This window comes from Silene latifolia, chromosome 11, assembly GCF_048544455.1.
Source record: "Silene latifolia isolate original U9 population chromosome 11, ASM4854445v1, whole genome shotgun sequence".
Classification (NCBI taxonomy): domain Eukaryota; kingdom Viridiplantae; phylum Streptophyta; class Magnoliopsida; order Caryophyllales; family Caryophyllaceae; genus Silene; species Silene latifolia.
In genome coordinates, this window is record NC_133536.1 from 202,491,040 (window position 1) to 202,563,128 (window position 72,089).

The 72,089-nt window shown below is 39.4% G+C and overlaps 2 protein-coding genes across 4 annotated transcripts; both read left to right on the top strand.

Annotated features, from left to right (window-relative positions):
- The first annotated feature begins 35,632 nt into the window (after positions 1 to 35,632).
- LOC141615332 (uncharacterized) lies at positions 35,633 to 37,543 on the top strand. Its single transcript, XM_074433732.1, has 5 exons — positions 35,633 to 36,117; positions 36,245 to 36,321; positions 36,481 to 36,517; positions 36,640 to 36,754; positions 36,894 to 37,543. Exons 1-5 carry the CDS (start codon positions 35,829 to 35,831, stop codon positions 37,471 to 37,473), a joined length of 1,098 nt encoding a protein of 365 aa, XP_074289833.1. The 5' UTR covers positions 35,633 to 35,828; the 3' UTR covers positions 37,474 to 37,543.
- A 20,202-nt stretch (positions 37,544 to 57,745) lies between these two features.
- Positions 57,746 to 67,847, top strand: LOC141612338 (uncharacterized). Of its 3 annotated transcripts, none has more exons than XM_074431090.1 (10): positions 57,746 to 57,925; positions 58,033 to 58,377; positions 59,301 to 59,420; positions 60,022 to 60,101; positions 60,779 to 61,239; positions 62,233 to 62,390; positions 63,994 to 64,079; positions 65,431 to 65,564; positions 65,945 to 66,250; positions 67,078 to 67,847. In XM_074431090.1, exons 2-10 carry the CDS (start codon positions 58,060 to 58,062, stop codon positions 67,263 to 67,265), a joined length of 1,851 nt encoding a protein of 616 aa, XP_074287191.1. In that variant the 5' UTR covers positions 57,746 to 57,925; positions 58,033 to 58,059; the 3' UTR covers positions 67,266 to 67,847. The 3 variants fall into 3 exon arrangements, with proteins under 3 accessions (XP_074287191.1, XP_074287192.1, XP_074287190.1); XM_074431091.1 differs by having other exon boundaries at positions 57,751 to 57,925; positions 58,050 to 58,377; XM_074431089.1 differs by having other exon boundaries at positions 57,753 to 58,377.
- The last annotated feature ends 4,242 nt before the right edge of the window (positions 67,848 to 72,089 follow it).

A 72,089-nucleotide genomic window follows, 5' to 3' on the forward strand; every position in this document is an offset into this window, starting at 1 on the left:
TAGAAGGTCCAGGGTTGGAGTATACGCAGCAATGGTTTTTATGCTTTTAAAATTTTTCAGTTTTTGCTTGGCAGTTTTTTAGGGTATATTCCCTCTCTTATATCATAATCTTCTATTTATTTGACTTAAAAAATATAATCAAATAAACTTTGATAGAAATCTTATCTTATCTATCTAAATAATTACTCGTATTAAACCAAAGTAAGAAATTTGTATTTGATATTTTCCTAATAATTTGTATAAAAGTCCTAATAAGTACTTAAAAAATATTGCTAACACGGACTAGTTATTAGTCTTGTGTTAGTTTATTTATATTTGTTTTAAGCATACGACAATCTCACATGAGTTGGCTTGAAATTAGCCCGTCTTTATTTTTCAACTTGGATTTGTCCCTGACGAGACATGATAGTATCAATACAGTTGTTTCGGTTAATCAACATTGCCAACACTCACAAAGTTTATCGTATATACTTGGAGAGTTATGATCGAAACATCGATCGATCATTTACATCAATTAGGAATTTAGGAGCAATAAATTAGGATTGAGGACGTATGATTTTTCATCAATGGATTTTAGCAAATACTCCTAAGGCTGAGCTGGACCGTGCTAAATCAAACCTGACTAAGACCGAAATTAAAGTTTTTGGACCAAGGACCGGACCGAACCCAAAATTTTCAGTCTGGTCCGGTCTTAAACCGAAATGGGCCTAAAACTATTATTTTCATTATTTCGCATATCATAACTACATTTAAGTTCCAATAAATCAAATGGTTTTGAATAATTAGACGATTATTTTATGAAACTAATTGTTATTTGTTAATATTAGTTTATAATGTTTTTAGAAGATAAAATGATCCTTTACTTTATGCTCCGTAATATTCAGTGATTAGTAGTAAGAAACGTAAAATTCGATCGATTCGGTCCGGATATAAATTAACCGGTCTTGGACCGAACCGGACTAAAGACCGAAACTTCAAAAAATGAGGACCGAGGACCAGACTTAAATAAATTCGGTCTGGATTTGGTCTAGACCAAATGGTCCGGTTTGGTCCATTTTTCTAGTCCGGACCCGAACTTGCTCACTCTTGCCATAAATCCGTAATAGATGACATCAGGCTTTTTTCTTTTTAACATGTTTTACCTTGGAACATTACCAAATTTTATTTAACCTTTGTGAAAGTGGACGCTTATTACTTCTACTTAAGAAGAGTAAGGGGGAAAAAAAAAAGTCCTAGGGTTTCCTAGGGGCCGGTCTTTTACTCTCTGAACTCCCTCCTCTTTCTCGAGGCTTATCTTACGTTTTCTCGTAAGATTTGCTGCTTTGTTTTGTTCCTTTCTTCGTTGTTTGTGTTTTGTTTGCAGGTGCCAATGGATAGTTCGATCTCGGGGGAACACCGGTCTGGGAAGGAGCCGTTTTCAGAGGACGATGATTTGTTCGTGTGGGATGATGATGGAGGAGGGTCAACGGGGGTCAGTAACATGATCCTTATTGGAAAGCTTTGGGCGTCCAGAGCAATCAACGTGAAGGCGGCGATAGATACCATGGTGAATCTATGGAACCCTAATGCAGCGATTGTGGGGAATGTTGTCGACGCAAGGGAGAAAATATTTATTTTCCGATTTGATAATGAACGTGATAAGGCCAGGGTGTGGGAGGGTCAACCGTGGCATTTCGACAAATTTCTTTGGTGCTTCAACGAACCCAATCAGGTTGGTAAGATCACGGATGTTCCTCTGTTCAATTTTCCAATATGGGCTAGGGTTTATGACCTTCCGATTGCGGGACGTACGAGTCTAGTGAACGCTAAACGATTAGGAGACACATTGGGGTCTTTTATCAGTGTGGAGTTTGGCCCTAATGCGGAGCTTGATAGAGCCATTAGGCTTCGTATTTTGCTCGATGTTCGAAAGCCCTTAAAAGCGAAAGTTCCTGTTCGTATGAGAAATGGTAATGCTATTCAGTTCGACGTCAAATATGAAAGATTACCCACCTTTTGTTACGGGTGTGGGTTAATTGGCCATGGGGAGAAAGACTGTGATGACGGCCCGTATGAAGACTACGAATTGAAGCTGGGGGGATGGATTAGGGCATCTCCGTGGAAGGTCGTTAAAACTGTGAAAGAGAGTGTTAGTAAAGTGGCTAGGGATCTGAGGCCTAGCTTTGAAGCTTCGAGAGCTGAGGAAGATAATGATGTTGTGGCTTCTATGATAGAGAAGCTGCGGCAGGTGGCTATTGGGCTGCGGAAGAAGAAGGACAGGGATGGTTTAGGCGGCTGCTGTGGGGATAGGAAAGGGAACGGGGAGGGGGAGGCAGGAGGTGATGATGGTGGTGGAAGGAATGGAGGGAGGAGGGATATAGCTGGAGAGGATTCTGCTTGGACAAAGGGGGGTATAGAGGTGGTGGAGGAGCTGGTTGAGGGTAACGGGGCTGGTGGAGAGGTGAGCTACGGTGAAGGAGGGGGAATGGAGGAGAGGGAAGTTGTTGGCAGGGCGCTTATTGGGGGATCGAAGAGTAGTATGGGGAAGGGGAGAGATGACCTTACTGTGAAGGGGCATTCTCAGGTGGTGACGGGGAAAGGAGACAAAGGGAATAGCAAAGTGGGAAGTTGGACAAGGGTGGATAGGGTGGTGAGTGGAGGTTCTACTAGCGCAAACAGTGTTATTGGGTGCTTGAATGGTTCGGGAAAACGGGGCAGGGAAGCAACGGAAGGGAGTACAGTGGAGAAACGACTGAGACTAGACACAGACGGGGGCGTCTTGATACCTGAGGCGGTGGTTGACGTGGATCAACCCCGCCGGGCCCAATGAATTATTTAAGCATTAACTGTCGGGGCTTGGGCAATTCCGACAGTGTGAGTGGCCTCCATGAGCTGGTACGGAGGGAGGCCCCGGCCATTCTTTTCCTTTCTGAAACGAAGTTGAGTGGTCGTGAGATGAGGAAGGTGAGGGAACGGTTTGATGGCTATTTTGGGATTGAAGTTGATAGTATGGGTCGTTCAGGCGGTTTAGCTTTTCTCTGGAAGAAAGAGATCGATTGTACTTTTGTTTCAGCGTCGGTCCACCATATGGACTTCATTATAAAGGGGGAGGAAGGGGAGTGGAGAGTAACCGGTTTCTATGGTTGGCTCAAATGATCGTCATTTGTCTTGGGAACTTTTACGGGTCTTAAACAACCAATCTTCGCTCCCGTGGATTTGCCTTGGTGATTATAATGAAGTGCTCTTTGCTACTGAAATGAAAGGGGGGAGCCGACCACAATGGCAGATGAATAACTTTCAAGCGGCGGTGGATGATTGTGGACTACGGGATCTACCTCGGGTGGGTTATAACTTTTCTTACGATAATGGTCAAGCTGGTGAAGCGAATAGACAGAGCATGATTGATAGAGCTATGGGTAATGGGGGTTGGTTTGAGTTATTTCCGTTTGCAAAGGTTCACTACTTGGATCGGGAATGGTCGGATCACGCTCCGATTAAGGTGGTTTTGAATGGGAGGGCTCAGGTGGTGGAACGGGCTCGTGCTTTCAGATTCGAGCAGATTTGGGTTGGGAGTGAAGGCTGTGAAGAAGCCGTAGAGATGGGAGTTTTGAAGGGAGGCAGAAATTTGGCGAAGATAATAAACGAATGTACAGCTGAACTAAGAGCGTGGAAGAAAACTAATATCTCACAAATAAGCCGTGCCATTGTGCGTAAGAGAGCCCAGCTGAAGCGAATCAACGAAGGGGACAGAGAGGAAGATACCGTAGCTGGGAGGAAGAAATTAGTGGCAGAAATTTCTGATCTTCGAAGGCAAGAGGAGCAATATTGGCGTCAACGATCTCGAGCTTTGTGGTTGAAAGATGGAGACCGGAACACGAAGTTCTTTCATAATAGGGCAGGAGAACGAAAAAGAAAAAATCACATTGCATGCCTGATTGATGACGCGGGTGTGAACCATGTGGGTGATGAGGCGGTGGCAAATGTCGCTATTGGGTATTTTCGTGACCTTTTCACTTCATCGAGACCGACTGATTTGGACGAGGTGTTTGATGGGTTGGAGAGAAGGGTCACGGGTCCGATGAACGCAATACTCCGTCAGGAGTATAGTGAGGATGAGGTGGTAGATGCCCTAAACCAAATGCATCCGCTGAAAGCTCCAGGTCCTGACGGTATGAATGTCCTTTTCTACCAAACTTACTGGAAGACTATTGGCCCTGTGGTTATTGATACAGTGCTTGAAATCCTCCGAGGAGAGCGGTCACCCCTGGAATTTAATAGAACTAATATCGTCTTAATTCCCAAAAAGAAAGCGCCAGACAAAATTCGGGACTTTAGGCCTATTAGTCTATGTAATGTGGTGTATAAGCTGGTGTCGAAGGTCTTAGCTAATCGTCTGAAGCAGTTTCTGAATGAGATAGTATCCGTGAACCAAAGTGCTTTTACTCCGGGCCGAGCTATTTCTGATAATGTGATGATAGCTTTCGAAATTTTTCATCACATGAAGCAATCAAGGGGAGCCGAGGGCATGATGGCTTTGAAGCTCGATATGGCGAAAGCTTATGACCGTGTGGAATGGATGTTTTTGAGGCGGGTTCTAGCTGTGTTGGGATTTGATAGGGCGTGGGCAGCTCGGGTAATGGAGTGTGTGACGACCGTCTCATTCGCTGTTATGATCAATGGTAATCCTTCGGAGACTTTCCAACCGGGCCGAGGGCTACGACAGGGAGACCCTATCTCCCCGTACCTTTTCATATTGTGTGCGGAAGTTCTATCTCATCAAATGAGGCGTGCGGTGGAGGCGGGATCACTCCACGGGGTCCGAATAGCGAGCACAGCTCCGGTGGTCTCTCATCTTTTATTTGCTGATGATAGCATTTTCTTTACGAAAGCAAATTGTGGGGAGGCTGATGTTATCACTGAGTTTTTAAGAAGATATGAGAAGGCGTCAGGTCAGCTGGTTAATTTGGATAAGACCACGGTCTCTTTTAGTCGAGGGGTTACAGCTGAGCGGAAGAGCTTGATTGCGAATAGACTGGGTGTGACGGTTGTAGAGGAACAACACCGATATCTTGGACTCCCTACAGTTATTGGTCGATCGAAGAAAGTGTTAACGGATATTTTACGAGACAAATTAAGCAAACGTCTTCAAGGTTGGCGCGGGAAAATTCTGTCGAGGGCGGGTAAGGAGGTTCTTTTAAAGGCAGTTGCCAATTCACTCCCTACCTATGTGATGAGTATTTTTAAAATCCCTGCTAACTTTTGTGACGAGCTTAGAACGATGATGTCTCGTTTCTGGTGGAATCATGAAGAAGGGAAGAACGGCATTAGCTGGGTGGCATGGAAGAAACTTTGTCGACCAAAAAGTATGGGGGGAATGGGATTTCGGGATTTCAAGCTCTTTAATCTAGCTTTACTCGGGAAGCAAGCCTGGCGGCTCACGACTGAGAGCGGGAGCTTATGGGAGGAGGTGATGCGAGCTCGTTATTATCCCAACGGGTCCTTTCTTACGGCTGGATTGGGCTCGAACCCGAGTTATGTGTGGAGGGATATTGTTGAGGCTAGGCTAGGGCTAGGAAAGGGGTTGAGGAAGAGGATTGGCAACGGGTTGACTACTAAGGTTTGGCAGGAGGCTTGGCTTCCACAAACTCCGTCTAGGAGAATTCTTTCGCCCTGTTCACCGGGTAATGAGGAGATGCGGGTTTGCGATCTTTTGACTGAGGACGGTGGATGGAATGAGAATAGGATTAAGGAGCTGATGTTACCTTTCGAAGTCAGCCGTGTGATGGATGTGCGGGTTAGCTCTAATAGACCACCTGATATTTGGTACTGGAAACCGGATAGGGACGGCTTATACACTGTAAAGTCGGCTTACCATATGCTTGCTGGGGAAGAGTGGTTAGATGTGGGAGGGGCGTCGGACTGGGATAGGGAACAATGGCTCTGGAAACGGCTTTGGAATACTCCGGTGTGGCCCCGAATCAAGCTGTTCTTTTGGCAACTGTGCAGCGAGGCGCTAGCAACAAGAGCGAACATAGCATCACGAGTAAGAGGTGAGAATTCTTTTTGTTCCTTTTGCAATTCGTCTTTTGAAACTAGTTTACATATTTTTAAAGAATGCCATGTAGCGAAGCAGGTTTGGGAGGAGTTGGATATCGAGGTCGGGGATGAGGGAGCGTTGGGTGGTATTAGGGACTGGATAGAGGACCGTTGGAGAGCGTTGGGTGCTAGAGAGCACAATATCCTCATGATCGGATGTTGGGCTCTGTGGGAGCATCGTAACAAAGTAGTGTTTGAGAGGAGGGAGGTTGATCCGTGGTATGTTTCCAGAAGAGTGAGGGACGTGTTAGAGGAGGGGGAGGGAGCTGGGTATGTTTTTTCGAGGGTTAGGACTGGCTCGACGACAAGGAGAAGTGGAGAGGAGGGGGGTTGGAGACCGGCGCCAAACGGGTTTGTGAAGATCAACGTAGACGCAAGTGTAAAAGAAGGTGTAGGGGGGAAGCTGCGGGGTGGTTTGTCGGAATGCGGAGGGTCAGGTGCTTTGGGGGTTAACGGTGGCGGATGAAAGGACGTGGGAAGCTCATGAGGCGGAGGCGGTGGCGGTTCTCGAAGGGATGCAGGAAGCATTGCGAAGGGGCTGCTCTAATATTGTCATGGAGAGCGATTGCCTTCAAGTGATCGAAGCCATTAGGAAGAAGAAGTCGGGAAGAAGCATCTTCTCTCTTATTATTCAAGACATTATTTTACTTAAGTCTTCTTTTAATTCTGTTTTATGGTCTTTTACTAGTCGTGTAAACAATACCGTAGCACATGCGCTAGCTCACATTGTTCCTAGGTTGTTAGGTCGTTTCGAGTGGTTGGGTGCTTTGCCACCGACTGCGAACTCTGCTGTATTGTTTGATTTATCTTCTATTTAAAGAGCCTTCGGCTTTTTCCTCAAAAAAAAAAAAAGAAGAGTAAGGGGCAATTTGGTAGTATATTTGGGTAAAAAACAAACGTAAAGAATTTCAGTAGAGGATACGAATTTTATAGTAAGGTCATGACTAACATCTAACGATGCAATGATATTGACATTTGAGGTAGTTGATAACTACTACTATACTAGCTCGAAATATATTAACGAACATTCCTTGTACATCCGCTTTCCTAGTTAATTATAATTATGCAACTCGTAACTCGTTACAATAAATAATTTATACCACTAATTTGACCAAGAAAATGATGTCGTAGTCTCGTAGAAGAATGGTAGAATGGGGCAAAGTCAAGTATTAGCCGTGTTTTTTTATTAATCTTTCTCTATTTGCAGATTATAGTTTGGGTATTTTGAGAACATCTACCTAGTATAAAAAGTTAGGTTTTTTCGTGACTTCTCATTGATTGCTGAATTTAAGGATATATTTTGCATGTTGACCTTGCCATGATTGATATTACAATTAATTGATCTCTCTCCTCAAATCAATCCCCCACAATCACTTTCAGTTATTTAATTTCTCCCATTCCCCTTTTTAGAATTTCACTATGCATATATTAAAATATTTTAATTTACATCAAATCATAAACTAAAACATAGTACATGCATAAAAAAAGGAAATCTGGCATATTTTTATGTGCTAAATAACAAGATAAAAAAAATTAAATAGATCTGTAAAATTACTAAATGAACATAACTAAAAATATTTAAAAATTTTAAAAATCATTAAATCGATGAGATTTAGTACAAAAAATAGAATATGAAAATTTTGGGCTTCAATTACTATTGTGAACAAATTCAATTTCGTAATTTTATGTTTTTTTTTTTAAAAAAAAAAAGACAATTATCATCGGATCCAATTGATTAGCTACAAAAAAAAAAAGAAATTAAAAATATTAGAATTTCAATTATTTATTATAAAATAAATAAAAAAATTAAAAATAATAATGAGATTAAATCTATGAAATGCACTACAAACCCAAAAATTGACAATTTATTTCAAATATAGATATTGTATGAAGTATCCAAATTTAGGTAAATCTACAATTTATGAAAATGCATTTTTATACTGTATTAGAGATAGATACAGTACAATGGAAACAAATTTACAAAATACCCAAAAAAATATATTTACAACGACTTCAAAATGTAGAACGACAATAAAAATAAATAAATTTGAAATTACCGATATAAAGTTTATAAAAATTGAAAAAAAAATATACACTTTAAAATACATGCAAGTGAATATAAAAAAAATTCAATATAAGTTTTGGAGCATGCATACAAGAATTTCTTCTAATTGTTTTCTTTAATAATTAACTTCAACCTTCAATTCTGATCCTATAGTTTTAAATAGAACTGTTAATTTGGTTTATCGAAAAGCTTTTTTATGCATTAAATGAGAAGAGATGAAAAAGGTTGTTTAAGTTGAGTAATATGAGGGGTGAAAGATTAAATGATCTGAGGATGTAGAGAGAGTTTTTATATCAAAAACCAAAAAAGGATGTAGAGAGTTTAGGAAAAAAAAAACCAGATGGGGAGATGAGGTAAGATGGAGTCATGAAGGAGTGAGGCGGCCTAAGTGTGAGCTTCTAGGTTAGGAATCTTCTAGATAAGTAATATTGTTGGTCCATATTTTAATTTGGGCTTATTTGGTTTGTTTGTTCTTTATATCTTCTGCATTTTTTGTTTTACCGTAGTGGACAATAATGTCGTGTAGACCTGTCAAACGGGTCGGGTCTCGACCCAGGCCTTACAGGTCAGGTTATATGTGTCTTGGGTCGGATTAGGGTCAGAATACGGGTCAGATAAAAGTTTATTAAGTCTTTTATTTTACCATTTTCCAGCAGAAAAAAACATTTTTAAAATTAAATTATATTTAATATTAATAATATTATTATATTCATTATTTTAATAATTATTTTATTAAATTGATGTTTAAATAAATTTTTTAATTAAAAATATAAAAATAATATACTATATTTTATATTTATTATTTCGAATATAAAATAAAAATATTAATATTTTAATAATATTCTTCATTTATTTTTGACCCATCGGGTCGAACGGGTTAGGTCGATTTTCGACCTTAGAATAACATTTCATTTCGGATTCAAGATCATTTTAGGTCGCGGGTCAAGATGTACGGGTGTTTGACCCTAAAAAAATCGGGTCATATTTTAATAGGTCTAATATTGTCTTTATTTTCAATTTTTCATGTTCGTCCATGTTAAACACTACAAAAAAAACGTCTCGATGCGACGGACACGCTGCGACGGAATAACAATCCGTAGCAAATTTAAACCTGCGACGGACACTGCGACGGACCTTATACACTGCGACGGACTTGCGACGGGCTTTCCGTCGCAGGCCATTTTCCCAGACCGCCAAATTTTCTGACATGGCGGGAAGGTCTGCGACGGAATTTCCGTCGCTATATTAAAATAATATTAAATTCTGCGACGGAAATTCCGTCGCTGCATTAAAATAATATTTTTCCTGCGACGGAATTTCCGTCGCAGACTTTCTAAAGTGTCCAGCTGTACACCTCTAAACAGGCTGGAAAAAATAATATTTTTCTATTCCTGCGACGGAATTTCCGTCGCAGAATTTAATATTATTTTAATTTCGCGACGGAAAATCCGTCGCAGAAATTCTTTATACGGGCTGCAGCGTAATCCTTCTTCTTCATTATCACTCTTCAATTATTTCGTCTCCCTCAAAAACTCCCACCACCACTCCCACCACCACCACCACCACTCCTACCACCACCCTACTTCCCAAATCACTCCTATTTCTCCTTTCCCTTTTCCCTTTTCCCCTTTCTTCTTCTTTCCCCTTTCTTCTCCTTTCCCCTTTCTCTTTTTTTTTTTCTGCCGCCGCCGCTGTTCTGCCGCCGCTGTTCCGCCGCCGCCGCTCCCTTCCTGCCGCCGCCGCTTCCTTCCTTTGTCTCCTTCTCTTATATTAAGGTTTGTTTAATTAATTTTACTTTTGATTAATTAGGGTTTATGGTTATTGTTTTGATTAATTATGATTAGTTTAGGATGCTTAGTATTATTAGGATTGTTTAGTTTAGTTGAAAGCCAATTTAGGATATTTAGAATTGTTTAGTTTAGTTGAAAGCCAATTTAGGATGTTTAGGATTGTTAAGTTTAGTGAAATTTAGTTAAAAGCCAATTTAGGATGTTTAAATCAATTTTATAATGCTTAATTATGTTTTAGGGAATTATATTTTTGGTTTGCATGAAGTGAGCTAAGTATTTCAAAGCTCTTTTAAATCGATTATAGTTGATTGTAGTGAAATTTTGATGTAAATAATTAAATAAAATGAGGCTACTCGACATTTAAGCAATTTTGAATTCATCTATTGCTCATAATAATAGAGAAAAAATTTCATAAAAATGTTAGAGTAGTTAATTTAGTTTAGTTAAAAGTCAATTTATGATATTTAAACCAATTTTAGGATGCTTACTCTACTTTTGCTTAGTTTTATTGGGTTTATTAGTAATTATGAAGTTTGTTTTGATAAGTTGTGTTTTTTTTGTGTCATGTTTATTTTTTTTACAAATATTAATTCATCTTATGCTTGTGTTGTGATTGTTAATATATTTATGACCTAGTACCCGTTCAGGGATTACACATTAGGTGTAATTCTTGAATAGTCCCCGTTTTGGGACTGTCTTTGAATCTTTTATGCCATTTAGGTGGTAAATACTCAATTTTTTTCTTGATTGTTATGAGACAAAATTTGGTTGACATTTCCTTTAATGTTCTCCGAATACATATGTAGAGTGAGAATTCATTCTAAATAATGTATTTGGAGAACTGTAAGGTGTCTTTGCCGAATTTTTGTCTCATTACAATCAAGAAAAAAAATTGGGTATTTACTAATGGTATGAAAGATTCAAAGATGGGTTTAGGTTGGAGAGATAAGGACCCCAATACTGAAAGTATTTTTTTGCAGGTTGTTGTTGTTGTTGTTGTTGTTGTTGTTGTTGTTGTTGTTGTTGTTGTTGTTGTTGTTGTTGTTGTTCTTGTTGTTGTTGTTGTTGTTGTATGAAAAATTCAAAGATAAGTTTATGAATGCTCTTACCATTTTTATTAATAATTTTTATTTACTAATATATATGTAGATTTGCAATGAAGAGATTAGAACGAAACTGGATGTATGAAAGGTTGGATTCCAATAAAAAATTAAGGAAGGAATTCGTAATAGGGGTTAATAAATTCATTGATTATGTTAAGCAACAAGACGAATTCATTAGAAATAAAGAAATTAGGTGTCCATGTAGTAAGTGCAAAAATAAAAAGTTTTTAGTTGAACAAGAAGTACGAAAACACCTTGGTCTAAAGGGTTTTTGTGACAACTATTATGATTGGGTGTGTCACGGAGAGAAATTCCCCGTTGAGGAAGAGGAAATGGCAATGCCCTCTGACAATCCTTATAGGGATATGGTAGAGGATGCGTTGCGCGATAGCATTGATCAAATTAGGGAAGAAGCTCTTAATGCCGAGGTGGTTGATGAATCTCCAAATCCCAATGTATTAGCCTTTTTTCAAATGTTAAAACGTCTTGAGCAACCCGTCTACGAGGGATGTCGACTCTCATTGCTACGATCGGCTGCAAGGCTTGTCGCTCTGAAATGTGAACACAACTTAGCCCATAAATGTGTAGATGGTTTCACGTCACTCATGGGAGACCTTCTTCCTCAAGATCATATTTTGATGCGTAACTTCTATTAAACCAAAAATGTTCTCAAAGCTCTTCAACTTCCTCATGAAAAGATAGATGCATGTTTTAATGGATGTATGCTTTTTTGGATGGACGACGCTCTTCTCGACAAGTGTAGAAAATGTGGTAGAGCTAGGTACAAAAGTGCAAAGAATGCAAATGGCAAAAGGGTCCCCGAAAATTTCTTAAATTATTTCCCAATAGGGTCACGTTTGCAACGAATTTATGCCACAAAAAACCTCGCGGAACAAATGCGTTGGCATTATGAAAACCCCCGAGTTAGTGGGACAATGTCTCATCCAAGTGACAGTGAGGCGTGGAAACATTTTGATCATCTTCATCCTTCTTTTGCATCTGAGCCTCGGAATGTTAGACTTGGACTTTGCACCGATGGTTTCTCGGCTTTTGGGCCATTCGGGAACACATATTCATGCTGGCCGGTGATGCTTACACCTTACAATTTACCACCCTGGCTATGCATGAAAAGACAATTTATGTTCTTAACATTAATTATTCCTGGACCAAAGAGTCCCAAACAAAACCTTGATGTCTATTTACTGACCTCTAATTCACGAGTTGAAGCAATTGTGGGACACGGGATTGTTTACATATGACGTGTCTAGGAAACAAAACTTCGACTTAAGAGCCGCACTCCTATGGACGATCAACGATTTTCCCGCTTATGGCATGTTATCTGGTTGGTCAACTGCTGGTGAGAATGCATGTCCATGTTGTACGAAAAAGAGACTAAATCGACTTGGCTTGAAAGATAGCGAAAAATGGAGTTGGTTTGATTGTCATAGACAATATTTAGACATTGATCATACTTTTCGCAAGGATAAAGTCCACTTTCGAAAAGGAAGAATAGAGAACGATGTTCTTTGGAACGAGGTTATCGGGCGAACAAGTGTGGGAATGTGTGAAAGATTTACCAAAAATCGTGGATGCGTCTGACCATGAATTGAAGACGGTTAAAGCGAAACGAATTGGGTGGTGGAAACAAAGTATTTTTGGGAGCTTCCATATTGGAGCACACTACTAATTCGACATAACCTTGATGTCATGCATATTGAGAAATTTTTTTCGAACAACTAATTCACACGGTGATGGATAGAAAAGACAAGACAACCTTGAACCCAATTGCACAAAAAGACATCTTACAACTTTGTTCAAGGTCGCGAAAGGTGGATTCAATCGTTTTGAAAAAGAGCGAAGAAAGTCTTGTGTGATTGGATATGTAATTTAAAGTTTTCGAGACGGCTATGCTTGATTTGAGAAGATGTGTCGATATGAATGAGTTGAAGCTACATGGCTTGAAAAGCCATGACTGTCATGTGTTTATGGAGCGTTCTTTACTCAGGTTGCTTTAAGGCACCTTCTCCCTAAAAATGAGTGGAATGCCATAATTGAGATTAGTCAATTTTTGAGAGACTTGTGCACTTCATCAGTACAAATTGAAAAAATAACAAGTCTCGAGAAAAATATTGTCGAGATAATCTGCAAATTGGAAAAAATATTTCCACCTTCATTTTTTAACTCAATGGAACATCTGCCAATTCATTTGCCATATGAAGTGAAAGTGGGTGGTCCTGTGCAATATAGGTGGATGTATCCTTTTGAGAGGTAATATCAATATCTTTTACGAAGCCTTATAAGGTTATTACTTAATTTCATTCATTCTTAACCAATTTTTTTGTAGGTTCTTGAATCATCTGAAAAAAAAAATTGGAAATAAAGCTCGTGTTCAAGGGTCATTATGCAACGCATATTTGCTTGAAGAAATAGCAAATTTTTGTTCTTTTTACTTTGAAGATCATATAGACACAAAGGCAAAAGACCTTGACATAGGTCGAAAAAAAGCGAAGTATTCTACCTTGCCCGAGCTATTTCAAGATCATGAGGGCACTACTTCTGGAAAATGTCGTGAAAGATTTTTGGAAGATAACGAATATGAACGTGCACACCTCTATGTTTTATCTAATTGTGATTCTGATGAGTTGAAACGTATGGAAAGGTTTGTGAAAAATTTTTTAATTTTAAACGTTGTTTCAAGTAAAACATGCAAAAATTAATTCAAATCTTAATTCGGCATTTTTGAATAGGTTGTTTGAGGATTACATCAAAAGAGAATATCCTGAGGTTTCTATGACCGGGGATATTTGGAATAAATTTGAAACAAAATTCCCTAACTGGCTTAGAGGTCAAGTAAGTAAATAATATATATTCTATAATGCTTATTTAAATTATATTATTATTTGGTAAATAATTGGTTCATTATCATTAATTTTAGGTAAATAATTTAAAAGATCCAGTTGTAGTTGCCTTAGCAAATGGACCTTCAAAAAAAGTAAGAACATGGAAGCGTTATTCCATCAATGGATACAAATTTCGAGCTTTCATAGATGGGAAAGATTTGGAAAAGTCTACAATTAACAATGGAGTGTGTGTGAGTTCGATCAAGGAGCCGACTACTATGGAACCCTAAATGAAGTTGTTGAGTTGTCTTATATCTTTGCGAGAAAAACCCTTACAACGTTATTTTATTCAAATGTAATTGGATAGATAACTCAGAAAGAGGAATGCAAGTACATAAGGAATATAAACTTGTGGATGTTAATCGGAGCAAAAAATTTCCAAAATATGACCCATTTGTATTAGCATATCAAGTGGAACAAGTTTGCTATGCTCCTTATCCAAACATCAAAAGAGATAAAGATCGGTGGTCGCAGTATTTAAAATAAAGGCAAGATCACAAGTGGATGCTCCTCTTGATGAATCTATCTTTCAAGAAGATGTTAATAATGGTGATACAACATTGACAATAATTGAAATAGAGGATGAGAATGAAAATGTGGAGGAGGAACAAGAAGAAACTCAAGGAGATGAAATGCAAGTACAGAATGATGATATGCAAGAGGAGGAAGATGAGGAAGAGTTAGGAGAGGAGGCTTTGAAGAAGTATTTAGAAGAAGATGATGATGAGGATTTTTTAGAATCGCTTTTTGAAAGCAACGAAAAGACTAATTTAAGTGATGATGATGATGATGATGATGATGATGATGATGATGATGATGATGATGATGATGTCTAGGATTTATATTAGTTGTAGATGTTTTGTACCCTTTCTTTCAATCTTATTACTTTGTTGGTACTATTAGTTGTAGATGCCGTATGGCTTAATTTAATGAAATCTAGTTTGTTTTCATTCAATCTTACTTTGCCAATTTCTTATTTGGTAGCTATTATTTGATTATTTGATTTCTTACTTTGCCAATTTCTTATTTTGTTGCTATTATTTGAAGCTTTGATTTCTTACTTTGCCAATTTCTTATTTTGTTGCTATTATTTGATTATTTGATTTCTTTCTTTCCCAATTTCTTACTTTGCTAATTTGTTATTTGGTTGCTATTATTTGATTTCTAACAATGTTGAAGAATTTAGTTGGTTTCTATGGCGTCGAGGAGACGAAGACATGGTAGTAATAGTAATGCATGAAACCAAGGACAGGGAAACGAGAATGAAGAAATACCAAGATTGACAAAATTCCTCTTGATTCTCTTGAGCAAGAAGGCGTTTGGTAAGTATGTTATTTTTTCGTAATTAATTATTTTTATAACGATTTATATATATATATATATATATATATATATATATATATATATATATATATATATATATATATATATATATATATATATATATATATATATATATATATATATAAAATATTTATTATCTTCTCATTCTTTTTTTTTCGAGTTCGATAATGAAAAAGTTGTGAGCTTGATATTGGATACTATTGGATGCAACTACAAAGAACATGCTCCTAATTGGAAATCGGCGTCATCTACTCTAAAGAAGGATTGGTGGAATTGGTTTGAGGTATTAGCAATTGTCATTTAATTTAATACTAGGTATTTTATTTATTTATTTTATATTTATTTACAATAAAGTTTATTTTCTAACTTTATTTTTTATTGAACAGTGGCGTGTTAGTTACGATCCCCGTGACAAGGCAAGGGTTAAGAAGGCTTGGGAAGATGCCATGAAGACCCGTTTACGGCAAATGATTTATCGAGCTTATCATAAGGAAGAGCATGAAAAGCCGGATTGGATTAGTGTTGACTTGCACCGTCAATTGAGGAATAGACCACTTGAAGATCCTAGTTTCACGCCAAGATCGGAGCAGAATTCGGCCAACCGTAGGTCGGGAAGTGACGAGAAAGGGAAGGCGTTGGCTACTCACGTAATGGGTCGAAAAAACACTTTGCAATATATGGACTCAATGGTAATTTCTTCACTTTTTTTTTTAACTTAATACCTTTTTTTTCTTTAACTTTATTTAAAGTTACTAATTATATTTAACAAGTATCAAAATTGCAGATTGATAAAGATGGGAAAGGAGATATTCCGTCCGCTTTGCAAGTGTTGGAGAAGACAAGGAAGCATAGCACAAAAGGATGGTTATCCAAAAAAACTGGTCAACTCTTCGTAAGTTACTAAAATTATTTAATTTTTAACTCATTTTTTCAATCATGATTATTTAGTAGATGGTATCTAATCTTTCGTTTTTATTGATATAGGGTAAAATCATCACAAAGAAAACTCGACTTAGTCGAGTCAAGGGGTCGAGAACATCGATGATAATGAGATTTATATTGAAGAACATGGAGGATTTGATAAGAAAGGTAGAGTACTTGGCGCGGGAAATGCAAAGCACCACAAATTTGGGAGCACCATCGCCGCTCGACCGTAACCTCTTTTCTACTCCTCATACTCCGGGTTTTGTTGGTAGAGTCGCAAAAGAGAATGCCCGACTTAAGCAAGTCGAGGCCGAACAATCTCAAAGGCTTGCGGCAATAGAGGAGTTCTTGAGCCAACAAGGTTTTACCACTCAAACTTGTAACCCCGGAGGTCCATCTCAAACTAGGAATGACTTTGATGATGATGGTGGCGACAATGCTAGGCCTACTCCTACTCCCACTCCCGTGTATTGATGTAGTTGTTTGTTGATTAGTAGTTATCATTCCTATCCCGTAGTTTATGGACTTATTTGGCTTTCTTTGTTGAACAATTATTGTACTAAACGGTTGTAAACCTTTTATTTTAAGTTAATGCGAAGACGTTGTTTGGGAATCTCGTCTTGAACGAGTTGTGAATTTGTCAATTCTGGATTTTACGTATGTTTGTAGGACACTGGGAGTAATGTAATTGCTTTCAAAGCAATTTGGGCGCTGGAAAAGCGCCGTAAACCCACCGGGCATTTAATCCTGCGACGGAATTAGCGACGGAAAATCCGTCGCAAGGTTTGACTTCCTGTTTGACTTTGGGGACACGTGTCCCATATGAACAGTGATCTGCGACGGATTTTTCGTCGCAGATTTTGACTTCCTGCTTGACTTTAATGACCACGTGTCCCATATGAACAGTAATCTGCGACGGATTTTCCGTCGCAGATTTTGACTTTCTGTTTGACTTTAGTGACCACGTGGCCTTCAATGAACAAAGGATTAGCGACGGATTTTCCGTCGCAAGTCACTCTTTTTGCGACGGGTATTTGCGACGTCGATCCGTCGCGGTATTTAGCAATGACGAATTCCCGTCGCAAAACCAAAATTTGCGACGAAATAGAGCGACGGATTAAATCCGTCGCAATTCCGTCGCAAGATCTATTTTTGCGACGGGATTGACATATTTGCGACGGAGTTTTCCGTCACTATGAAACCTTTTTTTTGTAGTGAAAATATATTCACCAAAATCGCATTTGTGGCTCCGGAGCCCACTGCCATTGACATTCCTCCACTTCTTTGCATTTTCTGTGTCTATGGTATATATGTACATTATTTTCTTCATTTCATTAATTCTTCTAATATTTCTGATTTTAGTTTGAAAATAAAGTTCTTCTATATGTAAATGCAAGAGTTTCAAAATTATTTAAATTTTTCAAAGGATAAATTTATTAGTACCTTATTTATTCAAGTTTTTAAATATTAAATCCCGTAAAATTCTATCCGCACGGGCATAATTATAAAATATTATATTATTAGTATATTATTATTATTATAAACATCATATTGTGTTATTTTATTATTACATGAAATATACCCGTGCATATTTTTGCACGGGCCTAAAACTAGTTTTACTAATAAGTTTAGGGGTAGCATCGATGTTTTCAAAAACGTAAGGGTACCACGTGGAATTCGAAAAAACATAAGGATACCACACATACTTAATCTAATTTTGAAACTTTTATTTATTTATTTATTTATTTATTTTTGTAACTCAAGATTATTCATGGAGTTTCCAACTACAAGTAGTATGTTTTAAAATTCTTTGGGGATGTATTAGGTTAGCCATCACCTGTCAAGAGTCAAGAAGCGTTTACTTATCAAGGAAAGAATGAAAAGAGACAAGTTAGTATGTGTCAAAACATTTACAAAAATATAGAAAATGTTAATAAAATCAGACAAACAACACAAAATCTCATTGAAGACGGCACGTATCCGTCACTTTGGAGTGACGGATACCATTTCCTCTCACAAATAACCCAAATAGAGGAGAGAGGAAAGCACATGGATGTGCCCCCACCTTGTCCCCCCTATCCGTTTTGTGAGTGGCATTACCCGTCACTTGCTCCGACCCGTCTTCAGCAAGACTAACTGGACAAACAATGCCTTTGATGCATGCAGTTGTAATAAACAAATTAAATGGTTGGGAAATATTCCTTTCTACCATCACATCATTCTACCATATGCAAATTGCAAAGCTCCATGCAACTATTATTCGATCAACGTAACTAATCTGTCCCATGCATATATTATTATTAAAATAATCATTAATTAATTAACTAATACTCCTACTCTTTTGTTTGTACGTGTTTGAGCCTACGGATGTACATATATTTTTAAATATAATTGTATTCCAAAGACTTATACGTACGAATTTGAAATACTCCCTTCTTTTTTCCATGCCCAATTTTTTGTTGAATGGTATAAGACGTTAGTGACATAATTTGAAGATTCTTTGAAATTTTATGGTAAATAACACGCAACATATATACTTAGGGGTTGTTCGGTTGCCATAAGGGAAAATAATTCACATGAAATGAAAATTCATGTGAATTGGGTAAAAGGTGTTTGGTTGACATATGGGCAACAAATTCATGTGGGAAGTTATGTGGGAATTGCCACTTACCTTGGGGGCCTAGATAAGTGACTTCCTCCATAATGGGGAATTTAAATTCCATAGGAAGTGTTACTTCCCATGATTTTGGCAACCAAACAAATGCTAATATTGTAATTCACGGGATTTTTAAAATCCCATAAATTTAAAGGGGTAACCAAACAACCCCTTATATACATAAATTAAATATGAATGAGAGTGACTCCATAATAATGGAAATGCTATGTGCATGATTATTATTCTTTTAAGGAAAATGATAAATACAACCCTTATGGCTGTATTTAAAGTGCCAAAAAAGGAATGAAAATCATTAATGACATCAATTTACGCGTAATTGTGTCTTAAATTCCTAATTTAATTCCATTTTGGGAAGTAATTTAGTTCTTAAATACACCCCTAAGGACTGTATTTATCATTATCGTTCTTTTAATTGAAACCAAAGTTATCGTCTCCCTCACATAATTAGGCGTTATGAAAATAAGCTTTGGGGCGAATTGGAAATCATTATTAAAATAAGAAGGTCTATTCTCAAATGAATTGATTGAAATATTGAATAACAAGACGATTGAGAACTCACAGACAATCATCTATGAAAACTGTTCCGGGTGTAATTTCAGAGCAGATATTCGTTACCACTCGTAGCTTGTAGAATGTCGTCTTTGGTTGAATCCTTCTTTCCTTAATTGTTCCTCTCGGCCTCTCCTGCAACAATGAACGAACTGAGGGCTTGGCTTTGTGCCAAGCGTACTCACTCCGACGCTCAAGTCAGTAAACTTAAGGGATAAGTTGTTACTTGGCTGAATGTATATTGTAGAGAGATAAGGAAGATTATACCAGATGAATAGTGTCTTTTAGGTTAAGTTCTGGCTCTTTTCCTCAATGAAGGTTGAGGAGTATTTATAAACTTTCACCTTTTGTCACGTAGTGGCCAAATGGCCAAGTGGCTAGCAGGTGGAAAGACTGATCTACCCCTCGGCCGAGGGACCTATGGCAGGCCGGCGGGCCCTGTTGACTCACCGCCGAGGGGTCTTGGATATGAGTACGCGGGTATGTGCCCCGGCTGGTAGGTTGCCATGCCGAGACCCAGTGACGACAGTAGATGGGGGCAGACGGGCTAGGCCGTCTAAGTCGTTGACTTGCTGTGGATATCTTTGACCTTGCTCAATATGTTGACTTGGTCAGCGGTGCAGAATATGCCCCATCAATTTGCCCCCAGCGTAGTCTATGCCGTGGTATGGGCTCCGATGTATGTATGAGCGTATATTCTGCGTAAGTAATCTGTGAGAGAATTTCTGCATCGGCTTCTTCTACTGCGTCGGCTTCAGTTACCTCGGCCTGGTTTTTCTTAGGCCGTACCATATCCCCCCTCCACATGGATGTGTATTGGGCATCCGATGTGGAAAAGAAAGTGACGCGGGCCGAGACCGGGGTTGAGAGTGCCGGTAGTTTTTGATTGCCCCCGGCCGGCGCTACTTAGCTTGGTTGATCGAGTGGCCGGCGGAGAACAGATGCTTGGGAATTTGTTGAGGAAGGTGAATAGGCGGAGAGATATGAATGGGCGTGTTGAAGACGCTTGGTCACTGTTGCATTGATTGACGTTCAACTGTTGCAACGATTGACATTCCGTGGTTGCATGTCCGACACGTGTCTGCACGCTGATTGGTTGACGCTTCATGGGCTGTTCTCTGATTGGTCCTTCTTCATGGGCTTTTCCCTATAAATAGGGCAGTTATTCCGTGAAATTGGCCACCAATTTCATTCTCCAAAACTTTTCTTCTCTCTAAATTTTCAAGGGCTTCTTTGTCTTCTATTTCTCAGAGTTGTTACTCCGGCGAGTATTTTTCTTCAAGGTAAACGAACAAACTTCCCAATTTCTTAACTTTGTAAGTTTTTATTGTAAACATGTCTTCTGCTGATGCCGGGCCTAGCAAACCGGCGCGGGGGGGGGTTCCCCCCGTCGCGTCTTGATGAGGAGGAGAAGTTGGACGCCCTCCGATAGGCACAGGGGCCCCGGTCTCCTTCTCCTGAAGTTGATCCTCGAATTTTGGAGGAATGGGAGGATGACGATGATGTCGATGATGACGCTTGACGATTTTGGGGATGATGCTTTGAAAAGGCTCGTCCCAAAGAGGGGAGGCGATGCGTTATGGATCACGGTGACGTCCTCGTAAGGTACGCGTTGACCGTGCTTGGACCCATAAGTTAGCCAGTTGTTCCGGCGAGACATTGTTCGAGGGCCATTTCTTCTTTGGCAGAGGATACAAAATTGTTATCCCTGAGGAGGGTCAGGCCGTCTGTTGCCCTCCACCGGGCCACACCGGCGTATACATGCGACACTTGGAGTACGGGCTCCGGTTTCCGCTGAATGAGTATGTTATGGCCATCATTAGGGCCATGAACGTTGCCGTTGCCCAACTGCACCCGTTGGCTGTGAGGACCATAGTCGGCTTTGTCTGGCTTTGTCTCTTCAAGGGGGAGGCCCCAACGGTGAATTTATTCCGCCGGCTTCATTATCTCCAGCCGTCAATCTCTGGCCGCGTCGGTTGGTACAGTGTGCACATGGAGAAGGGTTATGTCTCTGTTGACAAACTTACTTCTTGCAAAGACTGGAGAGATCGGTGGGTGTACGTTAAGGTGCCGGATGACTATCCGCTGCCCCGCTCTTTTTCAAAGACCGAGTGAATTTGCGGTGTGAGACTAAGGCGGAACATGACAGATGGGTCACCGGAAAAAGCTCAAGATGGATGCCGGCAAGGTCCTTCTTAAAGAGGATGAGAAGGCGCGATGAGGCTTTTTGAGGCGGACAAGAGTGGGGTGCCGAAAAGATGGATTCCCCCAACGCAGATCATTCTACAGGATGAGCCGCTCTGCCATGTCGGCCTCATACCGGCCCTAGCACAGGGTGAGTGGGGTCGGTGTGAGGCCCATCACCGCTCTCAATGTTCCTGTTTTTCGAACTTCGATTTATTTCTTCTACTTAATTCTTGCTTTGTTTCCTTCGCAGACCACTTTGGACCGGACTTGTCTGAGGATATTCTCCGGAGGATGGGGTTGCACAAAGACAAAACCGTTGCTAACTTGCATCCCAAGGCTCTGACCCATGACCGCAGGACGTCGCCGAATGATCTCATGGATCAGCAGCTGAAAAGCTTGAATGTGGTGGAGGCCCAGGCGAAGGTTGTTAGTAACATGCCGCGCCATACGCGAAAAACAAAGCCTTCGGCGGTGATGGCGTCGACATCGGCTCCGCCTTCCATCCCCCCTGTTCAGAAGGAGACGGTGGAGATCGTTTATATCTCCAATGGGGATGACTCCGATGAGGAGGAGGGGTCTCCCCTTGTCCGTAAAAGAAAGCAAACAGCTTTTACTGCTGCCGTTGCTTCTGCTGCTGACGAGGAAATGCGCCCTTCGGCCAAGAAGGCCAAGCACGGTATTGATCTATCCGGTGGCTCAGATTTAGCCGGTTCATCAGGCGCTGCTGATGACAGGCTCTTCGGCATGCCTATGTATGTTGATACTGATGCTTTTTTTTTTTTTTTTTTTTTTAAAATTTTGTAGATCAGCCGCTGTCGGCCGCCGCTCTTGTTGAGCAGCAAACGGAGGAGAACCCGCGCAGTCGGTGATCATAACGTCGCCATTGACTCTTCATCCCGAAGGTTTCCCTTTCCCGACCGCAGTCGGTGATCGAAACGTCGCCACCGGCTCTTCATCCCGAAGGCTTCCCCCTCCCGCTTTGTAGCGGAAAGCGCGAGGTTGATCAAGAGACTGGTGAGGTGGAACGAGCTGACCGGTGCTCGTATCATGGAGCAGGAGAAGGCCGTGGCTCAATCCGCTTTTGAGCTTAATGCCACTAAGAAGGTGGCCGCGAAGGCGAAGCTGGATCTTCTCAATGAGCAGAGGCTTAGGGGAGGCCGAGAAAGCGCTCTTGGGCGAGAGAAAGCTCGGGGAGGACGCCGAAAAGGAGGTCTTTGTTGAGAGAGCCAAGGCCGAGGCTGCTGCGGCCGAAGTTGAAAAGTCATTTGCCGCGAAGTGTGACCTTGTTCGAGGCACGCCGACCTTTATCTCCAGAGAGAGAATGAATTCGGGGAACGGTTTCGAGATCCAGGGGAAGGTGATTCGGAGCAAGGAGGCCATCATCAGGCAAAAGGAGGACGACATTGAGATGCTCCAAACCGACATGCTCCCTAACATGTGCTCCGAATTCCGGGATCTGGCCGAAGCAGCTGCCAGGGAAGTAATTGAGGAGCTCTTTCCTCTTGATGGTTCCTTTCCGTGGGGCAAATTCAACGAGCTGTTTGACGACAAGCTCGAAGCTAAGGAGAAGGCCGTGGAGGAGAAGGTCAAGGAGGCGGTGAGGGTGAAGATAGAGAAAGAGGCGGCCGAGGAGGCAGCAACTCTTGCTGAGAAGGCTAAGGCGGCCAAGGAGGAAGCCGAGAGAATGAGGGCAGCTGAGGAGGCCGAGGCTAAGGCTGAGGCTGCTAAAGCTGAGGCTGCTAAAGCTGAGGCTGCTAGGGAAACTGCTGGGTTGCCCATTGAAGAAGATGCTGCTACCGCTGCTGATGGCGAGCAGCAACAGACATAGGGAGATGATATCTGTAACCTTTTGCCTTTCCTTTCTTTGATATTTTGTACAACTTTGGTAGGTGGTCTTTTGGCTTAATCCTTATGGGGACGGCCGTCGTTTGCATTTCTTGTAATTTGTTGAACATATTTAATAAGAGCTCGTTTCTTCTGCCTCCGGCTTGGCCGAGGTCTTTACCTCATTCCTTTTTTTGTGCTAATAGTCGAGCGTCTCAATCTGTACTTAACGTTTTCACTTTGTCTCTGGCTCGGCCGAGGTCTTTTCTCGTCCTTGTCTGAGTTTTTCTCATGTTATTAATTGGGCGTCTCCTTTGTTTCCGCCTTGGCTTGGCCGAGGCAGTCTAGAGTGCGTTCCTCAACTGTGTAACGCTTCTAAGGCGTTTTGATCGCTTTGCGAGTATCAAGCTAACGCTGGTCGTGACCGTCGAGGTGTTTGTTTCCGAGGGTGATTGCCATTCTTGCCGGTGTGACGGTGTCAGCCGGCGTGTGCTCCTTGTTATTGACTGCCGTGGCGTCTACCATTTGGAGTGACTGTGACGACGTCAAACCTCTTGATGGAGACTGCCGTGGCGTCTACCACTTGGAGTGACTGCGACGGCGTCAAACCTCTTGGGGTGACTACCGTGGCGTCTACTACTTGGGGTGACTGCGACGGCGCCTATTTCTTGATGGAGACTGCCGTTCTTGTCGGTATGACAGTGTGAGCCGACGTCTGCTTACTGATAAAGACTGCCGCTCTTGTCGGTACGACAGTGCGAGCCGGCGTCTGCTGCTTCCTAGTGACTATGGGGAAAATGAACATTTTGATGGAAGACTTGGACGATTTTTCATTAGATAAAAACATGCGTCGGGGTGCCCACAGCTGTTTTGGACACCTCCGCCGCTACACAGAGTTTTCCCGAGATTACCAGTGTCCTAATGGTTTATCAAAGGCACACCTTCCCAGTCAGCCGCTAGTTACATCCATGAGGTCGCCCTCCTATTGTAAGGATAGACTTTTCCCTTTCTCTGATTTCTTTGCCACTTTGAGGGATTGCATGTTGCATCCTCTGGCAGCTATCTGGACGTTGACCACCTCGTCTTTCTCGTCTTTGGAGACGAGCTTATGCGCTTCCCCGTGCGAGACATACATCGGTGTTAGGGCCCGGATGGACATCACTGCGTCGGCCTCGCTCAGGGTGACTCGGCCTATGAGAACGTTGTAGGCGGACGAGCCATCGATGACCACGAACTCAGCTAGGACATTCTTAGCCGCATTCCTTTCGCCGAACGTCACCGGAGTCCGATTGATCCCGTGGTACCGGACCGGCCCCCCGAGAGAAGTCGTATAGTGGGTTGGTGCAGGGGCTCAAGTCCTTGACTTTCAGGCCGAGGCTGAGGAAGCACTCCCTGAACATGATGTTCGTGTACGCGCCTGTGTCAATCAGGCACCTCTTGACCAGGTGGTTGGATATGTCCAAATTGACTACAAGTGGGTCGCTGTGAGGAGCGATGACTCCTTCGTAGTCCTTTTTTCCAATGGTCATATCGGGGATGTTGGAAGCGGGGATCGCTGTGTTGGGCACGAAGTTGATGGCCTGATATAGCTCGTTCAGGTGTCGTTTGTGCCCATGAGCGGACCCTCCGTTCTCGTTGCCCCCGATGACAACATGGATCACTCCTATCCGTTCGAAGACGGATTTCTTACCTGAACTGCCGGCGTCAGTCTTTTGGCCTTTGGCAACGTACTTGCCGAGGCTCCCATTCCGGATCAGCTCTTCAATGGCATTCTTCAGATGCCGGCAGTCGTTGGTTAAATGGCCGGTGTGGCCGTGGTACTCATAGTACTGGCTCGTGTCACCGTCACTTTTTGGCTTGGGGGTCTCTCCCACTTCCGCCCTCGTTTTTGCTCGGGCGAAGACCTCGGCGGGCGATACGACGAGAGGGGTTTTATCATTATACCGCCTCGGTGGTACGTTCTGAACTCCACCCGGCGCCCGTCGAGTCCTGTTTCTGGCGATTTGTCCGACCGTGACCCCTTATTGTCACGACGTCTTTCATCGGACCGTGATCCATTGTTATCACGGCGTCTTTCATCCGGGTTGTCCTCCCCGCGCTCTTCTTTTTCGAGTGCTCGGCCTCGGCCGGGGCCTACCCGGGTCTTGTGATAGTCTTCTACCTTGATGGCTTGGTCAGCCATCTTCCTGGCGGCATCCAGACCCAGGCCTCCGCACTTGATGAGCTCATTTTTTAAATCTCCCCTTGGGAGGCCTTTCATCAGCGCGAAGGCCGCCAGTTCGGGATTAAGTTCTCGAATCTGCTGGACCTTTCCGTCGAACCTCTTCACATAGCTTCGTAGAGACTCGCCCCCCTCCTGTTTGATAGTTAGGAGGTCCGACGTCTCCATGGCCCTTCTCTTGTTGCAAGAGTACTGGGCTAGAAAGGCGTCCCTTAGGTCGGCGTAATAGTATACCGAGCCGTCGGGGAGCCCCTTGTACCAACTTTGAGCCATCCCATGCAAAGTTGTTGGGAAAACTCGGCACCAGACCTCATCGGGCTGCTCCCATACCGACATGTAAGACTCGAAAGCCTCGGCGTGGTCGGCTGGATCACTATCTCCTTTGTATGATATGGGTGGCAACTTGAGCTTAGTTGGCACCTGGACTTCTAGGACGTAGGCGTTGAGGGGCCTGTCGACCACGTGTCGAACGACACGTGGCGATCGGCTCCTCGCATTCCTAATCCGGCTCCTCCCCTCGTAGCGGGAAGGACTCCTTCTTCGACTCGGACTTCTTCTCCAACTCTGCTGAGTCGGACTCCTCTGGCTCCTTTGGGGTAAGCCTCGTTCGTGCTGCGGGGACGCTGTCCTCCCATGAGTACGGGAAGGACTTAGGTCTACCACGCCCACTTTGGGCTCCCCCGGCGACTTGACTTGGTTAGCTTCTCCTAGTGCTCCGTTCAAATTTCTCGGAGTCACATTTCGGGCCCTGGTCTCCTGGACGGTTTCCGCCGCTCTTGTCGGCGTGACAGTGTGAGCAGGCGTATTACCAATTAGGTCCAGGAGCATTTTCAGTTTTGCTACGTCAATCACATGTCCCATGATGGTGACCTGGTTGGCTGGCAGCGGCGTGTCTGGTATTATTGGCATCCCGAACTCCGGTTGGATTACTCCGCCGGTGGAGGGCTGCACGACTCCAGAATTGTTGAAGGTATCATCTTGGTAGAGTGCGGTTTCGTCGGTCACGACTGCGTCTTGTTGTTTTGACATCTTAGCTTTTTGGTGGGTTTTTGTTTTTTTTTTTTTGTTTGGGAATGAATGTGACTAGCTTCTAGTAGCGATTCCCCACAGACGGCGCCAATTGTTCCGGGTGTAATTCCAGAGCAGATATTCGTTACCACTCGTAGCTTGTAGAATGTCATCTTTGGTTGAATCCTTCTTTCCTTAATTGTTCCTCTCGGCCTCTCCTGCAACAATGAACGAACTGAGGGCTTGGCTTTGTGCCAAGCGTATCACTCCGACGCTCAAGTCAGTAAACTTAAGGGATAAGTTGTTACTTGGCTGAATGTATATTGTAGAGAGATAAGGAAGATTATACCAGATGAATAGTGTCTTTTAGGTTAAGTTAAAACAACTCTTTTCCTCAATGAAGGTTGAGGAGTATTTATAGACTTTCACCTTTTGTCACGTAGTGGCCAAGTGGCCAAGTGGCTAGCAGGTGGAAAGACTGATCTACCCCTCGGCCGAGGGACCTATGGCAGGCCGGCGGGCCCTGTTGACTCACCGCCGAGGGGTCTTGGATATGAGTACGCGGGTATGTGCCCCGGCTGGTAGGTTGCCATGCCGAGACCCAGTGACAGTAGATGGGCCGATCGGCTAGGCCGTCTAAGTCGTTGACTTGCTGTGGATATCTTTGACCTTGCTCAATATGTTGACTTGGTCAGCGGTGCAGAATATGCCCCATCAAAAACAATAACGTGTTATTTTGCAAATGCATAGGGGCGAAAAATTCCAGCAGGGTAAACATGTAATACCATATGATAAACTCTAAAGAAAAGTCGAAAACTGTAACTAAACTTGCGAGATTTTCATTTTCAACAGGGACGACAAAATCCGCCACTACAATGCGTGCTCATGTTAGTTAGACTTGACAAAAAGACCATAGTAACATATCAGCAAAATCCGACCCCACCGAATGAATCTAAATACTACGAAGTATGACATAAAATCAAACAATCAAATTGATTAGATCGATTCCATCCTGAATTCTATTGACCTTAAGCTGGTCCATATCCTTGAATGTCCCTAAAATAATATATCTAATACTTTCTCTGTTCTAGTGAATAGATACACTTGCTTTATTCCGTACATATAGAATAAACTGATTGACATTGGTAGTTACATTTAACCATAAAATGGTCACATTACATATGTCCGTCTAAAATTTTAGACTAAAAGTATAGCCATCTAAAACAAGAATTTGCGATTTTATTACGGTAACACCATCTCATCATATTGAGTTGGTGTTACCCACCAATAATTAATTGACACATCATTCATTATTTTATTAAAGGCAAATTCTTTAATCTACTTGATTTTCTTTCCCATTTCAGCTAGTACTCCGTTACATACAAATTGCATCCTTCATCAACCAAAGACCATATTGGTTGTTGCACCGCTCCAACAAGGCTACCAATCCATGCCTACCATCACCATCTACGACCAATCCACCATGATTATGAATCTCTATTCCACACCACCTGCTACAAACAATCTTTCGAGTTCCCCTTTTAGCCATTTAATTTGAATTTCTCACATCGACAATCTTCCGAGTTCCCAATTTTGGGTTTTCGGTGCGTCAATTTAACGATTTCCTGATTTTGAGTATGGGGTTTCAGTTTGCGGCTTCCGGGTTAACGATGGCGTCTTGAAACCCTATTCTCAAATGGAGCCGTGTTCAGGCCACGACACCTTGTTTGGCAATATTCAATCCTTTAATTTCTGGGATAACTTTAGGGAATTGTATGAAAATGACGAATTGGAAGGAAAAAGCTTGCTGGAATGAATGTTATCAAAAGTAATTTTCACTTATTAAAGGGATTATAATGGACAACAATGGGTTTTAATTAAAGAGTTGGCCATAATCGACCTTTATTAGTGTAGCAGCAAAATAATGTTGAAGAAGGAAGAGTAAATTTTTTTATTCTTATGACACGTGTCATTATTTGAATGGAATGTAACACCACCTCATGATGGTGAGTTGGTGTTAACGTAACACTAGAAATTTTCTGATCAGAATTGTAGATAAAAAATATGGCATGTTTCTAAGGCAATGTGGTTATTTAAGAGGAATAGACGGACATACCTACTCTAAAGAGAGACAGAGATTCGCATAAATAAGGTCACGAAGTTTTCAACTATTGGTTTCCCCCAAACTAACAGATGTAAGAGTTGACTTTACAGCTTATTTTTGTTGACTACTGAATTTCACAAACCATATAAACTACTCTATTTCTTTTAATCACATTTATTAGATCATTTCCATTATCGTCATTTTAAGATTTCCTTTGGGATACTTTGAAAACATAGTAAAATCGATCTAACTAAAAGAATAATTTGTTACTCTCTCAGTCCCGGTAAATAGTTATCTATTTTCATTTTGGGGTGTATTATTGAATTGTTATTTATTTCTATTTTTGGCAACCTTTTGTGAATCACATTTCATTGCATATGGATGTATGTGATTTGTGTGGTCCAAATTCACTTATACTTATTTCCTTAATCTTTGTGCCAAAAGTAATAGATAACAATTGACTGAAACGGAATGAGTACATACTACTTACATACACTGTCAATAAGATGATGCTATGGATAAAGTGTGTCATAGCATCATCTTATTTAGTACTCCATAAAATTTAGTGAATAATTGATCATTCAACCCTCCTAGCCTCGGCAAGTAGGTGTGAGTATTAAAACTCGAGATAATAGTGTTCAAATCTCGGACTTCCTTGTTTCTCTTTCAAAATACGTTGTTGGACACCGTTCTGAGACTTAATCTAATAATAATAAAATGATAAACAAATGAATGAGACCGAAGGAATAATATAGCCATCCGAACTCTCATATTAAAGATTTTTGGTTAGAATATTTGGACACTTACCAATGTTATTAAAGACGATTTCACAATGTACATATCCAAGTAAGCAAAAATGAGTGATAAGCTAAGAAACATCACAAGAAAGGATACCTTTGATTGTGATAATTGATCATATAGAAATAATGATCTGTCTTCATTTACTTGGCCGGCTCAACTTTATTTCCCCTCAGGATTTCCGTGATGTTTTGAAGAAATGATGAAATGAAATTTGGTGCACAAAAAAGTGGTTATATATATAATAATTTATGGTATGTTTCTTTTATTTATACAATAATAATAATATTGATGTGTCAAACAATATAATTATAAACACAACATTCTAATTAATTAAAGTATAGAAATAAAAGGCAGCGTGCACGAGTGCAGAATATTTTGAGTTCGCAATTTATTTCAACTTCAATTCGTGCTATACTTTGCTTTTTCTTTTGAGTTGTATGTTTCTTAGGTCAAATACTACGCAAATGTCAACCGTCATGCATGCATGCTACTCCGTAATTGCTAAGGGTGACTAGTAGCCACACGTTCGAGATTGTGTACGAACAACATAAGTAAAATTAGTTGTGCCATGGCTGACTGAAAAAGAGAGGCCTAAGAGCAACTCTAATGGCAAACTACAAAACCTTGTAGTTTGCCTTGCCCTATCATTTTTTCAAGCAATAATGCTTTCAAGCTACAACACCCTCCAATGTCAAACTACAATTGATTTAGCTTACATGGCCCCACATAACATATAAATATATTGTAATATAATTATTTTATTGTTTTGTAGTTATTTATTTTATTTCAAGCTACGTAGCTTGACAAAGCTACACCGGCTTACAAGCGGTAACATATTTTTATACTCCAATGGTGAGCAACATGCTTAATAATTTACAATAATTGCAAGCAGATCCTTATATGGAACCATTGGAGTTGCTCTAAGACCCCTAAGATACTTTTTGGTTTTAGTCCCGACACTTGTAAGCGTTTTGAAATACAATTCTTTTAATTAAAATCTTTTTCCTATAGTTACGGTCTTACGTGCAATAAAGTTTTGGATTACTGTATCTCTGTAATTTTGGATCCTTTCATTGTGATCACTAATCACTAATACGGAGTATAACTTATGTCATTTTCATAAATTTAATTAAATAATACTCATATATATTTAACAAAAATTCCATTGAAATGAATATAAAAAAATAAGTACATTTATTAAGAGGGTTTGTATTTGTGAATCTCCCGCCCTCCATTTTGTAATACGAATGATGTTAAGAAGTTAGTAATGTACCAAATTATCGTGCATCTCTTAGGGTTACATTTATCAAGACATCACTCGATTGTAAAATAATTGATTTTTTTTTTTGTAACAATTAATATAAGGGTTTTTTTGTCAAACACAACCTTTAAAATTTTTTTTTTTTTCCAAACACCACCTTAAAAAAAAAAAGTTTGTCAAACACAACCTGTAATAACTTTTTTTTTGTCAAACACGACTTTTTGGCCGGATTCTGACAACTTCCTGACCGCTTGCAATGAGATGACTTTCAGTCTGTATTTGAGATAGCAAACGAGGTCGGTTTGAGTTGTTCTTGGACTCGTTGGAAAGGTGGGAGTACAGGCTTTCTAGAAGTTGTCAACACGGTGGCCAAAGGTGGCCTTATGTGGGGTCGATTGGTGCGTAAATTAAGGCTGGTAAGAGAAAGGGTTAGAAGTTTGGGTTTACAACGGGTTGTTAGAGGGGTTTTCGAGGGTCTTTTAATGGGGTTATGATGTTTTGTTTGGTTTAAAATTTGGTATGTAGGTTGAAGGGAGTGCAAGGTATATCGTAGTTCTGTTGTTTGTGGTGGCCGTTGGTTGCAAGTGGTGGTTCAAGGGGAGTGAATTAACCCACGGAAAAATCCTACTTTTACTTACATCAACCCCATGTGACCAGCTTTACTTTATACACAATTCTATCCCACATAAGACCACCTTTGACCACCGTGTTGATAACCGCTGGAAAGCCTGTACTCCCACCTTTCCAACGAGTTCAATAACACCTCAAACCGACCTCGTTTGCAATCTCAAACATCAACTGAAAGTCACCCCGTTATAAGTGCTCAAACTTTCGCCAAAATGTCGTGTTTGACAAAAATTTTTTATTAAAGGTTGTGTTTGACAGAATTTATTTTTAAAGGCGGCGTTTGGAAAAAAAATGTTTTTTTAAATGTTGTGTTTGACAAAAAACCCTTAATATAATACAACTTCTTTTTGTTTATGACGAATACAATTAAGTAGAGCCTTTAAGGCCCTGTTCTTTTGGACTGAAACTTATCTGATCTGAACTAAACTGAACTTATAGGAACCGAATCGAATCGAATCGAACTTATAGGATCTCGAATCAACTTATTGGATCTGAATCGAACTTATTGGATCTCGAATCGAATCGAACTTATAGGATCCGAATCGAATCGAACTTATAGGATCTCGAATCGAACTTATAGGATCTCGAAGTGAACTTAAATTAAGTGAGGTATAGGATCTGAACTGAACTTATAGAATCTGAACTGAACTGAACTGAACTTATAAGATCTGAACTGAACTGAACTTATAGAATCTGAACTGAATTTATAGGATCTGAACTGAACATATAGGATCTGAAGTGAACTTATATTAAGTGACTTTAAGTCCAAAAGAACAGGGCCTAAGTGAGGAAATAATATGTTTGACAAAAAACCCTTAATAATATACCATTGTCGCGGTACCTCGTCTTTTTATGACTAGCCAAGTAATGGTCATTAGACGTTAATTAGGGACGTGAAAACCCTTAGGGCGTGTTTGGATTGAGGAATTTTGAGGGAAAAGAAAGGGAGGGAGAGTAGGGGATTTTAAATCCCTTATTTGGATAGCAAATAAAGGTGGAGAGAAATGGATGGGGAGAGATTTGGAGGGATCTATTTTCCCTTCTCAAAGGCAAATCAAAATCTCTCCACAAGAGGCAAGATTTGGAAAGAAATTGTATCCAAACACCCACATTCCATTTGCCCTCCCCTTTCCTTACCTCCCCTACTCTCCCTCCCTTTCTTTTCCCTCCAAATTCCTCAATCCAAACACACTCTTAATGGCGTAATTAATTCCAATAATATCTCTTACTAGTTTAATTACTGTTCATCCGACAAACATGCCACAGAAGTACTGACAGTCTGACACCCCAAGATATTCGCATCTCAGTTATCACTAATTATATACACTTTAATAATAATAATTATTATTATTACTACTCGTATATACTACTATATCACTTGGTACAATCAAACAAGATTTTGAGTTTAGACTAAGATATTCCGAATTTCTGATTACCAGGCGAGATCAGCTAACATTACTACGGAGTACTATGCTACTACAGTTTGGATAATTAGAATTACGGTTTTTTCATTGTGTCTTTAGGGCACACGATTAGGAGTTAATTAGAGAGAAATTCTTAAAAACATAGCATAAGAAATTAATGTACAAACTAGTTTTTAACATAACTAATGAAAGAATTTTGTAAATCGTCAGTTTATTACTTAATAATTTGAATTAACTTTACCATATAAATGATATAACTAACTCATATTAGTATACCCTCTATCTATCTATGTATCTTCGTCGACCATTTTTCAAACGATATTCCTAACTTTGTTAGCAATGTACTCGTAATTAAACAATACAATAAAAATAACTTTATAAAGTTAATATAAGTGTTTAAATAAGTCGGTCATAACAAAATTTACATTGAATATCCAAAAATATTTAGAGAATTCAATTACAAAATTGGGTTGTTTAAGCATCGAAGACTGTTTACAGGACAATAAAAATCAAATATAAATAATTAATTTACATACATATTTAACTACAAAGCACGAGTATATATTGGAGGCAGTTGATTTATTTTACAATATTACCACGGATAATATTTTAAATTTCTTTTTTGTTTTTTGGTCTAAAAAAGTACCAATTTGATGAATGGGATGTAATATACACTTGCAATGACTTGAATTTCGTCGTAAAAGTAACCTAGCTAACAACTAAGTATTTGATTACATTATTTATAGAATCTTGATTTCTTGGAAAGAATCAGGCTAGAAATGATTAAAAAAAGCAGGTTGGTCCAACACATTTTACAAAGAAAAACAATAAAAAGTGTGGCCTTTAGTTGCATGGATAGCCAGCCGTTGACATGGGGAAGAATTACTTTGATGAGCTTTAAGATGCTTTACATATAACATATACTTCGAGAGATCCGTGAATGTCGATGTAAAAGACAACCATGGACTACATTATATATTTTGTGCCACCCTTTAACCACATGTATGCCACATAAATTCAATTCAATAGTATCCCAAATAAACTCAATTGGATGCATATAAGCACTTAGATAAATTGATAACGGGTTGTTCTAACTTAATCAGAGTTCTTGAGTTTGAGCTCTGTGAAGATAGGAGTGTTAAAACTCATAAGAGTCTGCCCTAGTGATTCCTCCTGACTCGAGTTCATATTAAACCGAATGATATGCACAAAAAAAAAACATAAATTTAATTCATCAATTTAATTATATAGATTGCATCAGTTTAGGTGAAAATGTTTGTAATTAATAAATTTACTATTTACATTGTTTTGAGGAGAGTATTCTTTTTTCATCATTTTCGCTAATCCACTTCTTTTTGTATTTCGATTTAACCGACGATAAAATGTCACAAGGGTACACATTTATGTAAACTTGATTAAAACATTATTATATGGACACATATTAAGAAACTCCTATGAATTTGACTGAAACTTATACATGCATATCGCCATGCATGCATGTAATATGTGATCCCTACGTCTCAATCATTTAATACTACCTAATTTTAAAATTCGTTATTAGCGAAAATTGTCAATATAATTCGAATTCTCTTTACACTTTACTCCGTATTATTTACTATCATGATGTACATCTACATAATTCAAATGGTACATTTGTATTCTTAATTAATGTTAAAGCCGATAGTTTTCAGACTTGTAGAATAGCCTAACATGTTAAATCAACCCATATATTTATGTATTTTACATTATTACAAGTTAATAGATTAATTTCATCCATAAAACCGTCTCGCATAAACTTGTATGGTTTCTTTGTCATTTTACACAACTCAACATCACTACAAGCATAATCCTCGTGATTAGAAAACATAATCCTAGGGTATGGATTAGCTAGCCAAATTCCTTGCATAACTTTCTAGATAGATAGCTAATAAATTGATCACACATAGACTTCATTACTAGTTCATCATATATCCTTTATATGCATTTGTTCTATTTGTTTAACAAGTTAGTTTTGTGTAAGGCTGTTTTACACTAATATGTAATTAGTGTATTGCACGGTATTTATAGAGTTTTACTTTTTAATATACTATTTATAGATTCATTAGATTGTAAATTGACAATTTATTAATTTTTATACTACGACTTATCTTACAAAGTTAACGAAATTTTTATCACAAAAACTTAGAGACAAATTTTATGCACCTCAAATAGGAAAGTATATAGGGGATTATATTAGAATATGAAAATATATAGGGGATTATCTAAATAGAGAATGTGTTTTAGGCGGGAAAAATTGGAGCTTTTCTTATTCTTTTAGTATATAGAGATTTGAGCTTTTCTTATTCTTTTAGTAATATAGAGATTATAAAACAGATCCAAACATAATCCTACTAGTGAGTAAAAGAGATTACTAAAAGAGCCGTTTTACGATAAATTTGTATAAAACCGTCTTAGACGTGTTTTTTACCTCATTTTAACAGAGGTCCTTTTTTCTCAACCAACAGCAACCCTAATAAATAAGGTCCACATATATAGTGTATAACTTATACTCCCAGAGATATATATGAATCTCCTTGCCCTAATAAAGCATCATGCAACCAAGACCATACAGCTCACAAAAAGAAGACTTAAAAGGAGGAAATGTGTGTGTTAAATGTTAATTAGAGAGAGAATGTAGGTATAGTATTTGTGATATACTTTAGTATATATATACATACTATATATTATATTTAGCATAAGAATAAAAATAGGAATTTCATCAAATTCCTCAAGACCTAAGATCACCTGCTTTTATACTACAAAAAAATTCTCTCATCTTCTCTAAACATCAACTCTTACTCTCACATATATACTCATTAAACCATTTTTTCCGAGTATCTTAAAAAGCCCTAACTTGATAAACAAGAAATAATTAAAAGTTAAGAGCTTATAATTATTAATTATCATGATTAGAGCAAGAAGTGGTAGCTTAGAAGGATCCAAAACAAGCCTTTCTAATGATAATTTTGAAGATTATGAAGAAGAACAAGAAGAAGTTGATGACGACGATAATGAAATGAAGATAATGAATGGAGGAAGCTCAAGTAATAGCACGGTTGAGGAAAATGAGAAGAAGGGTGGATCCTCAGGTTCGGTTAGACCATACAACCGATCCAAGATGCCGCGCCTTAGGTGGACTCCTGATCTTCACCTTTGCTTTGTTCATGCTGTTGAAAGACTTGGAGGTCAAGAGAGTAAGTTTGTATATTATCATTTCTTGATCTATTCAAATTAATTAAGTGCTATATTTATGCTCTTTTAGGTTTTTATTGGAAATTAAGTGTGTGATTTGATCAAATAAATTTGATTTTAAATGTGTAGGAGCAACGCCCAAGTTGGTGCTTCAAATGATGAACATCAAAGGTCTAAGTATTGCTCATGTTAAGAGTCATCTACAGGTAATTAATCAGTTATACAATATTACGGACATATGTGCATACTAATTCCTTCGTTAATTATTATCTAGATAATTTAGATTGTTTACTTTGTTGGTTATGTTGAACATTTAATTTGATTTTTTGCATTTTTTTTGTTTTTGCATATGTTGATCATGATAGATGTATAGGAGCAAAAAGATGGATGAAGCTAATCAAGGTAATGAATTATTTCAACTAAAAAAACTCTTCATTTAGGGCAAACTTAATTCAAGCTTCAAAAATTATATGCACATGTTATTAATTTCAATTAATTGTTTTTTTTATTGATTTAATATATAGCAACTATGGGACATCAAGGGATGTTTACTGATGGAAGAGATAACATCTACAATATCAGTCAACTACCTATGTTACAAGGTTACAACAATCATCAAAGATCATCTTTTAGTCTAAGGTAATACGATAAATAGATACAACAATCAAACGCTATTTTATATTTCCTCTGTTTCACTGAATTGTTTACGCCTTTTAAGCTATTAATTAATTCACATATATAGTGATTATTAATTTCCTTATTTTGTGATGATAATTAGATATGGTGATTCTTCTTGGAGAGACAACCACGGTACCCAAGTTTACGCTCCTTACAACGTTGGAACGTCATCAAATGTCGGTCCTTTCACGGAGAGGATGAAGTTCACTTGTAATAATAGTGGCAATTCTCAAGATAATTTCAATTGTTTGCAAGGGAGAGTGTCTAATTGGAGAACTCATCAATCACAACTATCAAAATTTCCAACATCTTTCAACAATGGACCATGTCAATCATCCAATAGTACACCAAGGTCAAGTATGGTGAGCTTGAATCAATCTAGTCAAGCTCAAGAACTAGCCGGTGCTCGAGAAAAATCGAATTCTTTAAGCATCCTTAGACTATCTAACATCGAAAATCGACCAAACAAAAGAAAAACCATGGAATTGGATCTATCCCTAACCCTAGCACCAAAAGAAGTTGATGATATGAAGATTATTAATAGCGAATTATCGCTATCGTTACAATTACCACCACCACCACAATCATCGAACTCGGATCAATTTATTAACAAGTTGTTGAAAGAAGAAGATGGTAGAAGTAGGAAGCATGCTAGGACAAATTTGGATCTGACTTTATGAATGAAGACAATTTGTTCAGTAAGATCTTGCTGTAATTTGTCGTTGAAAGAAAACAATGTTACAACTTATGGATAAATAACATCTTTTGCATATACAACAACAAGGTAATGCCAAATTTTAATTGTCTCTTTCTCTAATTTCTTTGTTTTTACCTCATTTCACTAATTTGGTTGCATCTTAGTAATTAATAATTAATCTATTTTTTTAAGTGTCTAGGAAATCGATCATAATGTTTAGTTTAGATCATCAACAGCAATTGACACCAAGGACAAGTACAAATATATGCATTAAGCATAACTTATATGCAATGGCAAATTTTATTTAGAAATCGTCTAGTTCTTAGCGAATTCTTACATGTTAGGTCACGACTTCACGTGTTATTCTTTCTGTTCCAATAGATTGTTTGAACGTTTCCAAAATTATGATAAAATTTGCAAAATGTATAGACAATTTTTTTATGTGAATTATTTACTTTTTTTATTCTTTGCAAAAGCTAAGGTATTTTAACCAAAGACGGAAGAAGTATTATATATGGAGCTCTAAATAGTTCGGATGTTGGGAATAATATGAGTCCTGCATTACCATCTTGCATCCATATATCTTTTTTTTTTGTGTGAATATAATGTTGACGGGTTTGAATCCATGTCATGAGTATACCACTTATGACTTTACTAGTTAATCTATCTGACATCTACTACATTCGTATTTGATATATCCTAGCAAGCAATAACTTCCAAAGAATGTCACATGAAGGGACGAATAAAGATCATAACTTTTAATTTTGTTGCATGTGATATGTGAGATATATGTTTGCATTATTTATCGTCCCAAGCTAGGTTGTCCTCCTTGGATACATATGGGTGTATTAGAAATTGGATTATTTCCATTTCTATGTTGTTAGGTTTGAGCAAATTTCACTTTGATGAGTTGAGTTTTCCTTATATTCCACTTTGGTGAACTCGGGTTCAAATATTTCCACTTTGATAAAGCGAGATACAAAAAATTAATTTTCTCATTTTTGAGACGGAACAGAACATGATCGAGTTCTATCAAAGCTAATGACAATTTTCGACATAATGAATGAAGTTGTGATGTAAATACTTGTTTTTGTTTAACTACATAAAGTTAAGAAATATACCACCACCTCCAAACCACCGCACGCCACCGAAAACCCGGCAACTACCTATTCAAATACTTAAAAACCAAAAAGACACAACAAAACTCGAAAACGTCTCTCCAGTAAAGACCGACGATGAAATCAGACCACCCACCAAAGACAAACAAAAGACCCCCGACACCAACAAAAACGATAATGGCAAGAAAGACCTTCCATACCAAGGAACACTTCCCAGAAAGTACAAACCTCGACACAACACCGATAACACACATGCATGCAAACAAAACCGGAAAATGATAAGCCAACCACACAAACTCCAGAGACAGAAAGACATCTGATCCGATAGGCGGGGGAAGGGGGTGAGGGGAAGGAGAACGTCATATCGAATCAAAGTAAGACCTGGCCCATACACATAACAAACAACAACAAACCCCAACAAGGGGAGAGACCATACCACACATCGGGGGGAGGTGGTGAGGGGGAGGGGGAACACCTACTTTGTTGCATGCACGATTACCGATGAGAAAATTAAAGTTGACCCTGTAACACCCCCTTCTTGCCCGACCAAGGCAATGGGAGGATGTTACCATCTCGGTTTCCCGAGGCGATGAAATTGGAGTTGCAATTAAGAAACGATTTAAATAAATAAAGTATTTAGTGAATTACACAACCAAATAACAACAACAACATCAGTGCCTTAATCCCAAAATGATAATTACACAACCATGAATGAATAAATAAAGAAACGATACAACTCATGACTACTAGACTCTTCTACTGAAGTGGCACTCAGCTCCAAGTCCAAAGCTCACCTCGTCTTCCACGTGGCACCAAAACAACATGTACTCAACCTGCACCCCATATGATCGGAAATATCATATGGATCGACACAGGTCACCCCGAAAATAGGTGACAATTACACAGACACGCAAACACGTCGGTTTCAATAAATAAACAATAGACACAATATGAAAGATCAATATGCAGCATGCCAAAATATGAAAGAGACATTCTAATACAATAACCATACCGGTACCGGGACACGCCTAGATATATCCACTACCACCAGTGTCAGGGACACGCCTACGACACCACATCTCACAAATTGGTACCGGGACACACACAGACGTACCGGGTCCGGAAGCCAACCGGATCCCCTGCCAGACGTTGTGCCTCAACCACACGAGTCCCTCCGTACTCAAGTCATTTATGTGCACATTCCTATTGGAGTAGGAAGCTTCGAGAGGCGACTCAAGCGTAATATGGTCTCCTAACTGAAGCAAAATAAGGCACACCTAGTCCCATTGAGCCCGGTTTTGGACCATCACGCAATTTGAGGTCCAAGACCAAACCCGTCTAAGAAAATGTCGAACTTTTGGCCTAGGATCCTCATATCAAGGATTGGAGTATTTTTGCATAAGATCTTTTGTCTTAAAAGGAATTGAACCATGTGGAACAAGGGAGGTAAAACCGAGTGATGGGGACATCTACACGGTTTAAGAGACTTATCAAGGGGTCGCTTTCAACCTTTCCTCTTTTGAACAAGCAAGTTCTAATACACCTTTGGAAGGCTACCAAAAGCATAAACCGGTTTTTTGAGCTTCTAAAAGGTCTATTGTGATCATAAATAAGTCAATAGAACATGCCAAAGGGAGGTTGTATCTTTATGCTTTATGTCATTGTCTTGTGTAAGTTATGTAAGGTCTAGAGGACCGTTTTTCTTGTTGTTTTCAGCTCTTATGTGAGCCTTAGATCTTAGTTTGTAATCAAGAGTAAAGATTGTATGGCTTGTAGTATAAAAGTCAAGGTTAGACATAAAAAAATCCAGATTTGATGAATGAAAAAACACAAGTTAGAAACATTGATTTCTACTAATCTCCTTTGCTTAGTGCTGGTAAATCCTCTATTGCTTAGTGCTTAGAGTCGGGTAGTTTCTTTGCTTAGTGCTTGAAATTATCCTTAGGCTTAGTCTAGTGGCTTGGTGCTTGGATTAAGTCATATCTCAATCACGTATTTTACTCCATTCGATTGTAGAGTTCAGGAAATCGTGGTTATAAACAGTTCTGTCGACTGTTCGATTGCAGTCCTCGGAGTCTCTGTTTAGTTTTAGTCGTTTTTATCACAATTAAACAGTTCCTTTCACTGTCCAAATCGAGTCAGTTTCAATCAAAATCCGAGTCTTGAGCGTTTTACTTCAAATTGGCTATCAGAGCAAAGGTTTAACACAATTCCATTGTTGTGTTAGTCTTAGGAAGAAGTTTTTCTTGTGAGTTCACCACAAACCTTAACCACATCCAAAAACACAAAAACAACCATGAGTGAAGAAAGACTACTTGGAATCGAAACTCAAGTAACACGACTTTCCAAGAAATGCGACTATGTGTTGAATGCCCTCAACGACTTCATTCCAACATCAACAAAGAAAGAAAGACCACTGCGTGATAAGGAAAGGAGCCATAGCCGGATGGGAAGAGAGCAAGCTTTTGGAACACAAGGGCCATACTCGGATCCAAGGGTCCTCGACAAAAACTTAAAGGTACAAAGTCCTAGCCTTCTTGATAGTTTAAATCCGAATGTGGGTCTTAACTTAGTAACATGGAGAGTAATGCATACTCAACCCCAACCCTTAGAGATGGATCAAAGACAACAAATATTTTGGTCTAGATGTACCATAAAGGGAAAGGTTTGTAATAATCTAATCATTGATGGGGGGAGTTGTACCAATGTAGCATCTAGTACCCTTGTCGAAAAGCTTTCCTTACCCACACAAGACCACCCATGTCCTTATAAATTGAGATGGCTCAACAAAGGGGCCGAGGTGAGGGTTGATAAGCAATGCTTGGTGTCCTTTTCCATTGGTAAAAACTATGTAGATGAGGCCCTTTGCGATATTTTACCCATGGATGCTTGTCATCTTTTACTTGGTAGGCCTTGGGAATTTGATAGGGATTCGGTACATCATGGGAGGGATAACACATATACTTTCAAATTCGGTCCAAGAAAAATTATCCTTGCACCACTACCCCCACCTATCAAACCAACAACTCCACCATCCATGGTTGAACCGACAAGAGAGGTTTTGTTAATTAATGAGGCCGAGATGTTACAAGAATTGAAAGGGGAAGATGACATCTATGTCCTAGTGGCCAAGGACATGCTTGGAGAAAACGAGATGACCCTCCCTTTAGAAATCCGAGAACTCTTAAATAACTATGAAGATGTGTTCCCTAGTGAGCTCCCAAGTGGCTTGCCTCCCTTTAGGGGAATTGAACATCAAATTGATTTCATTCCGGGTGCTACCCTCCCTAACAAAGCCGCATATCGGAGTGATCCAAAAGCTTCTCAAGAGTTACAATAACAAATTGGGGAACTCATGAGTACGGGTTTTGTGAGGGAGAGCCTTAGTCCTTGTGCCATTCCGGCCTTACTCGTGCCAAAGAAAGATGGGTCTTGGAGAATGTGTACCGATAGTAGAGCCATTAACAACATCACCATTAATTATAGGTTTCCTATACCTAGACTTGACGACATTCTAGATAAACTTAGTGGAGCTCAAGTGTTCTCAAAAATAGATTTGAGGCAAGGATACCATCAAGTGAGGATCAAGGAAGGAGATGAGTGGAAAACGGTTTTCAAGACTAAGTATGGGTTATATGAATGGCTTGTGATGTCATTCGGTCTCTCTAATGCGCCTAGTACGTTCATGAGGCTCATGACCGAGGTACTTAGGCCTTATTTGGGCCGATTTGTGGTTGTTTATTTTGATGATATCTTGGTCTATAGTCCTTCCAAGGAGGAGCATTTCAAACACTTGCAAGCACTGTTCGAAACCCTTAGAGAACACAAGTTGTACGGTAAAATCGAGAAGTGTTCATTTTTGCAAAGTGAAGTTCAATTCTTGGGTTTCATCATCTCCAACCAAGGCATTCTTGTTGATCAAGAGAAAGTTAAGGCAATCAAGACGTGGCCAACACCAAAGAGCATCACGGATGTGAGAAGTTTCCACGGCTTAGCCTCTTTTTATAGGAGGTTCATCAAAGATTTTAGCACCATCATGGCTCCTATAACCGAATGTATGAAGAAGGGTGAGTTCAAATGGGGAGGGAAGGCCGAGGAGTCCTTCAACACCATCAAACGGTTACATTGTGAGTCGCCTATTCTCTCCTTACCCAATTTCAATAAGCTATTTGAAGTTGAGTGTGATGCTAGTGGAGTTGGGATAGGAGCCATCCTCTTGCAAGAACACAAGCCTATTGCCTACTTTAGTGAGAAGTTGAGTGGTTCCAAGCTCAATTATTCAACATATGACAAGGAATTCTATGCCATTGTTTGAGCCCTAACCCATTGGAGTCACTACTTGAAGCCACGGCCCTTTGTCCTTCATTCGGACCATGAGGCTCTCAAATACATAAATGGTCAACATAAGCTCAATCATAGGCACGCCAAGTGGGTAGAATTTCTACAATCCTTTAACTTTTCAAGCAAATATATTGAAGGGAAGGACAATGTGGCGGCGGATGCTCTATCTAGGAGGTTCATTATGTTGAGTTTTATGGAAGAAAGAGTCCTTGGATTTGAGCACATGAAGGAGTTATACCAAGAGGATCCGGATTTCAAAGAAGAATGGGATCTACTTCAAGGGGGCCAAATCAAAATCAAGAGCAAGTACTTGACTCAAAACGGGTTCTTGTTTCATGGAAACCGGTTGTGCATACCAAGGGGACCTTATAGAAGTCTATTAATATGGGAAGTCCACTCTAATGGTCTTGCCGGTCACTTTGGCATCCAAATATAACACTACTGATTTTATAGGTTGGTACTCGACCGAGTATGGCCTACTCGGTCGAGCAAAGTGTGTTGGGTTTTCTGTTTGGCTACTGCCCAGGAATACTCGGCCGAGTATGGGTAATACTCGACCGAGTAGAGGATACTCGGACGAGTATACTCTATACTCGACCGAGTATCCGGTTTGAAGGGTAATATTTTCCGCGGTTGATTTAGAAAGGACTAGAGTTATATTGAGACGCATTTTACAGTTTCTAAACATTTTACAAAACCTAAACTACACAACGTAACTCTAATCCTCTCCAAATCTCCCTCTCATTTGCGTGCATTGTTCGTGAGTCTAACGAATCTTGCCTTGCGTCGATTATGTCGGTAAGTCTCTGATTTCATGAGTCTCATTAAGTTGTCTTTTAGGGTTTTGCCCTAATTATTGTTTTGGGTTAATTTGGGAGTTTAGGGTTTGGTCATTATATGTGTGTTGATTGTTGATTATAATTGTTGTAGGTGATGATGTGGTAATTGTTATGCATATTGTATGATTGATTAGAGCATATCGGATTGCGAAAAGGTAGGGTTTCCCTACTCAGTTACTGTTAATTGGTTTAAGACTGTGCTTGTGTTGTAATTGTTGTTATCTACTGATCATCGGAGTATGGGTGTTGTGATGACGGTGGTGATGTGGTTGTGTTGTGACGGTTGTGGCGTTGTGACAGCTGTGATGCTGTGGTGTTGTGTGATTGTGGTGGAGTCACTTGCGGGAGTGGCTTCACACCCTAGTTCACCCTCCGTGGAACCCGTCACTTGAGGGGATGTGCACATTAAGGGACAGGGATTGTTAGTCGCTCGTTGATGAGCTGGACTAGGTGGGGATGGGCTGCGGTCACCCACCATCAAGCGGCGAGGATTACCTGTTGCGATGGGTAATCGCGGGCTACACACTTCGGTGTGTAGTCGGTTAATGTGTGAAATCGGGAGACCGGGGATGGAGGATGATCGGCCGGTTACATTATTTGTTTGTCTTATTTGAATTATGCGATAACTGACCCCGTGTTGTTGTTTTGTAAACCTGCGGTGATCCATTCGGGGATGGTGAGCAGATATGACAGTAATGCGATTGTTTAGTTATGGGACAGACATGGGGAGACATCACTTCGAGTCTAGTTTCCGCCGTTACGAGTTTAGCCGTCAATGATTTCAGTTGTATTGAAGTTCTTACACTTTTAGTTTGAGTTGGTTTGAGATAATGTATTCGCTAACTCTTTATACTTTGATAAATGTTGTTTGGAAATTGTAACTTTGATATACTAACCTCGGGAAACCGAGATGGTAACAGCCTTTCATGCTAGGGTAGTCCTTGGTAAGGTACCTTGGTATGAGGGGGTGTTACAAAGTGGTATCAGAGCCGACGATTCCGGCACCTAAAACTAATGAACTCAATGAACTTAGGGAGTCTAAATAAAATGAACCCGGGGAGAGTTGTTTGGAGCTACCGCAAAGATTTGGGAGACGTCCCGGAGTCGCACTAAGGCCCTTACGATCTCAAGCCGGTCACATGGGGGGAAACTGTTGTATGTTTGAGTTATGTGTGTTTGATATCTATAGTTTGAATCTTGTGCATGGTTGGATTAAATGATGAAAGAAGTGGAATGTGATAGTTGTTGAAAGATGTATCGAGGATTGTTGATGTTAAAATTTGAGCATGAATATGTTGGCATGTTAAGTGTTGGAGCATGGTAAAATATGAAGGGTGAATTGTGAATTCGTATCTGATTGATATTGAGCCTGAAGAATGTGATCATGTTACCTGTTTAATACAATGTTGAGCATGAAGTATGGTAGTGGTACATGTGCATATGAACATGATGGTGTCAATGCTTGATTGTTGGTAGAAGCATGTGATTAAGGTCATGCGTCTATATATGTGAATGTCGTGTTTAATTTTAATGTGAGTATGATAAAAGTTCAACTACGTACTGGTTTTTAGAGGTTTTGAATTGTTATTGCTGCCTTATGTATGTTCAAGTTGTTTGGGCTTAGGAAACTTGATTTGTAGAAAGAACGATTACGGAAGGGTTGTCTTAAAACTGTCATAAGTCGAGTTTAAAAATGATATTGCTGTAATTACAAGTTGAGATGATAGCTTGTCCTCTTACGATTCTAACAATAGGTTACACGCCCAAAATGACCAAGTAACGAGTGAGATATGACTGTTTTACGAAAACTGGACGGTGCTGAGAACTGCGCCTATACTCGACCGAGTAGTCCCTACTCGGCCGAGTATCTTTTATACTCGACCGAGTATTCCATATTCGGCCGAGTAATCTCTCTGTGATAATACTGTTTAGCGTGCGGAGTCGTGAACTCGGCCGAGTAGTCTCATACTCGACCGAGTAAGGTCTACTCGGCCGAGTATTCCCAATACTCGACCGAGTAATCCTTCTGCGACAATTGAGTTTGCTTCTGGAGTCGAAAACTCGACCGAGTAATATAGTTACTCGACCGAGTACCTTGTACTCGACCTAGTATGTTATGTACTCAACCGAGTACCTCATTGGGCGGCCACTCTGAGTCGGTGGCTATGTTCTTACTTTTTTTTTGAGTCGGCGGCTATGTTCTTACTTTTGTTTTGAGCCGGTGGCTATGTTTTTACATTGTTTTGAGTCGTAGGGTATATACACATGTATGTTTTGAGTCTTAACGCATTCTTTTATATGTGAGACGGTCTTGATACGTAAGTTACCGGAAGTTATGACATGGATAATGACGGCTTATGAGGGACATGTGTTGGGTAAGGAAGACATGTGTTAATGTGGTTGTGAAGGATAGTGGAAAAAAAAAAGAAAAGGGAAGAATGATGAGCTAATCGAGATAAAGAGCATGTTTTGTGAGATATGACGAGTGATATAGTCGTGTGTTGAGTAGTATAAAAGTAAGTGTATATAGGCAAGGGTGATGTAAGTGTAAAGAAGCATGAGAATGAAAGATTGAGATAAGGGATACGAATAGTGGCATATTTGGATGTGTAAGGATTTATGGAGGAAGACAGCTAGGATAGAGTTGCTTAAGGATATATGTAATGGAAGGTTGTTGTAAGAAGATAGGAAAAAGAGGTATATAGTGAACTTAAAGGAAGTTATGTCGCGATGTGGATTTGTAGATAGTGGCTAAGTTTGGGAAGTTGGAATATCAAGGGGTGAGCCTAGTGTGTAATTCTTTGGACAAACGGTATGAAGTGAATTTTGGTTTATAGAGATGCGAAAGGGAGATACGACTAATTGAAGAGTAACTGTTAGTGCGTGGACTTGATGGTGACAAGGGTGAGTGTGAAGCAAGATGAGAGATGATAAATGATAAGAAGAATGATAAGATATTGATATGAATTAATGGAATTAGAGTTGTGGAGCTATGGAGAATAAACAAATGACTAAAGAGTTAAGTAGAAAGAGAAAGGAGATGACTTATTAATTGGCATTAGTGAGTAAAAGGAGGGAAAGAGGGATGGAAGTAAGTTGAGAGAGCGTTGACCGGAGTTAAGGGGCATGAAGGTAGGAAATTATGAAATGTACGATATCCCCACTAGAGGGTGTGAGTTAATGGTTATATAGGAGAGCAGGACGACGTGTTAGCCGTGAGTTTCGAGGTATTAAGGGAATAAGAAGCTTGTGGAGTGTTGCAAGATCTGAGATTTTGGTGGAGAGTTAGGTAGCGATATGATAAAGGATAGAATTGGGAATAATGTTGAGGTATGTTTTGTTGATGGATTGGATGTTCGTATTTGGGATGATAACCAAAGAGTGGAAACAGATTGTTATATTAAGAAGTGATAGTAAGAGAGTAGTCACATGAAGGATGTTGGTGTCATAGTAGTGTCACTAGTGGCTGAGAATGATGTTACTTTAGAGAAGTTAGTTGTTCTAATGAGGTTGATTTTGTGGAGGTGGTTAGTATGTTTGGTTGTGAGGAAGTATAAGATGTGGATATACGAAGTGTTCGCTGGAAGTTGGGTACTGATGTTATGGCTACATTTGCCGGAGGGGTGATAATTGTGTGTAAGAGAAGATATGTTAGGAAGGGCACCTGAGTTAAGTCCGGATAAGAAATATTCATTGTCAAGTGGTAACTTACGTAATCAGGATTGACTAGTTGGATGTGATTATGGGTCTAAGATGTATATAAATGTTTGTGTGAGGTTGTGACCTCACGAGAAGCGGTATGGTGTGATAGTTATAATGTTGTTATCTGAATGTTCTGTAATATATGTTGGATACGGTAACTTAATGGAATGATGATCAAAAGTGATAGTTTGGGTGGTCTGACAAGACTGGTTATACTTGCATGTGTATTCATGATATATGTTTATTCCATGAAAAAGTATGGATGGTATGCATGAGATTCTTGTCTATTTATTCCGTATGATATATGGTGTTGTGATCTGGTAAAGCAGTTTTGAGTAAGTTTTCTTGTCCGAGATGTTATATTGAGTCAGTGTTTATGGGATTGTGTATGTTGTGATGTCTATCGGTGTGGTTGTGGTGCCTCGGGTGGTGATCCGGGCACGGTACTTACTGTTGTGATGCGGGTATTTTCGCACTGCGGTGTGGCTATTGGTGGCGGTGTTGCGATGCCGTCACCGGTTGTGGTGGAGTAGGCGGGATGAATATGATTCGAGTTTCGACAGTACATACCAGTTATACATAGATTGTTGTTTTGTTTGATGTTGCTCCCTGCGAGTTTCAGTTTGTGCGAGATAGACGTTGTCTTGTTTATTGATGTTTTCTTTACCAGGTTAAGTTTGGGAATGAGGGTAGAGTATGATATGAAATAGAGTTGTATATATGTTTTCGTTGTTGTCGGGGTATAGTGATATTCTTGATGGGACACGGTTGTGAGAGGTTGTTCTGATAATTTTGATCTTGTTCTAGATAAGGCTTTAGTAGACATGGTAATGGCAAGTGATTCGTAAAACATGTGTGGTAATGACCTGAAAGATGCAGGTGGTTCATAATCCTTTGTTGAGACAGTGAGTGTAGGGTGTTGGGGAAATAGTGTCATGTTAAGTTGTGTATGAGTTTTGCGGTAATGAAGGAAAGAACTTGAGGATCTAGTGTGAGTGTACGTAACGAGTGTGGATCGTGAGTTATGCTTTTGGGAGATAGCTGCTTTACATAAAGAGGTATGTTGTTTTGCAGTAATAATGGAGAGTTAGTATGGTGATTTTGCTACGAGTTTTATGGTATAGGTCAGGTGGTGTGCCGAATGAGTTGAGGTATGAGAAATGTTTAAGTAAGAGAGCCTTGGATATATACATGACGAGTGTTTAGATTATAGGTGGTTATCTTTGACATGCGGTGGTGATGAGGATAATGAGACGATATAGCTAGGATTTAGTATTAGTGAGTTACGAGGACGTAACATTTATCTTAAGAGGAGTAGGATGCGATAAAAGAGATTTTGATGGTTGTGCATATGGTAGTATAATTGGAAGTAGAGTGTTGGTGTAGCATAAAGGACGGATATTTGTTTTGATTGATTTTATTAAAGGTCATGACCGTGCTTGTAGTAGTTCGATGTTTAGGAATGGGAGAATATTTCAATAGTGTTGACAAGTGGAAGATGATGTTATGAGTGTGAGTAAACTTCGAGAACGAAGTTCCTTTTAAGGGTGGTAGAATGTAACATTCCGTTTCGATGGTTGATCTTGTTTTGTGGATTGTCTTGGTATTGAGTTGCTAGTGAGTGTTATGGAAGTGAGACAAGGTTGGCAACGTTATATTGTGGTTATTCGATAATATTATGGAGTCAATATCGAGAGGATATGTTAACTAGTAAGAGTGGTTGGTGGAGTTAATGTTAGGTGTTCATGTTTTATAGGTTGGGTTGGAACTTCGGGGACGAAGTTCTTTTTAAGGGGGGCAGATTGTAACACTACTGATTTTATAGGTTGGTACTCGACCGAGTATGGCCTACTCGGTCGAGCAAAGTGTGTTGGGTTTTCTGTTTGGCTACTGCCCAGGAATACTCGGCCGAGTATGGGTAATACTCGACCGAGTAGAGGATACTCGGCCGAGTATACTCTATACTCGACCGAGTATCCGGTTTGAAGGGTAATATTTTCCGCGGTTGATTTAGAAAGGACTAGAGTTATATTGAGACGCATTTTACAGTTTCTAAACATTTTACAAAACCTAAACTACACAACGTAACTCTAATCCTCTCCAAATCTCCCTCTCATTTGCGTGCATTGTTCGTGAGTCTAACGAATCTTGCCTTGCGTCGATTATGTCGGTAAGTCTCTGATTTCATGAGTCTCATTAAGTTGTCTTTTAGGGTTTTGCCCTAATTATTGTTTTGGGTTAATTTGGGAGTTTAGGGTTTGGTCATTATATGTGTGTTGATTGTTGATTATAATTGTTGTAGGTGATGATGTGGTAATTGTTATGCATATTGTATGATTGATTAGAGCATATCGGATTGCGAAAAGGTAGGGTTTCCCTACTCGATTCTTCGTTAATTGGTTTAAGACGTGCTTGTGTTGTAATTGTTGTTATCTGCTGATCATCGGAATATGGGTGTTGTGATGACGGTGGTGATGTGGTTGTGTTGTGACGGTTGTGGCGTTGTGGACAATTTGTGATCTTTGTGGTGTTGTGTGATTGTGGTGGAGTCACTTGCGGGAGTGGCTTCACACCCTAGTTCGCCCTCCGTGGAACCCGTCACTGGAGGGGATGTGCACATTAAGGGACAGGGATTGTTAGTCGCTCGTTGATGAGCTGGACTAGGTGGGGATGGGCTGCGGTCACCCACTGGCGGCGAGGATTACCTGTTGCGATGGGTAATGCGCGGGGCTACACACTTCGGTGTGTAGTCGGTTAATGTGTGAAATCGGGAGACCGGGGATGGAGGATGATCGGCCGGTTACATTATTTGTTTGTCTTATTTGAATTATGCGTAATCGACCCCGTGTTGTTGTTTTGTAAAACTGCGGTGATCCATTCGGGGATGGTGAGCGAGATATGACAGTAATGCGGATGTTTAGTTATGGGACAGACATGGGGAGACATCACTTCGAGTCTAGTTTCCGCCGTTACGAGTTTAGCCGTCAATGATTTCAGTTGTATTGAAGTTCTTACACTTTTAGTTTGAGTTGGTTTGAGATAATGTATTCGCTAACTCTTTATACTTTGATAAATGTTGTTTGGAAATTGTAACTTTGATATACTAATCTCGGGAAACCGAGATGGTAACAGCCTTTCATGCTAGGGTAGTCCTTGGTAAGGTACCTTGGTATGAGGGGGTGTTACACCAAAAGACTTATGACATCCTACAAGAGCAATTCTATTGGCCCAAGATGCTTGGAGATGTCCAAGATGTAATCAAGAGGTGTGCTTCTTGCCAACAATCAAAGGCCTATACTTCCAAACGGGTCCTTATACCCCTCTACCCGTCCCAAATCAACCATAGGAAGATATTAGCATGGATTTCATTGTTGCCTTACCAAGAACTTCAAGGGGTAATGATTCCATCATGGTGGTTGTGGACCGTTTTAGCAAAATGGCTCACTTTATTGCTTGTAAGAAAACGGAGGATGCAACTAGTGCAACCGAGCTCTATTTCAAGGAAGTGGTCAAGCTCCATGGGATTCCCAAGTCTATTGTCTCGGATAGGGACTCAAAATTCATGAGCCAGTTTTGGAGGACCTTATGGAAACTACTCAAGACTAGGTTGCTCTTTAGCACCTCCCACCACCCCCAAACCGACGGTCAAACTGAAATCACCAACAAAACATTGGGGCGGATACTAAGGTGCACCGTTACTAAGTCTTTGAAAGATTGGGATCTCAAGCTAGCTCAAGCCGAATTTGCATTAAACCGAGCTCCCTCTACCACCACGGGCAAGTCACCATTCGAGGTAGTCTATGGTGTCAACCCAATGATGCCCACGGACTTGGCACCCATCAAGAGAAACACTATTAATTATGATGCTAAGAAAAGGGTTGAGCAAATGCTCCATATCCATGAGCAAGTCAAGAAGCAAATTGAGAAGAGTAATGAGGTTCACAAAGCTAAGTCCAAAGGTTCTAGGAGGTCCAAGAATTTCGAGCCCGAAGATCTTGTATGGTTACATCTAAGAAAGGAGAGATTTCCCGACAAGAGAAAGAATAAACTCATGCCAAGAGCCGATGGTCCTTTTGAAATACTCGAGAAAATTGGACCTAATGCCTACAAGCTCAACCTTCCCGGAGATTATGAAGTTCATGGTACATTCAACGTTGGGGATTTAAGTCCTTATTATGAAGAACTTAGTGATGATCATGTCGAGGATTTGAGGGCAAATCCTTTTCAAGAAGGGGAGATTGAAGCAAAACAAGGCACACCTAGTCCCATTGAGCCCGGTTTTGGACCATCACGCAATTTGAGGTCCAAGACCAAACCCGTCTAAGAAAATGTCGAACTTTTGGCCTAGGATCCTCATATCAAGGATTGGAGGATTTTTGCATAAGATCTTTTGTCTTAAAAGGAATTGAACCATGTGGAACAAGGGAGGTAAAACCGAGTGATGGGGACATCTACACGGTTTAAGAGACTTATCAAGGGGTCGCTTTCAACCTTTCCTCTTTTGAACAAGCAAGTTCTAATACACCTTTGGAAGGCTACCAAAAGCATGAACCGGTTTTGTGAGCTTCTAAAAGGTCTATTGTGATCATAAATAAGTCAATAGAACATGCCAAAGGGAGGTTGTATCTTTATGCTTTATGTCATTGTCTTGTGTAAGTTATGTAAGGTCTAGAGGACCGTTTTTCTTGTTGTTTTCAGCTCTTATGTGAGCCTTAGATCTTAGTTTGTAATCAAGGGTCAAGATTGTATGTCTTGTAGTATAAAAGCCAAGGTTAGACATAAAAAAATCCAGATTTGATGAATGAAAAAACACAAGTTAGAAACATTGATTTCTACTAATCTCCTTTGCTTAGTGCTGGGAAATCCTCTATTACTTAGTGCTTAGAGTCGGGTAGTTTCTTTGCTTAGTGCTTGAAATTATCCTTAGGCTTAGTCTAGTGGCTTGGTGCTTGGATTAAGTCATATCCCAATCACGTCTTTTACTCTATTCGATTGTAGAGTTCAGGAAATCGTGGTTATAAACAGTTCTGTCGACTGTTCGATTGCAGTCCTCGGAGTCTCTGTTTAGTTTTAGTCGTTTTTATCACAATTAAACAGTTCCTTTCACTGTCCAAATTGAGTCAGTTTCAATCAAAATCCGAGTCTTGAGCGTTTTACTTCACCAACCATCTTACGCCTCCTCAACCACAAAACATCCTCAACATGTACGACAATAACCAATACATAATACACAACCCAACTTATCACAATCATCTCCTTAACGATTCAATTAATAACCACTAAATATGTTATAATACAAATGCCCTAATCATATGAGACTAATTATAACATTAACAACAACATAAACAACACCACATTATTGAAACCGAGTAGGATTAACTTACTTTTAGCAATCTTCACAAGCTACTCGAAACCGACCCGATTGCGTCTCATAAAACCGTCTTATCCTAAACAATTCACATAATACCATCACAATAAATCCTACATTATTATACAATATAAAACCTCTTATTATTTCCCGTTAATTTCCCATATTACACATACTAATTACTCATAACCAAACCCCCCAAAATCTAGGGTTCATAAAACTAGAAAAGGGATAGATTTCAACTTACAAAGAGGAAGGAATGGAAGGTGAGGTGAGCAAATCTTCTAATCCAAGCTTGAATCTCACTAAGAGGTGTTTAGGGAGATCTTAGAGAGAAGGGGGAGAATTTAAAATGATAAGGAAGAAGGTAGAAATGAATTAGGGTATGGATAAGGTAGGATCCCAAATTAGTTGATAACCCGGCCTGACGAGTCTCACTCGGTCGAGTGACGGTCGTGTAAAGAGTTCACACGACCGAGTGAACTTTACTCGGTCGAGTACTATGCATACTCGACCGAGTAACCGCTACTCGGTCGACTAAAAGTCTTACTCGGTTTATTGCAGTCTTACTAAGTCTAGTTTAGGTTCTACTTGGTCTAGTATACGGTCATCCTTTACTTCCGGTAATATCACCAAGTCCAAGGGTCCACTCACGTATCCCAAGAGTCCTTTGTGGGTCCCAAAATATCCGGGTACTACAGACCCCGGCAGAAGGAAACAAGAGGGAGGCAGACTGACCCAACAAACAACCAAAGAAAGATCAGGGATAGAAAGAGTCAAGGTGAAAAGTGAAAACGATTAAATCGTAGAAATTAGATGGAGAGACAAACAAACGGGTAAAGTTGATTAAAATCGGAGTTTGTAAGCATGGTCACCGGAGAAAGGCCGATAATCGGTCCCTTCTCCGGCGATCGAATATGCAAGGGACGGTGGGAGATAGGAGGAAGGAGGGAGGTGGTGACAAGCCTTTAATTTGGGGTTTTTTTTAGAGTGAAAGGGGAGAGTTTTTTTTAGAGAGAGAGTGATAGAATCATATAGTTACTAATTGACTTGGTACGATATGCTTTCTTATAGAAGAGTTGTATGCAAAATAAGCGCAAATTATTTCATAGGACGATTTCTTAGTTAGATGACTTAGATCAACTCCATATATAACATAAAATCTATACATAGTTATGCTTATTTAACTTAATTTTATTTTTGATTATGACCATATTTTATACTGATGATCGACATGTTTAAAAAGTAGCTATTATTATTCTAAAAAATTAGGTTATCAAAAGATAATGACATTATAAATAAATACTCCGTTCGACTGTACCAGGTAACTATTTTCAGACTTTTTTTTTCAAATGAATACATTATATCGCGGGTGAGAATCAAAACCTCAACTTAAGCTAACTCTTCTTAAGACGACTTCGATATTAAAAAAGAGTTTCTATTTTCTAACTTAACACAAAAGATGCAGGTAGTCTTGCAAGCTTGTGACCTCTCACAAAAAGGGAGAGGGGACAAGGTAGGGCACCCTCCATGTGCTTCCCACTCACCTCTCAATGGGCATTTTGTGAGAGAAAACGGTATCCGTCACAAGCTTGTGACGGATATCGCCCGTCTTCAATGAGATTTTGCGCAAAAGATGAATGATTGTATCCTCAAGTTTAATGGTCTGGAGTTTTGTTGGGCCAAACCCAAACTGTGCAGAATAGTTTTGTTGTTCTTCAAAAAGAGCATATGAAGGTGTTTTTGAGTATTAACCCATGAGCTTAATCGATCCCAAATGCTAGCTAGATAATTCCTTTGGACTACCCAATAATTTATGAGGCTTAATCGATCCTAAACAAATATTATCACTATCTTTCTTATATTATCATCCCTTTTTTCAGATGTACGAAAATAGTTATTATAAAATAACAACTTTATATATTGACATATTTAAAATCAACACAATTTAATAACGTAATTTATTTTCACAGTACATTTTTTACTCATACTTTTTACACTAAATTTTCCATTTGTCTACTCTTGATTAAAAAACATCAAATCTAATTATCCCTTCCTCTTTATTATTGAATCATTAACCATCTCCAACCTCCATCAAATTCTTCAATTATAAATAATTATTCGACCATAGAACATGTATTTAATTCATTAGGACTAATTAAATTGGCTCTTTGCTACAATTTTTTATTTTTTTTATATTTTTTTAGTTAGGGTTTATGTTATAATTAATTAATTAGGGTTAATTTATGTGAGATGGCTTGAGGTCCTTGTATGTTGCCGACTACATAATCAGTGTTGCCAGCAAGAAGGAGGATAGAATTGGTCGACGAAGGCCGTCTAGAGGTGCCTGGTTCTAAAGTTATTAACGAACTACACTAAAAAAAATTACGTTTACGCACTCAATGATTGATGTAGTACACAAGTGCAGGTGTGCAATCCCCACGCCACCATACAAAATGTAGTGCAAAACATACTACACAAATAACACAATGTAAATTACGTTTAGGATAGTGTTAGGGCGTCACCGGGTGACGCCCAAATTGGGTGCCACCCTTTTACAACCATTTTTAATTGAAGGGGCCTCCACTCACCCCATGTGAAAGGGTGACGCCCAAATTGGGTGTCACCCGGTGGCGCCCTTTCATTTTCCATAAACTAATGTAGTATGCAGTACACAATACCACGGTACTTACGAAATCGATATAGTACCATCGGCAACTCTAACACCCAACATCTCAACAAACCATTATCCCATGCCACCACCATGACCCACCTGTGCGAATGTCGACAACAACCGCCAAAAATAGAGTATGTGAAATTAAAGGAGAATGGGTGATTAAAATTAGAGAGAATACATTAGATAGAAATTAGAGAGGGAAAATGAAAGGGGAAATGCAAGGGGTAAAATTGTCAACTATGTACTGCGATGAGTAGAATGTGTACTGCGAAAATCAGCACCCGAAAGAGATATATGGCCCTGTTTGGTAAACAGCATATTTGGCCAATTTTTAGCATATTCAAGGGTTTTAGCATGTTTGACCAGTCAATATGCTAATTTTAGTGTTTGGTAAACAACATATTGAAATAGCATATTTGGGGTCAATATGTGAGACTAAATTCTTAATTTATTTTTATAATTTAAATCATGATCTTATGGTTTCCACACAAAAAAAATATTACTAAAACTTATAATGAATTTTAATAAATTTATTAAAGTAGCCTTAATATTAACAATATAAATTAATAGAAATTAATTATGATAATCCTACATGGCAAAAAATTAAATGTATTAAGTTGCCTTTTAACTATATAGTATAGATTATATAGATTTATAGATGTGGCATTCGTAATGCACGCGTGGTTTTTTGTTCACCTATGTGGCGTTGTCTACGTGGCCTTTTAAGGTTACCCTTTTAATATAGTTTTATAGATTAAACCAAACAATGCTTAAAAACTAAATTTAATAGTCAAAAATTGAAGTAATGCGATAAAGCAACCGAACCCGATAATGACTCGACTCAAACCCCCCGATCTGATACATCATTTGACTCGAAATGTCCCGACACAAACCCGACCCGGCCCGATCCGATACATCGTTTGACCCGAACCAAACCCGATATGACCTGACCCGATTTGGCCCGACCCAAACCCGACCCGATTGACCCGATTGCCACCTCTACGGATATCCAATACGACTTTTATATCGAATATACGGTTTTACTCACCTCCACAGTAGGGATGTCAATGGATCGGGTTCGGATCGGGGTGAGCCTTCATCCATCATCCATCCGTCGCTTAAAATCTCATCCAACCTGTCCATCATCCGTGAAACATATCATCCGTCATCAACCCATCCATCATCCGTAAATGAAACGGGTGAATCAGGTAATAAACGGATTACATATAAAGCTAACAAAATGAATTTTATCTTCACTAAAACGATTTTCAAGGTATAAAGGTCAGATGTTGGTTCATAAGTGCCGTATTATTACTCAATTAAGGTCATTTCCTCACAATTCCATTCATTACTCTTGTCCCATATATCTTATGGTAGTGTTCTAACTAATGAACCCTAGAAAAATTGTAAGAATTATATATATTTTCTAAAAAGACAAATATTTATCGGGTAATGGATGGATAACGGGTGAGATTTCTACATCCAACCCACCATCCGTTTCATCCATCATCCATTCAAGTCGGATTTTCATCCATCTTTTTTTTTTTTTTTTTTGAGAGAGAGAAAAGAACAATTCATTAATAGAACGTCATACGACACTTACAAAGAATAATAATAATCGAAAATAAATCTAATGGAAACCAAAGAAAAATAATTTTCTTATAAACTAGGGATCTCAAAACAGCATCTGACAATTCGACTCGTCCTATTATCGCTATCTTCATGTAGCTTTTGAGGGGATCCTTCGTTTGATTTATGAGATAAAATTTACCTCTGACTGGTTCCAAAGATCGTTGACAAATCACTTTTACCCTTTGAAAGAACACGCTGCAAACCATCAACGAACTATTCTTGACCATATTACTGATGAAACTAACCCCATGAATAAATGGAAAAACCCCGAAATAAGGGACGGAAAAACGATTCTCACTAAAAAGGAGACTTTTTATTGAATAAAAGATAGATATGCATACTATTGATTGAAATTTGAAACAATTTTGGGGCTTACCATCGATCGATTGATAATATGATGGAGGTTAGAGTTTTTTTAGAGAGAGTTTTCTGAGAGAGGGAGAGAGGGATTGTCTAACAACTTTTTCCATCCATCATTTAGAATCAGTTTAGATCGAATTTTAATCATTACGGGTGAAATTGACACTCTACTCAACAGACCGTTAAACCTTTTCTATTTTCACATGTAAGAACCTCGTAGGTCGTAACGTATGAATTTTTTTTGTATTGTAGAGGCTAGAGCCAACGCTCTCCCTCGCAATACTTGTTGGGCAGAAGGAATCCCATCTCCAGTAGCTGCAGAAGTAGTCTCAAGCGCAGAAGCAGGTCCAAATCCCCTTCTTTCTCGCACGCATCCTCTCTTTCATTTCAACGGACAGGTAAAAACCATCATATTCGGATTTTGCTTAAATGAACCAGCTTCCAATTGAAGCTTTAGCAAAACCCTAGAAAATTAAATCAAACACAATAATCTCAAAATTTCCAGCATAATTGAGCTCGCAGTTGTACATCCATGGATTCCCCCAAATCCGTCCTTGATGTTAACCAAAAAAGGCCGCGCGAAACGATAAGCCGTCTTGAATTGAAGAAAAGGAAGCACAATAGAAAACAGTTATTGTTAACGGTGCCTTCATACACTCTAGCTACTGGTGCTAAGAGTCTACGCTATGAAAACCGTATCAGATTGCGTTATCTCCTTCGTAGACTTGTGTTGCAGCACAATTGGGTTGAAGCTAGCGGAGTTCTCAGTGCTTTATTGAAGGCTACTTGCAAGGAACGCGCACCTCTTCATCCGGATCGTGTCCTTCGCAGTGATCGATTCAAGTATTCGGTATGATTGTTTATTTGCTTGATTGATTCGTTTCTACTGAAGCCCAAGACTTAATTCTCTTTGGTTATGTATTATAGTCGAATAAAGTAGAATAGCTCCCTAAATTGTTGTCACTTTTCATTTTATGATGAAACAGCGTCATTTGATGCAATTATCATTTTGCGTCATGGATATGTTAATAGCTTAATAATCTGTGGATGACTGTGAGGCTAGAAAAAGGGTTTAGTAGTATATGAGGTATAAAATATTTGAGTTTATATAATAAGTTTCAATGTTTGGATGCAGTTGAGATCTTTGGTATATTTTTTTTTTTTTGGTGTTGACCAGGAGTATCCCCTACCGACAGCTGGGGCAATCTCCTTCGGGGTACTGAAGGCAATTTAATGGGTTGACCCCTCCCAAGTTTGGCTTTTTCATTCGCAAGAGTCAGGAATCGAACCCTTGACCACTTGTTTAAGAGATGAGAGCCCTTACCACTCACACCAGCCAACTTTGGTTGAGATCTTTGGTATATGATGTAGTTATTGAGTTGTAACAATAATGTATTTGCCGTAAATGAAGTGAATGACATAACATACGGTTATTTTACTTCATTTCCTAGTAACAATTTTTATCAACAACCGCTATTTATTTAAAGACTAATCTTTTGGTCTGAGTTTGTATTTTTCTTTCATAAGGCCAAAAATGTTTTCCGGCGTGGAAAAGAGGATGGAAATGTTTGGATTGCTCAAGTTTGAAAGATAATTCCTTTGGCCATTTGGCGTACTTCGTTTGAAAGGAATTTTTTTATTTTTTTTTATTTTGATGGTGTACCACTTCACGAGTTCAAATTTTGCCCTTAGAAGTAGTTGTATAGTTTGACATAAGTGCTGCCTTCTGAAAAACAAGTTTGCTTATAAGTGTTTCATGTTCCAATGTTTCAGGTGGCAATGGAGCTTCGCAGACACATGGGAAGTGATCCTAAGGCCTTCTCATCGAAGATTGAGGACTTGTATCGCACATGGATTTTGAAAATAAGGTCATATAAGAACAGACCATCCAAGGTACAACCTATGAGAAGATACATTATTCAATGTTTGTATGAGGATTATATGTTGCTGTGTATATTCATCTTTCTCAAAACAATAATCTGCTGAACTTTTTGGTTTTAGATCTGGTGCCTTATATTTCGTTACATCTCTGATTGCTGTTTCCGTTCTCTCTTCTTATTCCGCTCTTTTCTTTTTTCCTGCTGCTTTTTTTATTTTTTTATTTAATACCATGCCAAACTCCTTACTGGTGTGAGACTGTAAGGGCGTCCGGTCTTTGGGACCCCGTGTTGAATTGGTTTTCTTTCTGCAGCCTGCCTTGTCCTTAGGATGCCCTCTTAAGCAATTGTTTTTGCACGAAGACCAAGTTAAAGTATTGCTGATTACATGCTGGTTAAGCATGTAGCCATGCAAGTGGTAGAAACTGTTTTCTGAGGTTTAGTAGATGCAAACAGAATTGTTGCATGTATGTCAGTTAGTCTTGCTGAATTGTTGCCTTTTTAGCTGCAAAGTCAGACTGTTTGAGAAGCTAAACAATTTGTATGTAAGCAAATTTTGCTGTGTTGCATCATTTGTTTTTAATTTTCTGTGTATGCTTATTAGTTTTGCTTGGCAGGATAGATATATACTATTGGATTACATCGTCTCATCCTTTGCACGGAACGAGCATAGCGTTGCTAATGATGCTTTGAAGAGGTATGTACCCAATTATGTCTATTTTCTTATTTTATTAGACAATGTACTGAATCTGGATAGATGTTGATATTTCCTTTTGTGAGTAGCGATACTTGGGAACATTTATTCCTCACCTCTCATTTTAACCAAAAGTAAATTTAAAACCTGGGCTGGTAATCACACATGACACCACATGCATTGTAACAAAGTTAACATTTTGTGACGTACAAGGGTTATTTGTGCAGAGGTCGTAGGTCTTATCATACAACAAACAAAGCCTAGGTCCCAACATCATTTGGTGTTAAAGGGGTTTTCACAGTGATATCGAAAACAAACTATCAATTTAGTTTTTGTGGTGACTTGCTGTAAATTAAATCCCTAAAAGATAGCTCTATTACTGCCAAAGACCTTGATATCATATAACTTTACTTCGTTAATACATTATGGACATTATGTCACATTATGCATTATCTTACTTTCTCCACTTAACATTTCTTTTTCCAAATATATGATCCCATAGTTTGATATTGAAAACATGCGGTGTCGTGTCCTATATTGCATTTTGTCGATAGCTTTATAGGCTCAGTTTTCATTAATTGATCTTATTGAAGACTTGTAGTATTAGAATTCCTTGCATTGACTTTGGTTCATTCTTAATATGCACTCTAAATTTTGAATATCTTGGTCGTGTTCTGTAGCCTGAAGCAGACTAGTGACCTTGGAAGAGATCCTTTGGCTTATTTGGTCATAGGGCTGGCCAGTTATGAGTTTTGGTATTCTGGTCTCCTAGAAGAGATAAAACAGAGAAACTTGGATGATGTGTGCAAGCCTTTGCATTTGGAGGGAGTAGACAGTACTTCCTTTGGGTTATTAGATGATATGAGGGAAGAGGATGCAGATAGTATTAATGAGAGCTGCTCAGACTTGAATGATCATTCAGAGGTGTCAGTGGTCAATGATAATGGTGCACATTCCAATTTTGGTCAGAAGCCTGATGAAAAATCTTCTAAAGCCTACACTAATTTGCGAGTTGAGCATCGCCATCAAATCAAAATTCAAGCTGTCAGTGAAAACACTATTGAAACAATTGAAGAAAATGATGATAGCATGGAAGATCGTGATGATCAATTTCATTGTTCCACTTCTTTCAATTTTGAAGGTTAGTTCTTTTACTTTCCTATATATTATAAGAATGTGGTGTTTGTTAGGATGTGTTGACTTACTTGATTTACTGATACGCATACACGTCAAAATATTCACTTGTTTTGGATAAATTGCCGTAATTAGTTTTCTATACAGTATCATATGTATGTGGATAGATGAGTAGGTTAATTCGTCATCACCCTAATGTCTCAAATAGGGCTCCTGCGTCAAGAGGGAGAAGTGGGGTGGGATTGGCCATTTGCAATCTTTCACCGCACTTACACTTTCCAGCACAAAATGTGTAGTGTAACTGTGCTTGATAGGTTTGCTGATGCATCCTTATGTCTTCTGTTTTGTTCTCTCTCATCAAATTCGTAAAGTTACATGTGGGGATTATAAATAATAGCAAGTTTGAACAACCTCTTTTTCTTTCCTACTCCTTTCCCTTCAAATCCTAACACCCATAATTTTAAAATTCCTCTCAAAAGGGTGAGACCAAGGTGTGTATTTGAAGGGAGTATATTTTCTCGGTTTGAACAAAAGAAGTTAGTATCCACAAGTTGGGCTGGTAGTCTCTTGGAGAAGAATGGAGAAGTTTCCTGAATTAGAGACCCTTGAGTAAAATTCTATTCAACCTGACTAATGTTACATTGTTACTTTACCGGTATACTCCATAAAATCATCCACCTATCAACCTATGGGATATTGGGATATGAAAGTGGAATGTCAGTTGATGGGCAGGTTTATCAAGAAAGTAGGGCTTGTTAGAGCAAAAAAGAAAAAGAAAAAAAAAACAGAGAAAGCATTATATGTACACAGTACACATGAAGGAAGTTTAAAATGTGGAAAGGCGTTTTAAACTTTTGAGCATTTAAAAGTTTTGACAAAGACTTCCTCAATAGAAATTGATTTCCATTGTTGTTTATAGGTTTGTGTTCATTATTTTAAGATAGTATACTCAATCGCATTTAGCTGTTTGTAATAGTTTGTGGTCATGTCCCTACTGAAGGTCTGCAATCATTGTTGCCCTTTAGAATGCCTTTTCCGGATGATATGGCATATTTGCCCTCCTATAAAGATTACTATGACGATGCTGTGAAGTACTTGAAACTTGCCCTACAATCTCCTCCTCCGGTCTCAGAAGCATCATTACTTCCTTTAGTTCAGGTACATTTTTACACTGTAAACAATTAAACACTGTTAAATAAGACAAAGTTCATGATAATCCTGCCTCTCTGAACTTAGGTCATGATTTGTGTCCTGTAAAACTTTAGATCCCCACAAGCAGAAACGTCAACAAGAAGTGTTCATACTGCTAATTTCGAATTGATTTTTATGGAAGTATATTCATGTTTTTTGAAGTACATATATTAGTCTCTAAAACGTTTTGAAAATATATGGAATTGCTTACAGCTTTACAGTACCAAGCCAGCTAAGAATGTATTCTGGTGCTTCTTTCTGTCATTGAATTTGAAACGTCCTGCTGGAAAACCTAAATCTACTAATTCAACTGATAATTGATGACGATTATTTCATCCTTCAGCAACTTGGTCTACATATCTTTTATTTTTGGGTGTCGACTCTTTTAGGTCCAATGGTCCTACAACTCCTACCTGATGTAATTCACAAAAGGTCACAGTTACCCTAACAATCATGGCATCAAAGTAATGTGAGAAACGTAGTAAAATGGGTCACAACCTGAATTTCAAAAATTTGCCGAATATGTTGGTTGTTCACAATATCACATCTTGAGATCTAGAAATATGAGTTTGACTTTTCATGTTTGTAGTTGATGTTCTCTATTTTCACAAGCAATGGCGTCTTGAAAGTTGAAACCCTAACACAATGGCAACATGAATTCCAAAATGTGACTGCATAAAATTCTGTAATGACATCCTCGCCGTTCACTTGCGTAACGACTAGTTTTTCAGTTTTCTATACCATGCCTTGACATAATTGCAGCTTGAGTCCTGAGTCCTGACACCTTCTTTACACAGATGGTTTCTCATACTGCTTTTAACAGTATGTCCAGGGCTATACTCCAGGTTTCCACCCCACCCCGTTAACTGTCCTAATAGCCATAATTTTGATGGCAAGTTGAGTAGCCTAACTGCTCACTCCTGAATTTCCTGCACATGGTGGAATATGAGAGTGCATGTTCCTCTCTTCCTTGCATGCTAATCATCAAGCATAAAGAACAGGACAATTCTGTGCTATTATGATTGTGTATATAAAGCTGCACAACCATTGTATTGACATGACTGTTGTCCACAATTGTTTCAGTTTCAAGCTCAGTATCTGTCGATTGTTTTGCATCATATACTTTCTTCAGTCACTATACCTTTTGGCCTTCTCCATTTGGCCTGTAAAGTTGGCCAGTTGGGGCTTGTTATATGCTATAGTATTTGCTGCTGTATTGCACTATTGCCACAGTTACTTTTTTTTTTCAAAAAGAACAATTCATTAATAGAACGCCATACGGCACTTACAAAGGATAGATATAATCGAAAACAAATCTAATGGGAACCAAAGAAAATTAATTTTCTTATAAACTAGGGATCTCAAAACAGCATCTGACAATTCGGCTCGTCCTATTATCGCTATCTTCATGTAGCTTTTGAGGGGATCCTTCGTTTGATTCATGAGATAAAATTTACCTCTGACTGGTTCCAAAGATCGTTGACAAATCACTTGTACCCTTTGAAAGAGCACGCTACTGGGTTTTGTTTGACTTGTCTAATGGTTTATTTGTTGATGTATGTTCTTCTAGCTGCTGCTACTTGGGGGTCAAGTTAACGAAGCTTTACTTGTGATTGAACAGTTCTGCTATGGGTCAAACTCTGCTCTTCCGTACAGGTGAAAATCTCTTTTCTTGACCGACATAAGTCATAACTGGCAAATTGGGAGGAATTAATTCTTGGATGATTAAGTGCAATGCTAAATTTTAAAGTTGCTTTGAGAAATTGCTGATATGATAAATGCAAAATTTTCAAGAAATTTCTAGAAATTTTTATCATTGCACTGTTGTAGTGTTGCTGTTCGACATAATTTATATTGATGAGGTTGGCAGATATAATGCTACCTGTTCGGGTAGTCTTTATAAGTAGCTGTGTCGTCTGTAAAAAGAACGCCATTAATGCTTTGCTATGCTATGTTTGGTGATGGATATATAAGTTGGGATTGATTAGATACATGCGAATGCTTGATGATGAACATAGATTGAGATGTTAGATAAATCTGCTGAGGAGAGGTTGAAGTCATAGCCTCATAGGTATGGTTTGTGGAATTGGAAATGCATCTTGCTTTCATGGAAGAGGAGCACAAAATATTCCGAAACGTGGCCCAATAAAACTCAATTCTTTAGTGAACCAAAACTGACGTGAGGCCAAACGATAACTAAAACCTGATTATCTCAAATTCTCAATTTTCAACCCTACTTGAACCAAAACTAAAGCCCTAGTAGATGGTTGATTCCTCTTCCTTTGGGATGAGAATAGATTTATTTCCGAGGACTGGAATCTGAGGATTCAGTGTATCTGCGTCCAGTTTTGTTGTCCCGACTCTTATTGACTTGACCACAGTAGAATTAGAATAAGCGTTCCGGTTCATATTCATTGGACATCTGGATAAGTGTCATGACAGACCGCTGGAGTTTAAATACTAGAATGGTTGAAGTTTGCATACTTTATTTGTTACTCCTACAAGGCACCTTAAAGATGTCAACAAATCTTAGCTTTTGGCAAGTCCAACTACTCTTAAGATTACTGTCATGCTTGCTACTGCTAGTATGATTGGTATTGTTAATTACAGTTGCGGGTGTGTGGGTTTAGGGTGGGGTAGCATTTGTTGTGGAGAAGAGGCGAAGCACTGCATATTTGCTTTTGGGTTGTTTATGTAAATGATGTTTTGAGAGGAATTCCCCTTTTAAGTCTTGAGGTGATGGACAATCACTTTATGTATTGCTGTTTTTTTTTTTAACTCCACTTCGGGTGCTTGGACTTGTAAACCTAACAGGCTAGTGCTCACACTGGTTTAATTATTGTTAGAAGTGAGTATTTTACGTACAGTTCGTATGTTTCTCCTTTTCCTTTTTTTGACATGCATGTTTGTTCCATTGTACGATATGCTACGAGTTTGTTCATTACAGAGTAAATCATAAGCATTTGCTACATGACTCATATAACATACTAATTTTTATGCTTGTAAGGCTGAGAGCTCGACTTCAGGAGTGTACAGAAGCCAAAGATCCCGACAAGATATCATTATGTTTTGAGGGTGTTATTAAGAAGGACCCTACATGTAGGCGTTCCTTGACAAGGCTCATGGACTTGCATCAAAGGGGTATGTTTTTTTTATTATTATGAGTCCCTGTTTTTAGCACTAGGATTCGGACCTTGGAAGTCTGTACTGTTCCTTTTCTGTTTTGGAAGTCAATATTATGTCTGCACATTCAAGCATTTGCTGATCAATTTTCTTTTTTATATGAGCATTGTTTCAACGGCTTGACATTTTCGGTTGGTTTATCCGACACCCGTACTCGTGTCAGAGTAGCGTAAATTGGCATACATTCATTACCTTTGTACTTGTTGTTGTTGTTGTTGACACATAAGTTTATATGAAGCAGTCAATTTCATGGTTTGTCACGACTTTGAACGCTACATCTATTTTTGTGCCTATAAATGGACAGTTCTCTCATCACATCATATGTTGGTACTATTTAGGTTATTATGCCCCTGATCGTTTGGTTGAGGTGATATCTTTACACTTGGAAGCGACATATGGAGATGTCATCTCATGGAGGGAATTTGCTTCTTGTCTGCTGAAGATTTCCAATTGTATAGAAGACAGAGCATCAGTGTGTATGAATGTGGAGGAAGTCGAGAATGACCAAAGACATAGTACACGTTTCAGTAGGATGCCTGCTATGTTTGTGGAGGGGGTGTCCAAAAAGACTTGGAAACTTCGCTGTAAATGGTGGTTGAACCGTCACTTCAGCAAGCATGTTCTGACCTCTGAAACTAAGAAAGGTATTCTTCCTAGCTTTCAGCACACAGATTTTCATATAAGACTAGCTAATGACTGATTATCGTGAGACCACCTTAATTTCCTTTGATATTCAGTAAACCTTTTTTGTTTCCATGACCAATGGAGACAAAGATTCGTTATTCTTTGATTCTGGATTATGATGGAATAAAGCAAAATGATTCACTAAAGTGGTTGCTTTTTTTATTACGAAGTAACAATCATTCGATGTAGTTATCGACACAATTTTCATTTTGTGTCATTCGGAAACAGCCTCTTTGTTTCTAACATAAGGTTAAGGCTGTGTAACCACCCCCCCCTCAATAAACTTTTTAGTTACTGATCTTTTTTTATATTGTTACTGGTATAATGACCATTATATTATTAACATTGACTCTTGTACTTGAAGGGGAACCTTGGCGCACCGCTTAAGGTGTTGCTTTGTGACCGTGAGGTCACGGGTTCAAGTCCTTGGAGCGGCCTCTTGCCAAAATGGCAAGGGAAGGCTTGCCCCAATTACACCCTTGTGGTGGGACCCTTCCCCGGACCCTCGCCTAGCGGGGACACCATCGTGCACCGGGCTGCCCTTTTTACCCTTGTATTTCTTCACCCTTCTCAATTGATGTAAGTTATCATTTTAGTGATGTGGTCTCACAATAAGTTAATGTAAGATCAACTTAGAGGAGACTTGTTAAAAATCCTGAAAAATGATGGAAGATGAAACACTTGCAGAAATAAGAACTCCATTCAATCGTCTAGTGGGGTTGAACGGTGTAACCATTAATAACTTCTAGTCGCTCGTCGGCTAATAATTTGAACTGTGTTTCTCCAGGTGACTGGGAGATAATGAGTTATAAGGCAGCTTGTGCGTCCCATCTTTATGGAAGAGATTTCGATTATGTCATTAAGGTTCATGCCTTTACCAAGGAGCGTAACAAGACGGTTTTATCGTTTCTGCAAACACACATGGAGAATTCTCTTGGTTTTTTTTCTTATTTGACCAAGAAAAAGTTGCTCTAACCTTCTATACAGGACGAAAATTGGTTTTTATTTTATTTTATTCTATTATTATCATCCATTTAGGGTTTTCATCGCTCTTATACAAATAGAGAACAGTTGTGGGAACCGTAACGCTGGTATGCAATATGCCATCATAGAGTTTACCTTCGCATGAAAATGCATGTTGAACCATTACAGAAGCTGGTTGTATTGCCTGACGCTCGTCAAACCAAGAAGCGTGTCCAACGCACCAAACTTGAGAACACATGAGAGAAGAGGGTCAGATGTTTGATGGTTCTATTTATGATTCTTTGGCTCTTTGTCATAGAAGCGTAGGGTTGCACATACTTTACGGCGATGGGTTTGAACTTTGATGTTGTTTTCGGTCATTTATTTTCCTCTCCAGAGAGCACTTGCAGGCTGCAGCAGACCTGAGGTTATGAATAGTTGTAGAAAAAACTGTTACCGTCATCAGCTTTAATGAGCACTTGCACAGTTGATGATTATACCAATCTTAACTTCTTACTACAATCAGTTCAAGTTTTTGACCTTTGTTGTAAAGTTTATAAGTTGATATAAAGTTTTAGAGCTCTTTCACGTAAATGTCAAGTTTCGAGAATTAGTGTGTCAACTCCGAACACTTGAGCAATAGCAATAGATCTTTATCCGGATTCGTTAATATCGACGACGTTTTAGTAAACGTCGACGACGTTTTTCATAAAAAAGACGTCATTGCCCCTGCTATCTCACTTCACCATTTCTCTCTATTCTCTCTAACTCAAAACTCAACTTCCACCAACATTCAACTTCCACCAACATTCAATCCATTCGTCCACCACCACTACCACACCCCGCCGCATTTGCTACGACCACGCGATCGCCACCACCACGGCCCTGCTACCACCACGCCCCGCCGCATTTGCTACATAAGGTAAGTGCCGTTTTTTTTTTTTTTTTGTTAAACTAGTTTAGAAATTGAATGTAATTGAATTAAACTATGAAATTAAATTGTTTTGTTTCCTTTATTATTATTGTTAATCGATTAAATTGATTAGATTTTGTTTTAGAATTGAAATTAGGTTATGTGTTAGGTTTTTATTAAAATTAATTGAATTAGTTTAGAAATTGATAGTTTTTCTATTAAAATTCATGTTAATTAATTGTTATTATGTAAATTTTGGTATTGTTATATGTTGTTTGCGAAATATAGTTGATTGGGATTTATTTTTGAGTCGAAATTTGTTGTTGTTAATCGGATTGGGAGTGAATTTGTTGCGTTTTGTGGGCGAAACCACGGCCAAACGATGGAATTGGACGTTTGGGCCGTGGTGAAACGTTGAATTCCAACGTTAAAGGGCAGTGGAACGTGGGATTTGGAGGTTTGGCCGCGGTCAAACGTTTAATTCTCACGTTTGACCGTGGTCAAACGTTGGTTTTGGAGGTTTGGCCGTGGTCAAACATCCATTTTCGTTGTTTGGCCGCGGTTAAAAAAAAAAAAAAAATGTTTGCCCGCGGTAAAAAAAAAAAAAAAAATGTTTAGCCACCGTCAAGTAAGGGATTTTTTTGTTCAACCGCGGTCCAAAAAAAAAAAAAAATGTTTGTCCGCGGTAAATTAATTTTTTTTTTTAAAAAACCGTGTTTTATGCTATTATTTGCCGATTTTTGTTACTTTATATGATATTTAGTCGATTAACGTGTTTTCTAACAACTTCCAATTTCCTAATGCAGATGGCAGATCGAAATGAGAGAGGAAAGGCAATCATGAATGCTCCGGCTCCGCCTAACATACACGACCGTACCGCTGGGCGTTATGTTACGGCTCGGCGTCGTTCTGCGAGTTAAGCGAGCCCACAAGCAGCCACCCCCACTTCGAGAGACGTCCGGTATGGTTATGATGCCTACTCCCGGTCCACGTCGTTAGCGAGTCGGAGGAGGCGAGGTCTCGGAGGTTCTTTGGTAGTTACCGGCATGATAGAGATGATGGCCGTCGGATGACTAGCGGTTACGGGGAGGAGGAGGAGGACGCTGGAGAGTATGTGGTCCAACCGAACCCGGCACCGCCGAGAGTGTTGAGTCTGAAGTTGGGCCGGGATAGTAGAGGACGTTACTCGAGTGTTAGAGAGTCCTCTAGCACCGATAGGTCGAGGAGGCCGAGTAGGGATAGTTCTTGGGTCCTGAGAGAGCCCGTTCCTGGTGGTCCTAGGAACATTAGCACCCTACGGAGTTTTGGTGGTCACGTTGCGTTCAACAGTTGGTCGGACCCTAACCCGGAGAATATGAGGTCGTGGATCAAGCTCTACGAGAGGCCGAAAGGCTGAGGGAGATTAGGCACATGGTTCTCACCGAGGGTGTTGCGGCTAGGGTAGAGCGGCGGGCTTGGGGTTTTGAAGGGGTGTTTTACCACCGGTCTAGATGATAACCTCCTTAGTGCTTTTATCGAGAGGTGGCACCGGATACTAACACTTTCCATATGCCTTTTGGAGAGATTAGTATCATGCTCCATGATGTCCAAAGATATTCTTGGGATACCTGTTAGTGGTGATCGGGTTCTTGTGGCCGGTTCGGGCGAGGATGATGACAGTGGTTTGCGGGGCAAGATTGCGAGGTTTTATGGAGTTCCTGAGTCCGATGTTGTACCACCGCTCTACAAGAATGGCGGTTTACTAACATCGGAGTTGAGTCGTGTTGTTTACCTAGGGAACGAGCATGACTCGTTACGGGCTTACCTCTTGATGTTCTTGGGTCACACTCTTTTCATGGATAAGAGTGGTGATAGGGTGTCCGCTCAATTGTTGCCCTTGTTTGATAGTCTTGAGCGGGTTGGTTCATATGCTTGGGGTGCGGCTTGTTTGGCTTACTTGTACCGACAGCTAGGGATGGCATCGCGCCGAGATAGTTTGGGTGTTAGTGGGTGTCTACCGTTACTCCGGCGTGGATATACGAGTACTTTCCCGGTTCCGACCCGGTCTTTGGATTCTGTTTTTGAGGACCGTCCTCTTGTTGAGGGTTGGGCCAACTTGCCTCGGAGTAAGGGCGAGTCTCGTACTTTTCGGTTGTATCGTCATAGTTTGGACGATCTTACGGCGAGCATGTCCGATGGTTGCCTTACGGAACCGTCCTCGGGAGCTTGCGAGTATCGCTTTACTCGGGTTTTATCGGACATCTTGATATAGTAGAGCCGTACCAGTGGGGATCGATGCATGCGTCGGTTTGGGTACCGTCGGGATGTCCCGCCTCGATGCCTATTGCGGTGAAGGAGTCTCGGCCCGCGAACGGGTCTTACAGGCTGGATTTCGGGCAAGAGCCCGATAGGACATGGATGTCCGAGATATCCATCATACAACTCCGACACCTGTCAAAGAAGGCATATATGCCTTTCGAGTGTACTAAGGGATACATGACTTGGTATGTAGAGCATTCACACCCCTACTTTTATCCCCCCTCACACCGCGTCCATTTTCGGCCCGTCGAGTTTCATGAGGAGCCTAAGTCGCCCTAGGCGTTAGTCGTAAGTTGAAGACGGTCTTCCAAAGAAGATGATGAGGAGACCGAGAGAGAGACTCTAGAGGATTTGTTTGAGGGGTTGCGTCCTTACTATGCGGGGACGTGTATGATGACTAGTTTCTTTTCATTTTCTTATGTTTTTCTATTTCGTTGGATTATGTATGTTTGGATGATGTTTTTATGGTTTTTTTAGTGTCTTTGTATGGATAATTTTTATGTTTTATTTTTATTATTGTTTGGAGACGGTATTTAAGTAAATGCAACGATATTTAATTAAATGACTTTAAACATAATTTAATTAAAACATTCATTAATTGAAATACAAGGACATTACATAAAGCACTTAAAAATATGATTAAAACATAAATCACTTAAAACATAAATTTAAAACTAACAACAACACCACATACCCTAAACCCTAAACCCCATACCCTAAACCCTAAACCCCATACCCTAAACCCTAAACCCCATACCCTAAACCCTAAACCCCATACCCTAAACCCTAAACCCCAAACCATAAACGATTATTACTTAAAACATAACATAATTAAATAACTATCGAACTTAATTATCTTCCGATGATGAAGACGACGATTCCTTATCTTCTTCATGGTCATGAACCTCAATTTCTTCAGGTTGGGTAGACATATATTCAGTCAACAAATCATTCAAGTAGAGATATAGAATTCCTTGGCCTTGCGCTCTACCAAAGACATAAGTCGATAGTCTTGGGTAATCGATCACGGTGAGAATGCGCTCAAAATATGTTAAGATGTCACTTTTTAACCTACGAAACTCCCACATCTTCTCGGTTAATGCTTCATCGAGACAACCTCATCTGTAATTCTTTGGAGTTAGCACATCTTCTCGGTTTCCTTGTAAAATTATACAAAGGCTACCAATTGGAGGCTCTTCAAGCATGTGCCATACAGTGGCACTGGGAAGCACTGATTCAAGACGCTCAATTAGAATTGGTAAATTTTGAACAATTAGGTCGATTCTTATTTGATAAACTCTGGTTTTTTGTGCATTTGTGAGATCCATTTTAGAATTGTATGTTGTGAATAGAATTGGATGTTGTGATTAGAATTGGATGTTGTGAATAGAATTGGATGTTGTGATTAGAATTGGATGTTGTGATTGAAATTGAAATAGAATGGCCTATTTATAAGCTAGTAATTGTAACGGCTATTTATTAATTGTAACGGCTATTTTTGAATTATAACGGTTATTTTGAATTATAACGGTTATTTTGAATTATAACGGTAACATTTGAATTATAACGGTAACATTTGAATTATAACGGTTATTTTGAATTATAACGGTAACATTTGAATTATA

What these genes read in the sequence shown, in the direction of transcription:
- LOC141612338 (XM_074431090.1), top strand. Translation starts at nt 58,060, where the DNA reads ATGGATTCCCCCAAATCCGTCCTTGATGTTAACCAAAAAAGGCCGCGC. An exon ending in GTGATCGATTCAAGTATTCG is followed by an intron (nt 58,378 to 59,300) that starts GTATGATTGTTT and finishes CCAATGTTTCAG; the next exon opens with GTGGCAATGGAGCTTCGCAG. An exon ending in CACTTCTTTCAATTTTGAAG is followed by an intron (nt 61,240 to 62,232) that starts GTTAGTTCTTTT and finishes TCCCTACTGAAG; the next exon opens with GTCTGCAATCATTGTTGCCC.
- LOC141615332 (XM_074433732.1), top strand. Translation starts at nt 35,829, where the DNA reads ATGATTAGAGCAAGAAGTGGTAGCTTAGAAGGATCCAAAACAAGCCTT. An exon ending in ATGTTAAGAGTCATCTACAG is followed by an intron (nt 36,322 to 36,480) that starts GTAATTAATCAG and finishes TGATCATGATAG; the next exon opens with ATGTATAGGAGCAAAAAGAT. An exon ending in GATGGATGAAGCTAATCAAG is followed by an intron (nt 36,518 to 36,639) that starts GTAATGAATTAT and finishes TTTAATATATAG; the next exon opens with CAACTATGGGACATCAAGGG.